At 33.6% G+C, this 72089-nt stretch overlaps 4 protein-coding genes across 16 annotated transcripts in view; all 4 read left to right on the top strand.

Moving 5' to 3' along the window:
• Nucleotides 1-14982: 14982 nt before the first annotated feature.
• LOC122299018 (probable E3 ubiquitin-protein ligase RHB1A) lies at nucleotides 14983-20210 on the top strand. 7 transcript variants are annotated; one of them, XM_043108891.1, is made up of 6 exons: nucleotides 14983-15139; nucleotides 16481-16599; nucleotides 18644-19016; nucleotides 19167-19276; nucleotides 19850-19855; nucleotides 19945-20210. In XM_043108891.1, exons 2-5 carry the CDS (start codon nucleotides 16537-16539, stop codon nucleotides 19850-19852), a joined length of 549 nt encoding a protein of 182 aa, XP_042964825.1. In that variant the 5' UTR covers nucleotides 14983-15139; nucleotides 16481-16536; the 3' UTR covers nucleotides 19853-19855; nucleotides 19945-20210. The 7 variants fall into 7 exon arrangements, with proteins under 7 accessions (XP_042964825.1, XP_042964789.1, XP_042964816.1 ...); XM_043108855.1 differs by having other exon boundaries at nucleotides 19811-19855; XM_043108874.1 differs by having other exon boundaries at nucleotides 15016-15138; nucleotides 16522-16599; nucleotides 19811-19855.
• A 12195-nt stretch (nucleotides 20211-32405) lies between these two features.
• LOC122298992 (G-type lectin S-receptor-like serine/threonine-protein kinase SD2-2) lies at nucleotides 32406-40746 on the top strand. Of its 5 annotated transcripts, XM_043108838.1 has the most exons (4): nucleotides 32406-32798; nucleotides 32966-33061; nucleotides 36998-39636; nucleotides 40223-40746. In XM_043108838.1, exons 1-3 carry the CDS (start codon nucleotides 32796-32798, stop codon nucleotides 39614-39616), a joined length of 2718 nt encoding a protein of 905 aa, XP_042964772.1. In that variant the 5' UTR covers nucleotides 32406-32795; the 3' UTR covers nucleotides 39617-39636; nucleotides 40223-40746. The 5 variants fall into 5 exon arrangements, with proteins under 5 accessions (XP_042964772.1, XP_042964778.1, XP_042964770.1 ...); XM_043108844.1 differs by lacking the exon at nucleotides 40223-40746 and having other exon boundaries at nucleotides 32966-33055; nucleotides 36998-39984; XM_043108836.1 differs by lacking the exon at nucleotides 40223-40746 and having other exon boundaries at nucleotides 36998-39984.
• Nucleotides 40747-52736: 11990 nt separating this feature from the next.
• Nucleotides 52737-63733, top strand: LOC122298979 (AT-rich interactive domain-containing protein 1-like). 3 transcript variants are annotated; one of them, XM_043108831.1, is made up of 3 exons: nucleotides 52737-52867; nucleotides 53345-54465; nucleotides 62358-63733. In XM_043108831.1, the coding sequence occupies exons 2-3, from the start codon at nucleotides 53353-53355 to the stop codon at nucleotides 63231-63233; spliced, it is 1989 nt and encodes a 662-aa protein (XP_042964765.1). In that variant the 5' UTR covers nucleotides 52737-52867; nucleotides 53345-53352; the 3' UTR covers nucleotides 63234-63733. The 3 variants fall into 3 exon arrangements, with proteins under 3 accessions (XP_042964765.1, XP_042964759.1, XP_042964757.1); XM_043108825.1 differs by having other exon boundaries at nucleotides 53320-54465; XM_043108823.1 differs by lacking the exon at nucleotides 52737-52867 and adding an exon at nucleotides 52894-53176.
• Nucleotides 63734-69600: 5867 nt separating this feature from the next.
• The window catches only part of LOC122298971 (ubiquitin-conjugating enzyme E2 4-like), a 4693-nt gene continuing 2204 nt past the window's right edge, over nucleotides 69601-72089 (top strand). The window contains exons 1-5 of the mRNA XM_043108817.1: nucleotides 69601-69792; nucleotides 69908-69987; nucleotides 70534-70648; nucleotides 70762-70814; nucleotides 70921-71049. Coding sequence (XP_042964751.1) covers nucleotides 69749-69792; nucleotides 69908-69987; nucleotides 70534-70648; nucleotides 70762-70814; nucleotides 70921-71049 — 421 coding nt within the window. The 5' untranslated portion in view covers nucleotides 69601-69748. The remainder of the gene's footprint in view (nucleotides 69793-69907; nucleotides 69988-70533; nucleotides 70649-70761; nucleotides 70815-70920; nucleotides 71050-72089) is intronic.

The following is a 72089-nucleotide window of genomic DNA, read 5'->3' as shown; positions in this document are numbered from 1 at the left end:
CAATGATGGCGCAAGCAAACCTACCAATTTCTTTTTGGGGGGATGCACTTTTGACTGCTGCCTACATTCTTAACCGAGTGCCCTCCAAATCAGTAACTTCCACCCCATATGAACTATGGACCGGCAAGAAACCCAATTTGAGTAACTTGCGGCCATGGGATTCAACGAGTTTTGTTCATGATCTTTCTCATAAGTATGAGAAATTAGGCCCTAGAGGGAAGAAGTGTATCTTTATAAGGTACTCAGAACACTCTAAAGGGTATGTGTTAATAGGTGAACAAACTGATGGAAGTGTAACTGAGATTGAATCACGAGATGTGGACTTCATTGAAAATGAATTTCCAAGTAGAGGTGAGGTTGATAGGAGTTTAGAACTTCATGAGATTGTGGAACAAGAGGAAAGTGCTCCAAAGAATTTACTTGAGAATGAGGAAGAAATTATTCAAGCTCTTACAAATGATAAAAGGGACTTAAATCCGAGTAGGAGCACACCGCTTGTCAATCAATCATAACCGCGTAGAAGCACATGTGAAAGTATTCCCCGTCGTCGTTTTGAGATTGAAGGGGAAGCTTTTATGGTAGCTCCGCATGATGATGATAAGCCTAGGACAATTCATGAGGCTCTCTCATCTTCTACTAAAGATGTGTGGATAAAAGCTCTTAATGATGAAATTGAGTCTATGAAGACTAACCAGATCTGGGATCTGGTTGATCTACCGACAGGGCGTAAGACTATTGAGAACAAATGGGTTCTTAAAGTCAAACGCAAGTCGGATGGATCGATAGATAAGTACAAAGCTTGCTTAGTGGCGAAAGGATATACCCAATAGGAGGGTATAGACTATGAGGAAACTTTTTCACCAGTAGTGAGGTTTGCTTCAATTCGCCTGATTCTATCTATAGTAGCAAACATGGATTTGGAACTCTACCAAATGGATGTTAAGACAGCATTTCTGAATGGAGAACTAGATGAGATCTATATGGATCAACCAACGGGTTTTGTGGTCAAAGGTCAAGAGCGCGAAGTGTGCAAGCTCAAACGATCAATATATGGCCTAAAACAATCATCTAGACAATGGTACCTCAGATTCTATCAAGCCGTTCTTTCGAATGGGTTTACGATAATCACAGAGGACCATTATGTCTATGTCAAAAGGTCCAAGAAGAGTTTCATTATGTTGTCATTATATGTTGACGACATACTACTAACTGGAAATGATAAAGGGTTAATAATCGCCACAAAAGAGTGGTTATCCTTCAATTTTGAGATGAAGGATATGGGTGAAACAGAATACATTCTGGGAGTTAAGATCTACAGAGATCGCTCAAAGAGACTTTTGTGTTTGTCCCAACAGACTTACATAAAGAAAGTCCTCGAGCGTTTCCTGATGAATGAATGTAAACCCATTGACACCCCTTTTGCAAAAAGCGAGAACTTATCTAAAGAGTTATGTCCTAAGACTCAAATAGAAAAGGAAAAGATGGCCCGTGTCCCTTATGCTAATGTTGTGGGTAGTCTGATGTACGCAATGATGTGTACTCGGCCTGACATATGCTATGCAGTTGGCTTAGTGAGTAGATTCCAATCTAACCCCGGACTGGCTCACTGGAAAGCAGTCAAGAGGATTATGCGATATCTCAAGGGAACTGCAGACTATGTATTGTGCTATCAAGGTTCAGATTTGCAGCTAAAAGGTTACAGCGATGCCGACTGGAGCAATGACCTAGATGAGCGTAAATCAACCACTGGGTATGCCTTTCTGCTCAACAATGGCGTTATTACATGAATTAGCAAGAAACAACCCTGTATAGCTTTATCCACCATGGACGCAGAATACATAGCTTTTTCTGTAGCGGTTCAAGAAGCTGTTTGGTTACGAAGATTCCTCAAGCATTTAGACATTGGCACGGATATTCTGCGATAGCACAGCTGCTCTCACATATGCTAAGGACTCTAAGTACCATGGAAGAACCAAACACATAGATATCAGATATCACTACATCAGAGACATGGTAGCGCAAAAGGAAGTGGTTCTGAAACACCTCTCTACAAGTCGTATGATTGCTGATCCCTTAACGAAACCCATAGCAAGAGATGTCTTTGAGGCTCATGTTAGGAATCTAGGACTGCGTAGACTATAAATATTTTTTGTGTTTCAAATGACACTGAGATGTAACCTTTCCTTTGGGATATTAATACAATATAATTCAGTTATTGTCTTTGTTGTATTGTCTTTCTAATTCACACACAAGATATGTCAACAGACTTAGATCGGCTCATTTACACGAGCGATCGCCTCTAGCGCTTGAGAAGCGAGTAGAGATGAGACATTGTGTTCTAAGATACTTGTCCAAATAGATAAGTTAGTTGACACAAAGATATGTCGGTTTTAGTGGGAGCTAAGATCAGGTCCAATGAGAGGACTATGCATGGGTTACCCCACAACTTATGTAGCCTGTGGTTAGCCAGATGTGAGATCCTCTTTGACGTCTTGGAGGTGAGCAAATAGAGGAACTCGGGTTAGACGCTTAAGGAGCAGCCAGATTAAGATCTGTACAGTGTTGATATAGACATATGCTTTTTAAGAATGAAAAATCCACCGTAGCATGTATTTCATACTACATGTGCTTATTCGACCAAATGAGTAAGTGAGTAAAAGGTTTCCCTCTTTATCACTGTGTGAGTCTCATTTTTTAAGTGTCCTTTACTTTTGACTCTGTCACGAGATAGAGGTTGTGATGTCTGCTACTTTGGCATGTTGTCTATGACCATGATTAATACGGTCTAAAGAGGCATTGCTGGGAAAGCGGTTCGACCAAAGTTGAATGATATGAGTGCAAAGGGAAGATTATTCGATATCGCATCTTCGATAGTGTTTGCTGACGTCAAACTATGACGCTACATACTGGTAGCATCTAAGGTTGTGAACATATTGAAATGATTTGAAGTTAGTCAAGCATTGTTCTGAGTTTTCTGAACTCAAGAGGGTTTCAAAAATGCTTGATCTGATGCGATCGAATGAGTCTAGGACATGACCAGACACTTTAGGGATGTTACTATGCTAGTCTTATCTGGGAGAGATTTAGTGTATGTACTCCCACCTTTCTAAAGATATGCTTGGTGGTCGCACGGCCTATTTACTTGTGTGAACAAGATTGAGAACATTAGAGAGATGCAGACCTAGGGTCATGCCCACTGTGTGCAAGTGGGAGATGTTAAATGGAGGGGGCGCCCACACGGGCAGACCCCCCCTTTTGAATGCATGCGTTATAACGCATGGCTTAAAGCCATGCGTTACACAGCCAGTAAACGCATGGCTTTAAGCCATGCGTTTCCAGCGTATTGAAGAGGCCAGCCGTGTATAGCCCCCCACCTTTTGATTCTGGTGCATCAATCACAATAGTAAAAATCTCTCTCTCACTTGTTCTCTCTTGAAATAGTTTATAGGCTGTGGATTTGTTAAGTGTTATTCTAGTCTTATAACTACGTAGTACACTTTACCACTAAGAGAAAACGCTTGGTTTTTGTCGCGCTGGAAAAACTTGTGGAGCATTTCTTTAAGCTAAGCCTGAGGTACTTTCCACTGTGCTTTCTTACAGATAGTATCCTTGTTCTTTTTTCGCATGCATTTTGTCAACTTTAAGGTTGAGTTTGGATAGTGAGCTAAACTTAAATTAGTTGAGTTTTTTATGAATAATAATGAGTTGAGATTGTAAAGTGAGTTTTGTGAAGCCGACCTAAAATGAGTTTAAATGTGTTTGAATCTTAAGATGGGTTTAAATTTCTTTATGTAAAGTTGAAAAATGTATGAATCCGACCAATAATTGAGACGTTGTTGTGACGATTAAATAATTAATTTATTAAACTTTTTCTAATAAATAACATAAATCAAACATAAATTCTCTCATTAATGCATGTCAAAAATATTTTTCCACTATTTTTTCTATGCAAATTTTTTATTACACGAAATTTAAAATAAAATAAAATAATTATCAATAAAAAAGACAACAGTAGCATACCCAAGTTCCAAATGAGGTCTAGAATTAAGAATATTAGAAGATGAACATGAAAGAATAACCAAACAACACATTACACAAGCCCAAATTAATCATACCTGCATGTGTTACCATACAAAACAACATATCTGATTGTGATGTTTAATAGCGATGAATAACATTTTTCTTAATGTATGCATTTTTATTAATGGTGTCAAGTCCTCAACACCGAAAGGAAGCAACCCTTTTCTTATGATAGAATATGAGGTTATCAAATAGATTTTTCCTTTTAATTAATAAATAAAGAGCCTTAAAAAAGCGTCTAAATACATAACAAAAATGAACATCTCTTCATAATTCAAAATAGGATTCAGAACATCCTATCAACTCAGCAAGTTATGGAGCATGCTTTTATCTTATACCAGGAACATAAAGCAACAATAGAGGCCACGAAGATTAAACAGAAGTACAAGTGCCATTGGCAGCCTCCTCCAGAAGGTGTTTTGACGCTGAACATCGATGGTGCTCTTTTCAGTGATCATTGTAAGGCTGGTGTTGGTGCTGTGCTATGAAGGGAAGGTGATATTTGTAGCAAGCAAATCTGAATCTACTATAGCTAACCCTTTGGAGATTGAATTTCTTGCAATTTTAAGGGGTTTGCAATTATGTGTGTCCCTTGGAATTACAGCTCTTAGAGTGGAATCTGATTCTTTGTTAGCAGTTCAAGAGTTGGATAAGGAAGGATATTCCACTACATTATGGGGTGGATTGATTAAAGAGATTAAGACTATGCTTCAAAGGTATCCAACTTGGTCCCTTCATCATAAGGGAAGGGAAGCAAATGGAGTTGCTCATGATTTGACTTGTTTTGTATGGAATTAAGATGATATATGTATTTGGTGCAACTCAACTCTAGATTATATCTCCCAAGCTATTTAGGTTGATTCAAATTTGTAATGTTTGAGTTTGATGAATAAAAATTATACCTTGTATAAAAAAAAAAAAAAACAAAAAAAAAGGGATTCGGACTAAAACAATAGCATTAAAAGTCATAGATTCCTTAATTATGTATCTAATTCTAAAAAGAAAAATGATACTTACAATCGTAAATGTGTAAGTACTGTGCAATTACTTTAAAAAAAGTGAATAAATACGAAACTCTCATAAAATTAAAAAAAAAAAGTTAATTTTTTAATAGTAGACTCTACTCTTTTTCAAAATAACTGTACGACGCTTGCACACTTTAAAACTGTATGTAGCATTACTTAACTAAAAAAATATCCAACTCCGAGACTATTAAAGTAGTTAGTGATAAAATGTATTTCTATTTTGTGTGTTGATTAGCATGTACTGTCTATCAATTCTTCCATCCGTCTGTGCACTAAGTTATTTAGATGACAAATTATTGTTGCCAAATTGCAAAAGCTAAAGGCCCATCAAACCTTATATGCTGCTAATGTGGAGATAAATTTGACCCATGACTCACAAAACCCATAAAACTTTACTACGACAAAAATGACTGCTTAACCCTATTTTCTAAGAATGTACCACTTCTCAATCAAACAGCTCCAAATCTGAAAAATGACAACATCTATGTAATTTCTTGTTATCATCTCATTAAAAAGGGAATTCGGTTTAAAAATGAGATAATCGAACAATTCTAAAATCTTTCTTCTCTATTAAATTTCTAATCTCTTTCCATAAAAGATATGACTAAATCTTTTAAAGACTTAATCATTAATCTAAATAGTAATTCTACATACAACCGTAAAGTACGTAAACGCCGCATAATCATTTTGAAAAAGAGTAGGATCTACTATTAAAAAATTGATTTTTTTCCTGTAGATCTAATGTTTTATTCACTTTTTTCAAAACGATTAAGCGGCAATTTCACAATTCACGGTTGTAAATATCTTTTCTCTAATCTCTAAAAGTCCTAAAATTATTATATACTAATTTGGTTAAACATGTAACCCTCAAGATCATAACAAAATCATCGAAGTGTCATTGATCATGCCAGACCCAAAGGACTTCAATGATTCTTTTCTTATAGTAATACCTCACATTCTAGGATACTATAATCTTCATGCCATAATCGGTCTTCTCTTGTGGCACTAAATTGGCATGCAACAAAATGTAGCTGTTTTTTCCATTGTGAAAAAAAAAAAAAAAAAAAAAAAAAGAATCTCGAATGAGACTTTGAGGGAGTAGGAGCAAATGAATGGGCTCGGTGAGGTAGACTAGTAAAACGGCTAGGTTGACTCAAGAATATGCAAATTGGCATTGAGTTGATTGAAGATGAGTGCACGCGATGGATGATAGGAGTGAAATATTATATTTTTATTATCTTCTCACTACATAGCTTTCAATAATTGGAAAATAGATAAAAGATAATAATATAATGGAATATCAAGAAAAAGACAACTATGGTCAACTTTACGACGAATAACTTGACTTCTCATAAATGGACCATTCTCGATCTAAATTGTAGCCATTGACAGAAGATATGAGCTAGCTAGAGAAGCTATGAGAGCCACATATTTCAGAATGAAAAAGGAATGTCATATGCAAGCACATTAATGTTATATATACTTTTCAGGTGATTTGGGTATTGGAAGTTTCTTTCATTGAAATGAAGCACTCGAAGAATATTAGGTCAGATTTCAAAGTAGTCAAAATAGGTGTTTTAATTCATATAATTGAGGGCCTACAACATGTTATGTGAACCTGTTATGTCTTTGTCTGGTTTCTCAATTGTGGCAAGAGCTCATTTTCAAACACACAAATACCAAGTCGCAAATATTGCAGGACCATTTCTCCTCTAACCACCTTTGTTTTAAGTAAGAAGTTTTACAACATTCTCTTGTTACCTCCTCAGATTTATCCCTAAACCTTGGTTAAAGTTTGTTAAAAAATTTGTGGGATTTAGAGAATCCGAATATGTTAAGATCACATGTCAAACCATTGTAAAAACTTGATAGAGAAAGCGTATCTGTAGCCATTGGAGAGAACAATGTAGTGATACGATCTTCTATGTCCAATATGACCTTAATAAGTCCGGCATTCACAAGGCTAGTATTCACACTAATAAGTCAATATTAGCTTAATCATGAAGGATTTTGGAGGATAGCAATTGTGCAACAAAAACTAATACAAGAGGGGTCATGGGCGGTTTTATGATTAGAGGGTTTGTGTTTATTCTCTCATTCACTTAGTTTAAAACCAAGAGCTTCGTAGAGAGTGTTTTCTATTTCCTTCTCTTTTTCTTTGATCTTTTTTTCAAATAACTACACTTAAAGGGATATCAAAACAAATCTCCACACTTGTTGTAAATCGAGAGAGAGGAACTAGTGAGTTGGTGGCGAAGCTTCTCTTGTTGAAACTGAGTACCTCAACGTTGTAAGTTTTTCTCTTAACTTTCTATTTTACTGAGGTTAGAGGGTTGTATTAGTGTTTGTATAAATATCATCTTCAAAGGAGTAATAGTGTTTGTGTTCCTAGTTGGTTTGAAGTTTTGGTTGCCATCAAATGGTGTTGATTTTGTTAGCTTTGATTTGGAACAGATAAGAGATGGATTTTTCATAAGTTGTGTGCCATGCTTAGATCTTTGTTTACGAAGTATATATGAGTTTTATCATGTTAATATTTATGATCTTGTGTAAGAATTGAGGAACAAAAGTTAAGAGTGTCATCTAAGCATGCACGTTTCGGTTAGAGCTTGTTTTATACATAGATCTTTGAGTTGATCTTCATGAAGAAATGATACTTATCTATGCTATAATACATGGAGATTTAGGGTTGATTTATAAATGAAAGCGGACCTATGTGTAAGAAAAATCATCAAGGTGCATAAGAATATGAATCAAAAGGAGTATTGTTGTCAAGCATGTTTTGTATTCCAAGCTTTAAGTTTGCATCTATGAACGGGGGTATGTAATCCAGTACTTCATGTCCCAATGCTTCAATCACCACCAAGTGGAGGTTAGGATCATCACAAGGTGATGTTAGAGGATTACGTCTTTGGGTAAATCCACATGTCCATAAGAAATGGTACTAAAATATAGGTTTGAATCACTAGAGTTATGAATAGGTTTGAATTGTGTAAGTAAGGGGATGGATTCCAATTTGAAGCACGTAAGCCAAAATGTTTCAAGAATAGAAGGAAACACATAGCTCGGGTAGACGTGAAGATAATACTCCAAGGACTCATGAGCAAGGAGAGCAGAATCCTTCGATGGATGGAGGACTTATTATTGCAAAGATCATCTTACAATTGATGGAAACAATGAGACTACAATGTGAGTTGTTTCAAAGGCAGATGCAACAAGGACAAGCTAATAGGTGGGAGTAGCCAAGGGTAGAGAACCGAGAATGCCCTTATGAAAAGTTCTTACTATATCGATACCCTAACTTTATGGGTATGGAAGGAGCACTATGAGTGAACTAGTGGCTGGTCGATTTGGATAAAACTTTGGAGAATAGTGGATGTACTGAAGAGCAGAGAATTTAGTATGGTTCCCTACTTCAAGGTGAAGCTGGAATTTGGTGGGATACAAAAATGTAATTTCTAATTAGGCAATTAGGCAGCATTGCTGGTTTATCACGGGCATGATTTAAGGAGTTTGCCAATTGATTTTTCCCAAATTGATGAGGTGGCAAAAGGCTTAAGAGTTTGTGAACCCAGTCCAAGGAAATTAGACAATGGAGTAGTACGCGCCTCGCTTCATGGAGTGTTGGGAATGGACCGAACAAACAAAGGCTAAGTTGAAGTAAATAATAGCGGAAGCAACAAAATAAACAACGATCACACAAAGAACATCAAGATTTAAGTGGTTCAGCTCAATGTGAGCCTACGTCCACTATCGGGGTCGGTTTCAACAAATTTCACTATGAACAAAGATGGAGTACAAGAGTATTGATCACAAAAAATCCTTAATCCTAAAGCCCCAATACACCCAATGGACTCTTAAGATTGTATACAAAAGGATTCTCAAAACTCTCTCTAACTTGGCTGCTGAGGGCTCTTCAAAATGAAGAGAAAATGATGTATTTATAGCACAAGGTGCTAATCAGAACATTCGCTCGAGCGGACGTCGAGCGAAGTGTCGAGCGCACGTTAGGGTTGCATTCTCGCTCGAGCGGACAGTCGAGCGGAGGTCGAGCGGAACTCTCTGGATGAATTCGCTCAAGCGGACTATCGAGCGAAACTCTCTGGATGAGTTTACTCGAGCAGACTGTCGAGCGGAGGTCGAGCGGAACCTTAACTTGAGCCACTGTCGAGCCATAGTCAAGCAACAGTCAAGTCAAGCCCCAAAAAATACATTTTCAGCAGGAAATCAAGCCAAAACTCAACATGGAGTTAAGTAGATTTGCCTTGCATTTGATTGTTACGGAAAAGATGCAAGCGCAAAAGTTTAAAAAGGGTTGCAGCCGAGGATCTATAGCCATGTTGATTGCTTTTAAATTGAGAATTTTCAAGAATTGGTGAATATCACTTCAATAGTTGAGGTAGAGCAAAAAAGTCTGATCGCAAGTCAACTCGGAGAGAAAAATGACTCTCCTACACTACTGGGGGGAAGTACAGAGAGGAAAAGATATCGTGAGTAGTGAATAATAGAAAGAGAGTCATGGTTGGAAAGCCAAAGGCTTGCTTTAAATGTGGAAAACGTCATAGCGGCAAATGTAGATACGGCACAAGGACTTGCTCTAAATACGGCTAGTCGGGCCACACGAATCGAGAATCTTCTAGAAATTGGAGTCACATTCAATTCCAACACGAAAACCTGACCCTCCTGAACAAGCTTGAGAATATGCGGTGACTCCAAGAGAGGTTGACATGAATGCCTTTGAGGTAGAAGCGGTAGGAGTAATCATTGATATTACTATGAACCTCTGCTTGATTTGATAACTAGCTGGGAACTGTTTGAATGTTTAGGGGTCTTTTTGTAATTTTTGATATTTGAAGTGTCGATTTGTAATTTAAGGATTATGATATTTCTGGATGTGACGTGAAGTAGTCCTAACATTAAAGTATCACTTTTTGCAGTCTAGTAACTTTATTTTTAGGTACCTTTTAACTTATTTTTAAATAATATAACTATGCTTATGTGTAAATGCTTCATACTTGCGTGTTAATGCTTCATGATTATTGTATATGTTTTAATTATTTCAAACTATTTACATGTCATGCTAATTGCATATGTTATGATCATTTCAAGCCATTTACGTGTCATGTCATGATTACATGTCATCGTCACATGTTCATGCAACGTCGTGCATTCAAAATAAATTATTGATGAAGAACAATCAATAAATGGGATTGCAAGGGTCCCAAAGTGAAAGTACAAGCATTCTTGCTAGTAGATGCGCTAGAGTACTCATGGTGAAAGAAGTTTCATGAAGCCTAAGTATCTCTTGAGATGAAGCTGCGAGCGGCATCAATCATTGTGTGGCGAAGATAACCAATAGGTGTACAAGGTTTACCGAGAACCATGGGGTAACCACATGCAAGAAGTTTTAAAGTTCTATGAATATTGAAAAATGAATTTGGATGGCAGAAAAAGACAGTTTCATGAAATGCAAGTTTATGACCATGGATTCATGGTGATGTTTACCCTAATTGTGTTTATATTATCTCTATATATATTTGTAGCATAAGTTACTGAGATTTCAAAGAATCTCATCGTAACAGTCACACTACCATTCCCATTTCGAAATGGTCAAAACAATGACAGGATAGGAAGTAACCGGACAGGATGGAGAAACACAAGTCAACTTGGTCGAAGATAGTCGAAGACGAACTCACTTTTGATAACAAAATAAAATTGATCATTTTCTCTTGAAAACTTGTTCTGCTGATGATGGCGGAAATTAGGGAAATTATCGAATGTTGTTTTCTTTTTTATGTAAAATTTTGAAAGATGATGCATTAATATGAGTTTTGTATGATTTTGGATGACGGGTTAAGTTGAGCCTAAATGATATAAACATATTTTGGAAGACATGTTAGATCTGGGATAACTAGTTTCCTTTTGGTACCAATGCTAGTCACATTCTGCTGCGATTTACTCATATTGTTAGAAATATGTTGAGTGCATTACATATTAACTGTCATGAATTAGGGTATGTAACTCAGTATTTCATGTCTCGACGTTTCAATAATCGTCAAATCCCAATCAGATCTTGAGGGCATCATAAAATATTATTGTTACAAAAGTACTGATTTTGAAAACATTATTGTTTTGAGAGAAAAGTAATTTAGAAAATCTGGTTACAGATAAAAAGTCGAAAACATGGGGAGAATAAATAATTGAGTAGTTCAGAAAATGTGAAAAGAAATAAGTTAAAAAATAATAATGCAAAGGAATAAAAAAATATTATTTTAATATAATAGAGAGAGAATAGAGAGTAAAATATAAAAGTGTTGAGAAAATGAGTAACTAAAACAAATAAATGTGTTTTTTGACTAGCCCTGTTTTGATGTTGAGATAGTCTTAACCCAACTCATCTCATCTCAATATCCAAACACTACTCAAACATAATAACTTTTCAACTTTTTTATCTAGGGTGGTGCTACTCAGTTGCTTCATTTTGACCGACCATTTTGCCCGCTCAACAAGGCATGCCACAGGGTTATTTATTAGAAATAACACGAAATGAAACGTTGACTGAACATTATGACATCAATTTACACCTTAATCTATATGAAATGTTACCTTAGAAATTAACAACCAGAGGAGGCATGGTCTCGAGCTTCAACTTGATTGAGCGTGATGACAAAGAGGAAGAGAAGGTAGGTGAGTAGGATTTTGGCCTCAAAAGCTTTCTCTAGCATGATGGGTCTGTCTGTGATGCATGGTTCAGTTGTAGTACTGCATCCAACCTGGTATAGAAACCAAAAAAAAAATCACTGTCATAAGTTGGATTCATAAAAATATTTTTTCAATCAATTTTATCTGAAAAAGATTTTACCAATATTGGTTTTTGGTTTTGGTTTTACAGGTGGCCCAAGTTCTGTTAATGCTGCCATTCTCTTTCTCTCAAATGGTTTTGCTTCGGGGATTATACTGCAGGTCTTTTATGGTCTGCTTGGAGAGAGGATTTGTAATGGTACAAGTAGAGTAAGCTTGGGGAGAGGATTATACTACAAGTCGATATCTGACAAAATAGGAAGAACTTTTGCAAGACAAGAGCACTGGTTGGTAGTGTTTAAGAAACAGAGCATACCAAATGAAGACCACATCATGAACTCTTTTTATTTCTGTTTTCCTCTGTGAATGGCATTAGCTGCTAGGGTTTCAAAGTTTCACTCCCTCTCACTTTTTGCTTGAGAATTGACACGGAAGGAGACGAAAACTTCATTTATTATTATTTTTAAATAAGTTGCCATGCAGATGGGGGCAAACCGAGCGGTCATTAAGAAGCGGCAAACTAGTATTTCTTTTCATCTAATCATTATTTAATTAATACAATTTTTTCAAATTTTAAAAAAGTCAACTTTTACAAATACTAAAATAAAGATAATATTAAAAAACTATATTCTAACAATATATAAACTTTACAATATTTTATTAAACTTCTTCTCTCTCATTTTTTAAAATCACATAAAACATCTTAACTTAAATCATTTAACTACTATTCACATATATTTCATCTCATTTCAATCTTATCTTAACATCCAAATAAGACTAAAATTTTGCAAAATATTTAGAGAGTCTATTGTAAGTGTTCTAATGCGTTATAAATCTACTAATTAATTAAGAAAAATTCTACACGGTAGCCTCACACATTTTCACACAATTTAAATATTTGATTTTACTCTTTTATTCTCTTTTATTATACACTTAAAAAATTTTGATGTGTTGGGTGTAAAGTTACTGTGTAGCATGTCTCATTAATTAAATATTTCTAACAAAACTCTCACATCAATCTCCCTACTGTTGGAAAAGTTGCAAATGATCTGCTACTGTCTCCAGTGACAGAACCAGCAATTTTTTTTTTAGGTTCAAATTTTCTAATGTGCGACACATTGAAATTCAAAACTCATAAAAAATATATATAAAAAATTAGATCTCGATAATTTATAATTTACATGTAGAAATAAAATTATAAAAATACGTCTTAAAGATAATGTTTTATGAAATAATATCAATCCATTATTATTTTATAATGAAATATTTAGAATTTATTTGTTTCATATAAACTATTAAGTGATATTTGAGAATGTCATTTTTCATTTTAGTATGTAAGCTAGTTTATTAAGTTTCTTATAAATTCTAAATATTTTTGTGTTGCATTAAGCATATAATACTATAATAAAGACCTTAAATAATTTATTCTTGTTCACTAAAGTATAAAGGATAAAACCTCTCAACAATTTTTCATATAGATCACCAACTTTAAATGATTTTTTTTTTGTATTTTTATTTTTTACTTTAGATTCTATATTAAGAAGTCTAATATTGAATAAAAAAAATTTAGAATTCATATTAATAAATTTATTATTTCTCTTAAATTTAGTTTTGATTTAATTTTAATGAGACCATATTCTTGAAAATAAATGATATATAAAAATTATACAAAATTATGAAATTATAAGAAAAAAATTGAAAAGATTATAAATTTTTTTGAAAATTCAATTTTTATATTTATAAAATTATGATTAAAAATTAAGACATGTTTTAATTTTTCATAAAAATTTTGGAGGGCCCCTTATATACATGTAGGCTGATTTTCTCTACGCACGTGTCAACATTCAGCTCTTATTACTTACTCGCATTTAATGCATAGATCCATAGCCGACAAAAGAAAAAAAATCTAAGAGTCTTGTTCAATATCATGATACTCAAAAGACGAAAGAGCCATATATGATTACGCATGAATTAAAAAATAATTCGTGGAGGAATATTATATTACTATGGTCCAAAGTAGGTTCATGGTTGATGAACTTCCTCTTTATTATTTAATGATTTTTTTTAGTTCCATTTAAAAGAACTTTTCAATGGGATTCTTGTCTTTTCCTTTTACCTAAAGTGCTAATAGATAGGATTAGGTAAAGGAAGCCACCGTCTAAGGTCCTTCATTGGCCATAAAGAGTATGATTCAATTAAAAAAAAAAAAACCTATTCATATGAAACACATTAATTTCATTTGATTAAGTTAAAGACAATGGAAGAAAAGTTTAGATTCCTTTAGTTTTATTGAGGAAGCTGAATTAATTAATTTATTAATAGACTGATTAAAATCTAATATATATATAAACAAAAATTATTAGATACTTTTAAAGTATGGTTAACATATTGTGATAGAATAAAAATATAACATATTTGTATTTTGAAACTATCGATAAATTGATGGGATAATTAAGGTCATGTTTGGATATAAGAAGTGTATTATCTCATTTTATTTTATTATTATAATTTTTTAAAATTTTTATATAAAATATAATAAATAATTTAACTTTTTTAAATCTTAAAAAAATAATAATAGTATTGAATATCAAGATTGCATTGCTTTGATTTTAGATCTTAACTTGTTTTTATTTTATTGAAGTTGTTTATTTTAAGGAATGGTAAGTAGAAAATATGGATATAGATATTGAAAAACAGTAGGAAAAATAAATGATCATAACGATCAAGTCAATCTCAGAAATCATCATCTCAAAGCGGGGCTATTGAGAAATTCATTGTTTAAATTATAAATTTAAATTCAACCAAGAAATTAACAACTAAATGGCCAATTAAGAGTATTTTTTTAGGAAAGTATATTACTTTATGATCAATTCAATCTCAGAAAGCATCAACTTTAGAAAAGTAAATTTAAATTCCTTATAATAATGTGTGTTGTTTTTTTTTTTTTTTTTACTTCAACATTGGCTCCAGAAGATGTTGAGACTTGAGAGGTCACTGACTCAGCGATGCAACTTGTACACCCGACAATTTGTAAATACTGCTCAGTACAATTAAGTACATATCTTAAGAAATTCGTCAACTTGTACACCCGTCATGGCGTCAGCCATTTGAGAGAGATATGTATGAGTGGAGCGCACACAGTGGAAGAGAGTAGAAGGAAACAAAAGCAAAGCTTTCTACAACTTCTCTTTCCCTATTCGACTTCTGCAAGAATTTCTCTTCTTTTTCTAGAGGTAATATTCTCAGTCGATCAATCTGTTAGTTACAGAATTTATTTCCTGTTTTTTAAAAATTAATTAGAATATTATTTCCATGCACATGCCTTACAGTTCTCTATCTCTCTGTCTCTTTGACCCAAGTTCGTATCTGGGTTTTGTTGTTATCTTTTTTGCGAATTAAACTGAACGTGAATGAAGGATATGGGGTTTGACAGTTACAATTTGTTTGTCAAATCGTCTTTCAAACTTTCAAGAGATTTTGGGTAATGTTTTTTCTTTGTAGCTGTATCTGAATTTGGATAAAGTTGTTTGAATCAGTCATTTTTATTTGTAGTTTTTTTTTCCCTTTCCTCAAAACTTCTGGAACTTGTAGCGAATTAAACACTGATTATTACGAGTTTTGCTGGATGCGTCAGAGGTAATTCAGACGAGCATGTGGGTGCTCAGATTTCATTACGCTATGAAAAGAAGTTTGTTTAATTTGTCATTTACGTTTATACATAGACACTCGCTTTTTGTTATATTTTGAAGGCTTGAAAATATGGTGTCTTGTAATCCATTTGAGATGAGAAGGGTGATTGGAGTGCCCAGAGCTAGCTAGTTCTCCTTAAAATGTGTTGACGAGTCTGAAAACCCTGATGCTACTTTATTTGTTAGTGATTTAGACGTGACAAGTATGGAATATGCATCAAAAGTCCTCATTTTGTGCTTTAGAGCAGAGTAATGCGAAGTTGGATGAGGCTATTTGAATTGATTCTGCACGTGTGGCATAATTTTATAAATAGATTTTATCGGTGTGGTTTCACCACTTGTAATAGAATGGTAGTTGAAGGTTCAGTTGGCAACGTCTGCAAAAGGCAGGAGGGACTTGTAGAGTTGTATGTTAGCTATTGGGCTTAATTAGGTAACAAGCTCAGTTTTCCTTTTCATTTTTATATGCTGAGTTTCTAGGCTGTTGGCTGATGGTTATTTGTCATCAGCCAATCAATTTATCACCACTTTGCACTTCTGAATTCAGGTTACAGATTCTAATCAATGTAACCGGCATACCCTCCTCCATGCAATGAAGCTAGTCATTCTAGAACATTGGCGCACTCGTTAGTTTTGTGACTTAAGTATTTTCTTACAAGTTTCTTGCCAACTGTGTCTGGATCCTCCATCTTCAAGTCTATGGCTAGCTTAATTTTGATATTTTTTCACTTGTTTCTGGCTGTGTTTGCTATCCTATACTCCCATGTCAGTTTTTTAACATCTTTGCTCTGGGTTTTGTTTACATATAGAGAAAATTGGTGCTTGTAGTAACATCTGTTTACTTTGAATCTGTGGCATTTGGCCATAATCTGATGCCAATGACAGAATTGTTGAACCAATCAATGGTGATTTTGGGTGGATAACAGAAATAACTTCAGGGGATGGGAGGTTGCTGCTGTTCTTCCAGAAAGGCTCATCTGCATGGAACGCCAGTCTATTACTATGTCAGCAAAATCTTCTCTCTTAACTATACACGACTGGCATTATTATTGTTTTGTGCTTCCCTTCTCGTGCTTGACTTGTTATCTGTGTAGTATATATCGCAGATGCTCTATTTATTGCTCCAATATCATTTGCTGCTATCTTGATTGTTCTTATAAACACAGGGTTTCAAAATAAGCTCAAAATGGAAAGGAACTTGTAAAATTACCCAATTTCTCTTTTAGTTTTTCTTTATTTTATTAAGATACATTGAAACGTTTTCCTTCTTAAAGGCATGTATGTTTATCCTGAATTTGTTACACAGTGCTTCAATCATCTAGGATCTGTAATTCGAGAAGCTTTTCTGAAGTTTTTATAGCTAATTTTAGTATTCTGCGAAACATTACTGGTTTACAGCCAGGACTTTCCTTACTGTGCTGTATCCTTTGGCAGGAATTGTAGATTTCCCTTCTTATTACCACCACCTTTTAGGTTTAAAAATAATGCTAGAGTCTGATAACAGGTGGCCTCTTGTACTGCAAAGTTCTATTTGATAAAAAATGTCTTGATTGTGGTCTTTCTGGATTTCCAGAAGGTTTATAATCAGACTACATGTTTCTACACTTCTCTTGTCCTCGTAAGTACTCCCCCTTGCAAGTCCAATAACATTCCCATTGTGTGAGGGAGTCTCTGCCCTCCTTAGTGACTTCACATCGGCACTATGAACCAGATCTCATCTGATAACATGAATATTGCTGCTGGATTTCTGCTGAGTTACTTGATAATTAGATATTTGTTTTCCTTCCCACGCCACATCTCCATCGGTTGCTTCCATTCCCCACCTGACATCTGAATAAGGGTGACTCCACCCCAATTGCTGGCCTGGTTTAAGTTTGGATTGAAACCTCATTGGGACATAATCCTTTTCAATCAATAAGATAGTTTGCATTTCAGATGAGTGGTAGGATCAACTTGACCCCACGGTAATTGGATCCATTCGGGCTTCCTTTGTCAGTTGTATTTTGAGAGTGGGAATGGCTTCTTTTTCTACAGTTTTCTTTTGAGATTGCAGTTGATCAAGAAATTTGAGCTTTATGATTAGGACATTTGAGCTTTAAACTTCCTGAACACTGAAGAGCATGCCCATTTACAGCTATTTCAGCTAACTATCTGTACCCATAATGAAGGGTTTAAAATCTGTAATCAAGTTGTTTTGTTACCAATATAAAGAGTTCAACTAAAATCATCATTGACGTGTTCCTTGTGCAAGAACCACTGGAGTAGAGAGCAGTAAGCAAGCTTAATTTGGTCTGCTTGTCTGCTCTCCACAACAAGTTGTCCCTCAAAATCATATCAGATACCCTTCAAGAATAACAAAGAAACTTAAGTATAGAAGTAAGTGTGAAACCGATTTAGAAACTGGAAGCACAACTGAGTTGTGCAGCATTTCCTGAATCTGGGATGATGAAAACTATATTTATCTATAGGGGAAGACGTCCGAAAGGTCATGTCCACGGACAATGTAGGCTCAAAACTAGCAATCTGAGTTGTAGATTACTAGATCCCTAGTTTCCTAACCATCTCATCTTTACCCAGAAATTTTGTAGTTGAAAAAAAAATATCTTCACTTGCGTGATTACTCTTATGATTTTTTTATGAGAACAAGGGCAAAGCATAAACATGAGTTTGTAATTGTGATGCTTAATTATTTCTGAGTATTTGTTATTTTTAGAGATTAGTTGTCATATTAAAAGTGGCAGGATTTTCAAATGGCTGTCAGAAAACGTATCTGAACATTTATATTGATGCAGTGGTAATTTCTTAATTGCTGGCTTCTTCCTCCTTGAGTTATGAACTTGCATGGATTTTCCTTGTTTTTCTTGTGGAAATGAGCCAAGACATTGAAACATGCCCTATTTTGGTAATGGCCTTTCATATGTCAAAAAGACAATAGGAGTTTGGAGTAGAAGTTTTTGCTTGCTGGTTTTTGCTAAATTGGGTGTATGAAATTACTGTGTATTAAATAAGTATGACCATTTTTTTAAAATTTTTAACTATGTTCTGCAGTGTCCACGGGGTTTGGAAGAGCATGAATCCTTGACATCTCATGATGGCATAGCCTCTGCACTCACAGCAGGATTCCTGGTTGATTTGGGTCTGGATGCATCAACCCCTGACACTTACCGACCCCCTCCTGCACCTCTTCCTTACGATTTTATCTTGGGATGTCCACAATCACCAGATTCTCTCTCTGCCGGAGGAATGATTATTGGCAGTAGCTTTGGAACTTTGACTTCATGTCAAGATCTTGAGGAATCAGACTGCAAAGCTCAAGCCAATTCTTTGTGTGTCTCACCAAGAAAGTTAGAAGGTCCAAATTTGAATGAGCCTAATGTATCTTCAGCGGACGAGGAGGATGTTTGTCCTATTTGCCTCGAAGGTGCATTACCAGGGAACTGGTGTTTCAGTTCATTGTATAGCCTTTCTCAGTTTGCTTGTTGTCAGAAGTATAATAGTCTTTTCTGCATTGATTTGTGAAACTAAAGCTCATAGCTAATCATTAAACTTTCTGTCACAAAAAAAAATGCAGAGTATGATTCTGAGAATCCAAATATTGTCACAAGATGTGAGCACCACTTTCACCTCTCCTGCATTCTTGAATGGAGGGAAAGAAGTAATGCCTGCCCTATATGCGATCAGGTATCTGGTTTGCCTTTCGCGAATATATGCTTTGGTCCACTGTCTTATTATAATACAGTACGTTCTTGGCTTTATTCCAACTTCTGCATGGATGGGCTCAAGTTTGAGCCAATCCCTTTAAAATGTGAAGAATTCTTTAAGCATTTCTCCTTTGCATCAAGTAAATTGATGGCCACCTTAATTATGTTTTGTCAATTTTAAATTTTTTTGGTCTCAAACCAAAAAAACTAGCCAGATTATTTAATGTTTTAAACAGATCAAGCAAACCTTTAAAATAGTGACATAATTAATATTTTTATTGTCATCTTATTAGAATGATTATTACCTCTCTTATATTTATCTTCAAATTATAATTTATGGTTAACTTTTTTTTTTTTTTATCAACATGGTCTCCCTTGGCACTCCCAATACTTCGTCCTTAGTCCCGCTGCAAGTACTAATGTCCTTATAGAGGTTGTTTCATCAAAAAAAAAAAATGTTTAAAGAACTATGAACTTACCCAGAATTGATTTTTTTTTTTTTTTTTGGTGTGAGATAACTGATACTGATGATGACTGTGACTCTGAACATCAGTAATCGGTGAGTGTATGAACTAGAACTGCTAATTTTTGAGTAATTAGACATTGCTTTTAGTTATGATGTAATGTTTACTTCTATGATTGTAACAGGAAATGGCACTTGATAATACCAGCACTTAGTTTCTCTGATTCTCTTTCAAGATGGATGCTTCTTTGCTCTTTGCAACCAAAGCTTGCCAACTCAGTGGCTATATATGCATTGTATTCATTTGTTTCGTAACTGATTATTTGGTTACGGTCCACAGATTCATTTGTAGTTTGGTTGCTGTATTTTTTAAATTCTATTGTCTCTGTGGAAATATCGAACTAAAGAAACAAAGTTATCACACAAGTGAAAATAGTGCATTGGTCATTAATCTCATCTGTCCCTGCTTACCTGGATTGTTGATTTCTGATATGTAGAATAATAGGAATTTAGACTTGAACAAGGCTCCTTTAGGTAAAGTCAGTGCTACCTGTCATGTTGACTTGCTAGATTTCTCTTTCTTGTACAGATTATACCTATTTTATGGTGTACATAGATTTTCTTTTGGCCTATGAGACTGGTTTTGTAAATAGTCTTTTAATTTCAGATCGATTTAAGATTGGTGAATTTGATTGGTATGCCAAAGTGTTATGGAATGACCAATTAGACCTGTATTACCTTGTGCGAGTAGATCCTACTCTTTGCAGCTTTATCTTCCAAACATTCATATCCCTTTCTTGGAAGTGTGAATATTTCAGAGGGTAGAAGTTCCTCAATCTTTGCAGTTGAAGAGTTTATGACTTAAACTAGGATTTTGAACATTTCGCTTCTGATACTTCAATGCTAGAGGTATAGGGCATGCTGCTCTCCACGCTTTAATACCTTTTTTATGGGCTGTAGAAATTGAATTTAGTTGTAAAAACTATAGTCTTCTTATTATTTCCTTCGCTTTGAATGAATAAGGATGATGATATTAATGAAAAACAAGAACTTAGCACCACCTGAGCTGTAGGTCATACCAAAGATGACGGGCTATCATACGATGATATAGATCATAAGATATATATATATATATACAGAGAGAGAGAGAGAGAGAGAGAGAGAGAGAGAGAGAGAGAGAGAGAGAGGTTTTTATTGGCACCAGGTGTCTAGAAACAACGTCCCTATTTCACCTTTATGCATATATTCGTGGGATGGTCGGTTTTTGCTTAATCTGTTCTGAGTGGAAATGATTTCTTGAACCATAACCTGTATTTTGTATAGAGATTACCTTTGAACAAACTGTACAATTTATGTGATGTTATTGATATCCGCTATCAGCATGGTTCTGAAGGATGCACCAAGGTTGTTACTGCATGATCTATCATCAGCAATATGCACGTTGTATTATTTGTGTGTTTAAATAGAATGGCAAAAATAACAAATCACATGTTGGTTAAGTGGAGATATGTGGTGTAAGGCTTCCTTGTAACATTTCACTTCTTTTTAACACTTACTCTTTTATTTTATTTTCTCTACTTCCTTTCTATGAGCAAGATAATAATTATACTAAGTACAAACTATGGAGGAGAGGAACTCTGACAAATATCTCAAACAAGAAAATACAAAGCAAAAGATAAAAAACAAACAAATGGAAAAGAGAAATGTTTTAGCCACAAAGATATTTTACAAAAGTAAATTTATAGATTAAAGTGATTTAATGTCATATATTAGTTTTTTTTTTTTTTTTTTGGGCTATGTGGAGCTTCATTGCTCTCCCAAGAGACACATTGTCACTAGATGGTGAGTGTCATTGCTTGCCCATGGTCCTTCCCTGCTATTTGGGGCAGTCATAATTGCTTGCCCCTGCCTTCCTAATTCTCGAGGGGTGAGGTGCATAGCTTGCTCGAGCAAGATGCACTGGGAGCAAGTTTCTTTGCTCATGGAGAGCCATGCTTAATGCTCGGTGGCAAGCATATTTGCTCACCCTCGATGCTTAATTCGTGACAATAGCCCTCCTCATGTACAACATTGGGAGCAAAGGGATTGCAAGGCTTCTTGAATAAGACAAGCTTGGTGCAGGTGAGCTTCCCTACATGCATTTGTCGCCACAACAATTGTTTAAGGGCTAGCTTCATAGCTCGCCCTTGACATGCAAGGTGGGCTAAGTGGTGTTTTACTCGCCTGTGATGTGAGCCGTCTGTGTTTGCTATACTTGTTTCCAGTGAGCATGCCTCATTCTTCACTCAGGATTTTGAGCATTGATGGGCAAAGTGTTTGCCAGGCATGTGAGTTGGGGCAAGCTTCCTTGCTCGTCATGATGTAAGAGGGTTGAGACTTTAGAGTACACAATGTTTGTTGCTCAGGCGAGGTTTATGTCAATGATATCTATATATGACTGTAAATAGCAGTAATTGTATTATGTGTATAGGCGCCAACTTTAGTTTATTTCCTTTCTGGTATTGCTTTATTCTTTCCTATTTTACAGATGACTTGTGGGCTGTAATTAAGACTTGGCAGCATATATAATATACGAAAACCTCTCATTTGAAGGTATTCAAGCAAACTTGACATGGTACCAGCCCTAGAATTTTTTGGGCATTTTTTTTCGACAGATTACTTTCTTTGGCTTGTGTCAGCATCCTCTTCCTTCACTTTCATGGTTAATTTTTTTTTCCTGGGCAACTCTTTCTACATAGTTGTCGGCACTCTCTGTCTTTCAGAGCATTGTTTTTGGCCTTTTATGGAGCTTTCGGTTAGCGAGTCAGAGCATTGGCAATAGGTTATTTATCTTCATCTTCGTTTTTGAATTTAAAAAATATGCCCTTAAAATGGTCTACATTGGTTTATTCATATCTATAATTATAAATAACTATGTATAGTTCTTATTCAAAGATGAAGACCTCATTTTTCTTGTTCAAACTATATTTTATTGTTTTCTCTCTCTCTCTCTCCTCCCAACTTTCTCTTTTCTCTCTCTTTCTCTCTTTTCTTTTTTCTCCTCTCTTTATTATTTTATTATTATTTGATCAAAAAATAAATAATCCAATATAGGAATTTTTCTTCATATTCAAAATCAATCTTCAAAATATATAATTTTGCATATGAAGATAAAGAATTTATTGCCAATGCTCTCAGTGGCTACTAGAAATTTCAGCAGTTTCTGTTTCATTAGAGAGGTGTTTTTTGGCCTCTTTTGGTGCACTCTTCTCGGACTCTATGTAGGCTTTTGCATAGAGATTTTCTCAGGTTTTTGGTGCATTTTCTGGTAGAATTTTCTGGCAATGGCATTTTTGGGTATTTTGACATTTTCAAGTCAGTATTTTTGGCATTTTCAGGTCAGTATTCAAGTCCCTCATTTTGATTTTGAGGTCATTATGTCAGGTGAACATTCAATCATTCGATTTAATGGAAAGAATTATGAAAGCTGAAAATTTCAGTTTCGAATGTTTGTGAAAGGAAATGAATTATGGGGTCACTTGGATAGGTCCTCTGTGGCCCCTATTGATCTCAAAGAATTTAGTTCTTGGTCCAGCAAGGATGTCAAGATTGTTTCTTGGCTATTAAGTTCCGTTGAACCACGTATGGTCAACAATCTTCGATCATTTACTACTGCTAAGAAGATGTGGGACTATTTTAGGCGTGTATATTATCAAGACAATACTGCATGCAAATTTCAAGTTGAGTTAGAAATTTCCAGCTACAAACAAGGTAATCTCTCTATTGAAGAGTTCTATGCTTGATTTCTAAATTTATGGAGTAAGTATTCTGGGATAGTATATTCTAAAGTTCCCAAGGCAACCCTAGAAGCATTCCAAGTTGTTCATGTTGAAAGTCAAAGAGATCAATTCTTGATGAAACTAAGACCTTTGAGACTGCATGAGCTGGTTTGATAAACCGTAATCCTGTTCCTTCCTTGGATGTGTGCTTGGGGGAATTATTGAGAGAAGAGCAGCGTCTTGCTACTCAACATGGACTCACTCAAGAAACCGTGACAACTAAGATGGTTAATGTAGCATATGCTGCTCAAGGGAAAGGAAGATCCAAGACACAGATACAGTGCTTTAGTTACAAGGAATTTGGGCATATTGCAAAGCATTGCAGCAAAAAAATTATGCAATTATTGCAAAAAGGAGGGCCATATTCTTAAAGATTGTCGCGTGCGACCTCAGAATCAACAGGGCCAAGGATTTCACACTATTGCCCAAGCTAATTTAGTTGTTGTCCCCATTGTTTCTGCTCCGAGGCAGCCATCTACAGTTGGTTCTTCATCTACTCTTACACTTGAGATGGTCCAACAGATGATTGTTTCTGCTTTTTCTGTGCTTGGTCTTCAAGGTAAGGGAAATTTCCTCACCTCTCCTTGGTTGGTTGACTCTGTGACTTCCAATCATATAACTAGAAATGCCAATGCTTTACATGATGTTAGTAAATATACGGGTGATCAATACATTCAAATAGCCAATGGTAATACTCTTCCTATCACTGCAATTGGAACTTTGGGATCCCCTTTCAACAATGTATTTGTGTCACCAGAATTTTCTACGAATTTAATTTCTATTGGACAACTTGTAGATAATAATTGTGAGATTCATTTTGATCGTAATGATTGTTGTGTGCAAGATCAAGTGTAGAGGAATGTGATAGCGAAAGGGCCTAAAGTGGGACATCTATTTCCTCTTCAGTTTTCCATTTTAGTTTTGATTCTTTTGTTTGTACTACTATTACTAATAATAGTGATGTTTGGCATAAAAAATTGGGACATCCCAATTCTTCTGTTTTGAATCATCTTATGAAATAAGGTTATTTGAGGAATAAAAATTTTGTTTCTATTGTGTCTTCTTATTGTAGCTCTTGTAAACTTGGTAAAAGCAAATCTTTACCTTTTACTTTACATGGCAGTCACGCTTCTACAAGTTTTGAGATAATTCATACTAATGTCTGGGGAGTGAGTCCCGTTCTTTCACATGCTAAATACAAGTATTTTGTGACATTCATTGATGACTATAGCCATTTCACTTGGATATATTTTCTTCAATCAAAAGCTAATGTGTTTTCCACTTTTCAAGCATTTGTTGTGTTTGTTGAGACTCAAATTTCTGCTTGTATTAAAACACTACGTTCTGACTCGAGGGGGGGGTTATATGTCTCATGAGTTTCAGAATTTTCTCAAAACTAAGGGTATTCTCTCTTAACGCTCATGTCCTTACACTACTCAGTAGAATGAAGTTACTGAGCGTAAGAATCGTCATCTTTTGGATGTTGTTCGTACTTTGTTGATTGAATCTTATGTGCCTTCTTGTTTTAGGGTCGAAGCTTTATCTACAGCTGTGTATTTGATTAATAGTTTACCCTCTCCTAATTTACAATTTGACTCTCCATATTCTCGTCTATTTGGTGTTGTTCCCGAGTATAATTTGCTTCATATATTTGGCTGTGTTTGTTTTGTTCACTTGCCCTCCATTGAACGTCACAAGCTTTTTGCTTAGGCTGCTCGGTGTGCTTTTTTTGGGTATAGTAATGTTCATAAAGGGTTTGTGTGTTATGATGTGGATGCTCACAAGCTCCATGTCTCTCGAAATGTAGTTTTCTTTGAAAACCAATATTTCTTTTAGTCTTGCGTTTCACATGATTCTACTTCTACTCAGTTGCCTATTTTTTATGATGTCTCTTGTACTCTTGAACGTTTTAAGCCAAGGCTTGTTTATCAAAGATGTTGTCCATAGTCTCAGCTACCCCTTCCTGTCACAAAATCGACATCTGATCCCATCTCAACTGAACCTCGACGATCATCTTGAGTTTCACGTCCCCCAGACAGGCATGGGTTTGTACATACTACCCATCAAGCTACTCTTGATACCACTTTTGTGCCCAAGTCTTATTCTTAGGCTGATGCTCAACTTGTTGGTGACAGGCTATGCAAGATGAACTTCAGGCTCTTCAAGATAACCACACTTGGGACATTGTCTCATGTCCTGATGGCGTCAAACTCATTGGCTGCAAATGGGTGTACACTATTAAACTCAGCTCTGATGGTACTATTGACAGATATAAGGCCCGTTTAGTGGCTCTTGGAAATTGTCTGGAGTATGGCCTTGATTATGAGGAAACCTTTGCACCCATTGCCAAGATGACTACTGTAAGTACTCTCCTTGCCATTGTTGCTTCCAAAGGCTGGTCTCTTAGGCAGATGGATGTGAAAAATGCATTCTTAAATGAAGATTTGAAGGAATAAATCTATATGTCTCCTCCTCCTGGTATGTTCAGTTCATCCTCCACTAAGGTTTGTCGGTTAAAGCGGTCTTTGTATGGCTTAAAGCATACACCACGTGCATGGTTAGAGAAGTTTCGCACCACTCTTCTTGATTTTTATTTTACTCAGAGTCGGTTTGATTCTTCTCTTTTTATTCAAAGAACTGCCATTAGACTTGTTGTTCTTTTAGTATATGTCGATGATATAGTTATCACAGGTTCTGATTCTCACTTGATTGGGCGACTACAGCAGCATCTCAAAACTACTTTTCATATGAAAGACCTTGGCCCACTTCAGTATTTTCTTGGTCTCGAGGTACATTCTTGTTCTACTGGTATGCTTTTGCATCAGTACAAGTATACCCAAGAGATTCTCATGTTGGCTGGGCTTCAATCTGGAAACTCAGTACTTACACCTCTAGAGGTCAATTTAAAACTTTGTTAGGATGAGGGTGAATTATTATCTGATCCCTCTCTATATCGGCAGTTAGTAGGGAGTTTAAATTACTTGACTATTATCCAACCTGATATTTCCTTTACTGTCCAGCAAGTCAGTCAATTTATGCAGGCTCCTCGTCAATCTCATCTTTCAGCAGTACGACAGATCATTTGTTATCTCAAAGGTACATCTGGTAGAGGTTTATTCTTTCCTACTGAGAATTCCTTACAATTAACAGGTTACAGTGATGCTGATTGGGTTGCTTGTGTGGATACTCGTCGTTCCGTTACTGGTTGGTGTATATTTCTTGGTAATGCTCTCATTTCTTGAAAAAATAAGAAGCAGGATCGCGTATCCAAATCTTCTACCGAATCTGAGTATCGTGCTATGTCATCAGCATGTTCTGAGATTGTGTGGCTTCGGGGTTTACTAAGTGAACTTGGTGTTCCGCAACTTACTCATACCCATCTTCATGCAGATAACACCAGTGCTATTCAAATTGAGGCCAATCTTGTGTTATATGAGCACATCAAGCACATTGAAGTAGATTGTCATTCCATTCATGAGGCATTTGAACATCATGTGATTACACTTCCTCACATTTTCACCGAACACCAAACTGCTGACGTTTTTACCAAGGCTATGTTTCACCACCGTCATTAATTCATAATTGACAAATTGATGCTTCTTGATCGACCAGCATCAATTTGAGGGGAGATGTCAATGATATCTATATATGACAGTAAATATATATGGCATAAATAGCAGTAATTGTATTATGTGTATAGGCGCCAACTTTAATTTTCCTTTTTGGTATTGCTTTATTCTTTCCTATGTTACAAATGACTTGTGGGCTGTAATTAAAACTTGGCAACATATATAATATATGGAAACCTCTCATTTGAGGGTATTCAAGCAAACTTGACAGTTTAATGTGTGCCTGAGCTGTCGCCGTGCTGTTGGGTTAAATGATGTGATTCTATACGCTGCTTTGGGCTAGCATTATTGCTCACTGACAACTACTTGTAGCTCGTGCCAAGAATCGTTGCTTGCCACCAATGAGGGTGAAATCCAATATGTTTTGTGCTTTTACGGTTTCTTATGACATCTCATAGCTCTTAATATAATAGAGGAAAATTAGGATTCTTGAGAGGTTAAAGAAGACGCATTCACTGTAGAGATATGGAGGGGAGAGCCAATGAATGTCTTGACTTGTAAAGATCTCCTTTTGTAAATGTCTTTTTCATTCTTTGGAGTAGTTAGTCATATTTGCCTTATATCACTTTCACATTTTTGTATCTAAGTCAACTTCTTTTGGCTTGATTTTTTTCTTGTCTTATCTCTTTCTTTATTCTTGATAATGAGCTTCCAAAAGGTTGGACCAATTCACTTTTATCTCCAACAGAATAAAGGACCTAGTTCCTCTATTCTGATCTTTTCTTCTTCTTTTTTATATTATTTTCTAATACTAATGTCACTACATTTTTAAAAATATCTCAGCATATATTTATCTTATAAATTATCAATTTATATATGCGTATAGATAATTTCAAAACAATACACAAATATATTTGACTCATAACCTAAATATTGTTAGACTGGAAGTTAAAACTACTAGAGAAAACAATTACCAATTTGGAATGACCAAATCAATCACTAAATAGCGAAAATAAGTTTCTCCCACTTTGTGTAACCTGTTAGAAGGTAAAATTAAATAGAGTATAATATAAACCAAAATCACATACACACAGAGACAAGCAACTTTTTAAGTGGAAACTTGGAGGAAAAACCACAAGATCGTAGCTCGCCCAAATCTCCACTATCAACAAATAATAAGTATATAATTGTTCTCTCTAGATATAACTAGAGGTATACAATCAACAATAATCTCAAAAAATAATTTATTGGCCACCAAACAGTTTGATTAAGAGAGATATCACCAAAATGTGTTACTGTTTATGACCCTAGATATCAGAAATATTGCTCTAAATCCAATCTTCACCGTCTCGATTGTAGAGCTTTGCCTCATGAACATGCCTACAAAGTTTCAACTCAAACTTTGATCAAAGCGTATGATTGAAGCTGGACGAACTCCTCTGTTTTGGCTACTGTCTTTTTCTCTTCACCTCTCTCATGTTTTTTACTCTACTTCCAATGACCACAACATTTAGGTTTAAAACTTAATTAATCTGGGCCTAAACCCTTTCTTCATGTGGGCTTAATGGTCCTACATGAGCTATCTTCCATGTAAAAGGAAAAATCCAACACAACAAATCTCTCACTTCCCGACTATGTGAGAGGACTCACCATCTCAACGATTAAGCATCAAGTCTCAAACTTCTCCATTGTTATAACCTTTGTTAACATATCATAATCATTATTGTCAGTGTGAATTTTTTCAAGTTCTAACAACACACAGAGACAACCCACTATGCCTAATGTTCATCTTCCATGGCTTCCGCATAACACTCGGGCTCTCCCCCATCAATAATTAACACATACTTGCCTGTAGAATACTGAGTAGAAGGACATCAATCTTTGATAACCTCCTGAGTAGAACATTTGATGGTATCTTCGATTCTAGCAACTGATTAAGGGTTTCATTTTGTAAGGGAGCATCTGCATTACTTGGGCCCTATTAATCATCTTGAACAACATGTTCAGCCTTTGTTGGCAAATATGTCAATGGAACCAAATCCAAGTTAATTGAAACATCATTATACTGAAACACTGTTGTATTTGTCTTCTGAATATCATATATAGTTTGATCTTCAATAAACCCAACGTCTCGACTTCTCACTAGTTTCTTATCAACTAGATCATATAATTTGTACTCAAACTCATCCAAACCATAACTTAGAAAGATTTACTGTCGACTCTTCACATCGAGCTTAGACTTTTCATCCTTGGATATATGTACAATGTTTTACATCCAAAGATACGTAAATGATCATAAATAACATCTTTACTGGTCCAAATTTTGTCAGGTATATCAAACTGAAGAGGAATCAATTACTTTGTTAAGAGAAATCAATTAGGAATAAACAAATCAATCGCAAAGTGAGAAAATTATTTATGTTATTTAGTAATTGATTGGTTATTCCAAATGATTTCTCCGAACAGCAACTTTGTTATTGTTACCAAAGTAATACAAAGGAAGAGTTCTATTGTCACAGCACAGGCCTAACTCGATGACAAAAAGATCCCAGTAAGGTAGGCGCCACCATTCTAGAGTGGCTTTCCAAAGAAAAAAAGGAGGGCTAACCCCACTTTTCCACTATCTATTCAACCTTTCTGAAAAACTACTCTCGGGCGCCTAACCATACAAGTTTAGTAGGAATTGTAAGCATTTTGATATTTTCGTACCTTGCCCTGAGGTAAAATAATTCTGAGTTTTAAGTTCATATATATATATATATATATTAATATTAATATAATTTTTAAATAAAAATATTTTGAATTCTATAAAATTGAAATATTATAATTATAAAAAAATTATAAAAATAAATTTAAAAACTGAAATGACATTATAAAATATGTTAAATTTATTTTATAATAAAAATAACTTTTGATATACTGAATTAAGTAAAATTATAAAGGGCAGGGCTCTTGACACTTCCCATCAACAAGGCTATTTTACTTTGTTTTTCATGTATTTTTCTAATCTCTTTAAATATTTTAAGAAAAATTATAATATCATTTAAAAATATTTATTTAATCATTAAGTTAAAAAAATAAGAGAGTCTATAAGAATCATTTGGAGAATGTATCGATGGATTTAGGTTGCATTTGGATAGTGAAGTAATATCAAATATTCTATGAATAGTAGTGAAAAGTTAATAATAAAATATTAAATAATAATAAATAGAAATAAAAAAATAGATAAAAATAAATGATAAAATAATTAATAGTAATGGAAACACTCCACTACCCATTTGGAGCCTTGTTTTCCAATAATAAATTTATGGAAGGTGCTATAGGCCGCTCAACGGTAACCTCCGTTACAGCTGGGCGTACCGATAGTTGAATTTTGGTGTTCTTTTTTTTTATTCATTTTTTCAATATTTTTTTTTATCAATCTTAGTTATTAAGAAAAAAAAATATACAATTTTACTAATACTCGCAACTTTAATCATTAAGTAAAAAATAAAAAAAATAAAAAAATTAAAATACTCTTAACAATAATTTTGAATGATAATATTGAAAAGAATAAGTAGAATTTTCCTAAATTTATAACAAAGAGAAATGTTATTTTGCCCACTCATTTTGACATTTCATGTATTTTAATTTTTTTTACTTAATGATTAGTTAAGCAAGTGATTATTAGTGTATTGATTTTTTTTTAAAAAAATATTTTAAAATGATAAAAAAAAAGGTGAATTAAAAAATTAAAAAAACATAAAAAAGTTGATTTTGAGCTCGTGGTAAGAAAGATCTACTAGTCAAGCGACTGCACTGGGTTTCAAGACTCGTAAAAATTCAAGGAGTTTTCGTGTAGCTCTGTACTGTGAGTGTGACCGTGAGACATTATTCTCGTGGAGAGTGAAATCTATTAGAGCATCTTCAATCGTTTATCCATTATCTAAAAGTTATCTCATTTTTTATTTATTAAAAAAAAATTACCCATTATTTATATCTAAAGTTTTTAACTTTAACCTACAATAAATGAAAAATAAAAAGCAAATTTGATATTTATTATATACCAAGTAAATTTATATTTTATTATTTTTCTTTAAATCTCTCTTTCATATTTTCAGATCCTATATTTCTTTACTGTATACCTGAGCAGATATTTCCATTTTTTTTTTTTGCCTCTCTCATCTTGGATCTTATTTTACTGTATACCAAGAAAATTTGATGTGAATTATTTATTACTATATAATTATTTATTACTATATTAATAATTAAATTATTAATTATTTATTATTATATAATAAATAAATAGATAATTTAATGTAGAGGTTTGATGTAAATAGTTAAAGTCAAATTCATCTTATATTAATTTATTATTATATAATAAAAAAATAGTTATTCCAATGTGAAGATTTATGTAAATGGAATAGTCAAAATCTAAATTCATATTATATTAATCAAAATTGTCTTTTATATATGCATAATCCAATAATAATGCTCTTAGAGTACCTACATTCGGATGAATAAACTTTTTAAAAATTTTAGTTAAAAATCATATGTTTTTTTAAATTTTATGCTTCTTTCTAAAATCTTCTACATTTCATTTTATATTCTTTTTCTATTTTATTAAAATAAATTTTTTATTCTTTATTTATTATTTTTGTTCTCTCACTTTCCTTTATATTCTATTAAAATATAACTTTAGAATAAAAAAATGATTTAAGATTGCTACAAAGTAACTGTAAATTCTTTTTGAAAAACTTCGCTTCTTATTATACATCAAATTATAAAATTATTTTTGATGGCACTACTCACATCGAGAAATACTACCGATAATTTGTACCGATTATGTTAAACTTTCTTTTAAAAATTTTTGTGTATTTAAAAAAAATTTAAAAATAAAAGAAACACAATACTAAAAATTAAATTAAATAAACACAAATATTAAAAAAAAACATATTTAGAAATGACATATACAAATCCTAAATGCACAAGCAACGAGCAAATCTTTTATAAAAACAATGGACTTTAATTATAGAAAAGTGTTAAAAACTCAATTTTTCATTTTTGCAAAATATTTATACATTTAAAAGTTGTAGAATTACTTTTTTTATTTAAATTTTTTTATTGTAAAATACACCCGATTATTTAATTATATCAATTAATAAATTTAGTTGTGCCTAATCCCATTACGAGGTTAGTACTTGTCGAATTTAGTTAGTGTTGATTTTCATATCATGATTTCAGTGATCACCTCCTTCTCTGAATGGAGAATAATAAAAGAGCAAAGGTCAAAGCAGGAGAAGAACGTTGTGAATAAAACAATGGCTGCTGCAGACCGAATGAATATGGACAAATATCAAAACTCTGTGGCCTTCATTTCATGCCCCCGCCACGTGGTCCCAGCTTTCATTCCCCAGATGACCTAATTCCCAGTTTCTGCCTGCTTTTCAAAGTAAAGTTTCGAATTCTGGTGGGAATTTCCATAATTCTCCGTACCGATCGAAATACCGATGACTTTGAGATCTTTTCCTCCGTTTCGCTTTCTATTCCCACCTGTTTCAGAGTATTCCGAGCATTTCCGACTGTTTCGCCCATTCAGGTCCGTTTCAATCAGCCAGAACCAGCCAGATACGAACCTTTCTTCTCTTGAGGAGAAGGTTCATTTTCTAAATGGTGAGTCCTCGTTCATTTTCTCAGTCTTCATAATTTCTGTGTTTTGTTTCCTAGTTTGATCTTGTTTGCGACATGACTGTGCCTCTTTGTTCTTCAATTACTTCCACTCCTCTATCTATTTGAAGACTCTGATCTTCTGTTCATATAATTGAAGTGATTCTACTCAGATGATGAAACTCTACAAAATCTCTCTCTGGCAACTTCTTTCAGCCATATACGATTCTGTTTCTACGAATGCACCGCTGCAGATTCTCGAAGTAGGGGTAATTTTCGAACTTTGTTTCTTGGATTTGAGTTTGCATTTTCATGATTTTGTAATTTACGAGGTTTGGATACAAAATTATTTTAGATCTTATTTCATTTTATTTAATTATTATAATTTTTTTTAATTTTTTACATAAAATATAATTAATAATTTAATTTTTTAATTTTAAAATAATATTATTATTAAAAAATAATATTTTAATAATATTTTATTCAATTTTCATTTTAATTCATTATTTAAATCTTTACTTAGTGTCTAAGTTTTTAATTTTTTTCAAAATTAATTTGTAGATTTAAAGAAATTCATAATTAGATATTTTTAATATTTTATTAGTTGACACATGGCATCAAAATCGACCTCAGCCAATCAAAAGTTGATATGTGATTGTCCTTTCATTAACTTTATAATAAGAAATTTTTGTTGATATGTGATTGTCCTTCCGTTAATTTTATAATAAGAAATTTTTGTTGATATGTGATTGTCCTTTCAATAATTTTATAATAAGAAATTTACGAAGATACTTAGATTTGGTTGAATTGTAATATGATCTCATTTAATTTAATTTAATTTAATTTTATCTTAATATTCAAACAATAAATATTTTTTAATTTTAAATTTTTAATTACAACTTTCTTAAACTTTTTGATTACAAATTTTTTGAACTTTTAAACAAAATATAAAAAAATAATTCAAATTTTTTAAATTTTTAAATAAAAATAATATTCTAACAATATTTTAATTTTATTATATTTATATTCAACTTTTTCTCTATATTTTCTTAAAATTTCATCAAATATCTTAATTCAAATCATTTCAATAATATTCACATATTGTTAATCTCATATCATCTTAGTATCCAATCGAAATAATCTCTAAATTTTAAATCTTAATTTTGTAAATATTATAAATTTGGATCTAGAATTTTAAAAAGAAAAATGATGATATAACTCTTAAGAGAAATACTTTTTGCAGTCGGGAGATGCAGTCGGCGTGCAGTCGGCTGTAAAAAAAATTAATACAGGACCTACATGAAAAAAAAAATTATTTTTATAACTTTTGATAATTCATGTAGGTCCTCTTGAATATAAAAAAATTTTTTTATAATTTTTTTTTATTCATTCCGTACAGCCGACTACACGCCGACTACATGTGGCGACTGTATGTAGCAAAGCTGAACTCTTAAATGTATTTATTAAATATGTCTAATTGTATATTTAAATTTTTTTAATAATTAAAAATATTTTAAAAAATATTCAAAAGAAGAAAATCTGAAAATCTAAAAAATATTCAAAAGAAAAAATTTTAAATTAAAATAATAATAGAAATATTTTGAGACTTGAATTTCGATCGTCCCGGGTGGTTTTTTTATTGTTTTTTTAGTGATTAAAAAATATTTTTTAATAATATTATAAATCTTTTTTTATTTTTAAAATAATATTTAAGTGTTAAAAAAAAACAAAAAACAAATCCTTTTAACTTGTCGGGTAAATTTTCGGGCGACATCCACTCAATAATAATTGTTTTCCCTGTCTAGTTATCCAAATCCTATTCGTTGAAAAGAGCACCTCGTGAGTGGACTTCAGATTCGAAATATTGTCCGCTAGCATATCACTTTCTTTGACCTGTTTTGATTTGACCAGAATAACCTCAACACAACAGTTATTCCCTTAAATGTTTATGTGTATTTATATAATAAAGAAAATAAGAAAGTTATTACTAAATAATCATTCGTATATAATTATGTAATAAAATAATAATATTATTTTAAATTTGATTTTGACTTTTACTTTTGAATAAAATAATAAACCTCATGAGTTACATCCATCGCGAATCCAACTCTTTTACGATCTCTTTTAAATACTTTTTTTTTTTTTTTGTAATTTTCTTGAATCTTGATTTTCTCATCTAATTTTGATTTCAAATTTTCAATAACCTTAAAACTATTTAAAATGGAGATTAAAAAAACGTTGTAAAAAATGTTGAAGACAAGTTGATACACTAGACTGATTTGGATGAACATTCTTAATACCTTTTCCTTCTAACACCTAAAAGCTCTATCAATCTAATATGCATCGTGTTATTTATAATTAATTTTACATATTTATTATGTATTTCATTAATATGATTAGTTAAAACAGTTATTTTATATTAAAAATGATACAGCCAATCATATTAATAAAATATACAAAAATGATTACGCAAATATTACCCGCATAACACATTTTATAATACATATCACAATATGTTTTAAAATGAAAATATTTTTATTTTTATAAGGTATTTTACAAAAACATTTCTCATTTTAAAACATAGTTGTGTAAAGTGTTATGAGAAAGGATGGGTGTTTATCATTTTTCTTGAATGAATATATGACAATTTCATATACTTTTTTAAATAATATTTTCCAACATTTATTTTTCCTTAGATTTCTAGACATTTCAACTACTTGAATATTTTGACAAATTCAAGGCTCATGAAAACATTGGTTACCCTTTACCCTTTTTTTTTTTGACAAGTCTCCATTAGGACCATTACTTTTACGCTCACAAACGTCCAAATGATATCTCATGCCTCTATTACAATTAAAAATAAATAAAATTGAGTTGATATATTTTTTAGGAATAATATCTCATGCCTCACGAAAGTTGGGTGCCATCTCTCTCTCTCTCTCTCTCTCTCTCTCTCTCTCTCTCTCTCTCTCTCTCTCTCTCTCTCTTTTAAAGTACTAGGTTATAAAGTGATAAGATTTTATAAAATTATAAATAAAATTACTCAGCAAGATCTTATAAGGTTTTAATGGACCTAATCTGTGTCATTAAACTATATCAGCTGTTCAAAACTCATTGGACTGATTTTATTTGTGGGATTAATTACTTAATTAAGTTTAGCATAAAAGTCATAAACAACTAAAGTTTAGAATACCGTTTCAGTTAAGACATTGGAACGAATATTTCAATATCGGTATTATTTCAAGATAGTCTATATATAGATAAATTAATTATATATGTATAAATTATATTTTAAAATAACATCAATGTAAGTCTTAAAAAGTTAAAACACATATTTATAAAACTCAATAATATTTCTAAGTTTTCAATCTAAGTATTTAAAACATAAAACTATATTCTCATGTTAATACCAAAAGAATGTTATTTTTATTTTTTTATCAATTTTAATCACATGGATTATTTTTTATATTTTTTTAGTGGAATATTAGAAAAAATAAAATAAAATAAACTATATATTTACCTTTTTGGTTTAAAGTTTCCTAAACATACCTAATATCTTCCTTAAAAATCAATTACTTATAATAATAAAAACAATTTGCTAAATACTATTTTACAAAGTCTTAATAACTCCAATTATCATGTAGGTATGTTTTTTGTGATCTCATGCTTGAATGACATTTTCTATAAAAATTAATAAGTAGTATTGGATTACAAACATTAATCTTATTATATGACATTACAATATTAAAAAAACTAGTATTTATATAAGTTTTTATGTGAATAATATTTATTTAAAAAAAGAACATTGCTACGGCCACCGCTAGGGGCTCTCGCTGGGAGCTCCAGCTAGGTCAAAAACAAATTTTTTTTTTATTTTTATTTTTACATTATTTTTTAATACTTTTATATATTTAAAAAAAATATAAAAAATTTGCAATAATATTAAATAAATTTTTCTTAATCACTAAAAAAAGAAAAAAATAAAAAAATAAAAAGTTGGGAGCTACCATCCTGAGGGAGATTTAGTATTATTCTTTAAAAAAAAATACCTTTAGTGGAGTACGAGGGTGTTTTTGTAAATTCATCAAGGTATAAGGTCTCTCTCATTAGCTACATGAGTCGGGGAAGGGGCAACTTTTTAGCTGTTTGAAAGCTATGAAGACAGAGGCCTGCGTGATTCATTTCTCTCTCTCTCGTCTTTGCAGATTCCATTTCATTTTCCAGGAAAATGCTTTCTTGCGTACCAAACATTGTTGAGGAATCTGACTGAAATGTCACCACCATCACCCACTCTCCTCCCGACTTTTACTGCTCTCTTTCTCTCCCTCCTCACCTTTGCCTCAGCAACGAATGGCACCATTGTCGTCAGAGGAAGCTCCACCACACTCCTAAGCGAAAACGGAACGTTCCAGATGGGATTCTTCAACGCCAGCGGCGAGTCCAAGTGGTACTTGGGCATTTGGTACTCCTCCATCCCGTCCCGGACCTACGTCTGGGTCGCCAACCGCGAAAACCCAACCAGAAAACTCGAAACGTCGACGTTCGAAGTCGACCGGTCCGGTCGGTTAGCGGTGAAAGAGTCCGAGAACCTAACGGTCTGGCAAAGCTCAAACGTCGAGTTCTCGACGGGCGTGAAGCTCCTGGACAATGGGAATCTGGTTCTGCTCACCCCGGAGGGTATGGTCTCCTGGCAAAGCTTCGATCACCCGACGGACACTTGGCTTCCCGGCATGAACCTCACGAGCGATCAGTTCCTAACCTCCTGGCAGAGCTCTTCAAACCCCTCCCCGGGATTGTATTCTTTGCGGCTGAAGACATCGGACTATGGCGAGTTCGAGCTCGTTTATAATGCCACTAAGGTGTACTGGATCACTGGGAACTGGACCGGCGAGGCATTTGCTAATGTGCCGGAGATGACTGTACCGTACATTTATAACTTCAGTTTCGTGGACCCCTTCACCCCGAAGGCGACGTTTGGGTTCACCTCGAGGTCGCTGGACAACGGGTCGGGCCCGCCGTTGACCGGCTTCAAGATTGACTGTATGGGCCGATTGCAGCAGTACGTGTGGTGGCAACGGGCGGAGAGCTGGAACAGGTTCTGGGAGCGGCCGGAGAGCGTGTGCCGAGTGTACGGATTCTGCGGCAGCTTCGGTCTCTGCGATAGCATGAGATCGAGGCCCTGCGAATGTCTACCTGTCCCAGGATTCAAACCTGTAGACGACGGGGCATGGGAGTCTGGAGACTATTCCGGTGGGTGTCGCCGGGAGAACGAGAGTTCTTGTGATGGAAATGACGAGTTTGATAGGCTCGGAGCCGTACGTTTCGATGGGGCCGTGACGCGGTCTTTTTCGGGTGATCGGAAGGCATGCGAAAGGGCGTGTTTGAATGATTGCGCTTGCGTTGGACTATATTACGACGGGAGGAGTAATTTATGCAAGAACGTATATGGGTCGCTTTTGAATCTCCAGAATATGACTGATGGTATAGGTGGTGCTGAAGAACAAGTACTGTATGTGAGGGTTGCCGGAGGAGGAGAGAGAACGAAGGAGAAGATAAAAAGGTTGAATCTTGTGGGTTTGATTGTCGGCATTGTTGGGTCGGTTTTGGTTTTGGGATGTGTAGGGGTGGTGGGGTTTGTCTTTATTATAAAAAGGGGAAAGAAGAGGAAAGGAATGGACGAAGATGGTGATTTTCCGGCAATGAATTTGAAGGTGTTTTCTTACAAAGAGCTTCATTCAGCAACTCGGGGTTTCTCGGAGAAACTCGGGCATGGCGGGTTTGGAACGGTCTTTCAAGGTGTTTTACCGGATTCCTCCACTCTAGTGGCCGTGAAACGTCTGGAGAGGCCGGGCGGCGGAGAGAGAGAGTTCCGTGCGGAGGTGCGCACCATTGGGAACATCCAACACCTCAATCTTGTGAGACTAAGAGGGTTCTGCTCCGAAAATTCTCATAGACTCTTGGTCTACGATTATATGCCTAATGGTCCTCTGAGTGCGTATCTCCGCCGAGAGGGGCCTAATTTAAGCTGGGATGTTAGATTTCGGGTGGCACTTGGTACTGCCAGAGGCATTGCATATTTACACGAGGAATGCAGGGATTGTATCATACATTGCGATATCAAACCCGAGAATATTTTGCTTGATAGTGAGTACACTGCCAAGTTATCTGACTTCGGGCTGGCTAAGTTAATTGGTAGAGATTTCAGCAGGGTCTTGGCCACATTGAAAGGCACATGGGGCTACGTTGCACCGGAGTGGATTTCTGGGATCGAAATTACCACCAAAGCCGATGTCTATAGCTACGGCATGACATTGCTGGAATTGATTGGGGGTAGGAGGAATGTGGAAGCACCCCCGTCAGCAGGGAGCGAGGGCAGAGCCGGTGGAGTTGTGGGTAAGTGGTTCTTTCCTCCATGGGCGTCACAACAGATAATTGAGGGCAATCTGGGGGCAGTAGTTGATAGTAGACTTGGTGACGCCTATGATATTGAGGAAGCTAAGCGATCTGCATTGGTGGCAGTGTGGTGCATACAGGATAATGAGGCAGTGAGGCCTAGCATGGGAATGGTGGTAAAAATGCTGGAAGGTATGGTAGAAGTGACCATTCCTCCAGTGCCGAAATTGTTACAAGCACTGGTTTCTGGAGACTCTTTTAGCGGTGCTAAGGCCGCTTCAGGCAATGGGCTATCCGTTGTTGGTGGCTTTTATGGCGAGAATATGGCAGTTGTGTCGGGTGGTGCTTCAGAATCATCTCTTGGGGATGCCTCATCTGCAACAAATGAGAATGTGGGTGCTCAACTACCTAAGTTTGATGAGGTTGACTGATTGGGCCTAATTGCATACAAGCAAGTAATGCTTGTTGAGTTTCTCTTTCATGTGAAATTGAAGTACCAGAAGCGATTTGCTTGTAGATGTTTTGATGTAAAGCTTGATGTTGCTGTTGGGAAAGTTTCGCTTTTGGCATCGGAGCTCACAAGATTCTAAGGCCTAGTCATCTCTTTATTCAAATGATACACTAATGTCTCTCCCTTTTCCTTCCTTTTTTTTGTTTTTTAATTGATGGATCCCTTTAGTCAGAGAACACTTCAATGGGAGAATCAGAATCTTAGGAGTTTGATTTTGAACATCCAGAAATCTCTCGATTCTAGTCTTTGTTGGTCCTATAAAAGCAACGATCTTGATCTCCCTTTTTATTTTTTGCTCCCCTCCTTTCCATTTTTTCAATTAAGTTATTCATGGATTTTTTTTCTTTTGCTACATACAAACACAGTCACATCTTAATCTGTGTATTAATACTGATTTATTAATATTTAAAATTTAAATTAATACTATTTTTAATAAAATTTATTTTTTGAGCAATCACATTATATTAATATATAGATTATGGCACAGTTACTTACAATTATATTTTTTTCTTTTTTTCCCTTCTAGGGCCTTTTGGGCGCTATTCCTCTAAGAAGCGTGGCAAAACAACCTCATTTGCCACCTAATCTGTGTAAGGTTCACATGATGCTGTGTATATGTACAACCTTTGGACGACACGAGCGGTGTCAGTAGATTCAAATTTCAACTACTACAGTGCAGATTTCTCTCTCTCTCTCTAGATAGAGAGAGATTTTGAAGCCCATAATAGATGGGACTAGGTTGAGAAAGTCCTTACCAAACATGATTAAAGTCTAAAATGAAGTTGCGCTTGTGCTTTGGATCATCTTCGGCCTACCTATATCTTTCATTTGAATGGTGGGGTAGGAAAGGTTTTGGTACAATCATGATCACTAATTTGACATTCCATGTAGGTAGATTGCAGAGGGATATGCCCTGTTTGTTATCTCAGGTCAGAACTACAGCTGCATTTAGCTCTTTTTTTGCTTTCTTGCTCTTGCTTTTCAATTTCAATCATAAAATATAATGAGCATGGCCCACTTCAACCTGCCGTGGTATGCTGTCAACGTGAAGGATCAAGGTTTCCTTTTCTAGTGCCAAATTTGCCAATACGGTACTCTTTATTTGTTTACTCGCAGTAGGTTCATATCGATATCCCCCACCTACCGACCCAATATCATGCGATGCATTGCCCGTCACCAAACCGGATCTCGGCGGGTTTAAACTTCATGGAGAACTTTATTTATATCATTTTTTTTATCATTATCTTCTCAACATTTTTTGATACGGTATTAAATAATAGACATACAAATATAATATAATAAATAATCTATATTCATTTAATACTACATAGATGAAGACCATTACTTAAACTTCATACATAGATTGTTGTTATAACATGTAAATAATTATTTCAAACTACCATACAATTTAGCATCGGAGCTATGGGGAGTTGGGGTCCCAGTAGCGTCATGGCAAATCATCCCTCAAATGTTCTCACTTGCCATGATTCTTACATGTAAGTACAACTTTCTGCACGCATGGAGCATGTGTTAATGGACTTGTAGGGTACAGCTGGTCTTGCTTCTCGGTGTGGGTATTGTTCTGAGTCAACTGTTTATGTCGTTGGTCGGTGGATGGATGGGTGGACTTGTCATGTTGATGTTAGCCTCCTAGGGCAACTGGAGGAATGCAAGCAGCCAGGCAATGCATAAGTGCAGAGAAAATGTCTTGCGTCTCGATAATGGTATCAATACTTCTTCTTTTTTAATGATTAATTAAGTATTTTATAATAATATTGTTATTTTTTAAAATATATTTAAAATAACTAAAAAAATGCATGAATAAAAAGTAAAAGAAAAAAAAAACGGTTAGATTTGGATGTTGAGAAGAGTTGTGAATAGTAATAAAAAGTAAGTACAAAGTAATAATAAAATAATAAATAATAATAAAAAATAAGTGAAAAGTAATAAATAATAATAAAAATATGTGAAAAATAATAATAAAATAAAAAATAATAATAAAGAGGGTTGAGAAAATACTCAACATCCAAACACACTTTTTCAATAGCTTTTCTCGAAATATACTCTTGGTAGGTGAAACACTGTTCTAAATGCGAAGTGCTTCAATGCAATGCATCCAATGCTTTGTAGTACTAGGTATAACCACTCTTGTATGTTTATCCATGTATTCCAATTTTATCCTTAGTGCAATACAATGGTATAGTCATTTTGCATTTATATGCAAAAATGGCTAATAATAGGTCAAACTGACGTCTTTATTGGAATATGCAAAGTTAATGCAAAATGCATATAAGCTATATCGTTTCTCTATATATAACATCTACCATTTATTTAAGTAAAGTGTAAACATTTGTTCTTGTTTCTTTCATTTCTATCTCTTTCTTTCACTCACAATTGTTTAGTCATCTTGCATTTATATGCAAAATTAAGGCTGTGCAGATGACTTGAAAACATGTTCTACCCGTTTAAAATGGCCTAACCTGACCTGGCTTCTATTGGTTCGTTATCTGATCAGGTTGCCAACCTGACTAGTTACGGGTTGTTTGTCTTAATGTCAACCTTTCTGAATATAAATACAAACTCATCAAATCCTAGCCGCCCAACTCCAAAGTCCCATGATTGGAGAACGCTTGCCTCAATATTTTCAACATTATCCTCAAGTTATACCCTACAACTAAACTAATGTCCACCACTGCTTCTTTCTCGGCTTCAATATTTTCACCATTCTCCTCAAGCACTAGTTGAGATCGAAGAATTTGAGATTGAGATTGAGATTATGAGGTGACAAAAGTGGTGGTGTTAGATATGAGCAACTCAAGGGGTAGGCAACCAGGGTTGCCAGCTCAACCTCGGGTCTCAGAAGGAAAGAGTTACATGGATATGTGGGAAGGGAAACTGTGGATAGATGTGCTAAGGGAAATGCTAGAGCATGGACTTGCACCAAAGTCATTGACAGATTACTTGTATATGTCAATGGGTGGAACCCTTTCGAATGAATGCTGGGAGTAGCGGTCAAGCTTTCAATCATGGACCTCAGATCAGCAATGTCTATGAGCTTGATGTTATTACAGGTCCAATTACTTTCGCCACTACTTCTGCAAATTTTTGCTCTTTTCATTTTTTGTTTTTTGGGATTTTTTCTTGAGATTAGGAAAAATTTGAGATTGAGATTTGTTCTCAGATCAGAGATAAATTGATGTGTAGAAGGAGTTTTTTCTTGTTTGTTAAAGATCGGGTTATACGTGTTCAACCCGATTTTATTTTATTTGGGTTGGGCAGAGCGCAAACCCGGTTGTACCAAGCCAGGTTGTAGGCCTATGCGAAATAGGTAATAGTATGTCAAAATAAGATTTGTATTGAATTATGCAAATTCAATTCAAAATGTATGAGTTAAGTGTTTTTCTACATCAGACGTGTACCATTTGTATATTTATCTATGTAAAGTGTTTACGTCTTTTTATTGTTTCTTTCATTTTCCCTCTCTTGCTTTATATCTCTTGCATTTACACTTTTATTTATATAATATGAAAAAGTTAATATTATTATAATATTATATTTTAATAAAATAAAATAACTCATGATAAAAATTTGTAAAAAATGAAAAGGGTCAAAAACACACAAAAATAGGACAAACAATTTTTCATTTTTATTTTATTTTTAATTTTTATTGAACTATTTTTATCATTTTGGCAGTAGAGAGACGTGGCAATCACATTAATATATGTGAAAAAATGAAAATACTGGAAGATATAAGTATATGCATTTTTAATGGAAGTTAGTGAAAATCTTATAAACTAATAAGTAAAGAATATTTAAATAATATAAAGTTTGGGTGCTAATTGACGTATATGTATGGGTGATAACCGCACCATACAGTGTAGGGTAGCCCCCGGCCTTCCCACACCCTGCCTTGCATGGTGCGGGGTGGGGTTTTCCTCTCCGCCCCTCACCCCCTCATCCCGGGGGCGGGGTACCCCACTTCGCCTCATTTTCATTTTAAATATGAATTATATTTTATTATATTTAAAAATTATTTCTAAATCCAATAGTGATCAAAAATATATTTTTAGATCCAAATTATAAATTTAAATTTTCTAAATATGACTATAATTTAAAAATTATATAATTTTAAAATTTGCTAGTGCATATTTTATGTAAATTGTAATGTAGTAGTTTTAAACTATATAGTTTTTAAATTTGCTAATGCATACTTTGTAAACAAGTCTAACAAATAATAATATATATTTATATATACCCAATTTGTAAAATATAAATATATATATTTATATTTATATATATAAACATATATTTATGTTTTTGTATATATATAAATATTTATATTTATATATAATATATATATAGGGGGTGAGGTAGGGGAAATGCGAGTTGGGGCGAACAGGTGCGGGGTCCCACTACTCACCCCTACCCATATGGGCCAGCCACCCATCTCACACCCTGTCCTCGCCTAGGCAGGGTGACTACTAAATTTACTCCTGCACTCCATCCCCGCTTGGGTGGGGTGACTAAATCTATCCTCGTAACCCATTCATGCTTGGGCGAAGTGACTATTTGCATCTGAGGAGGGCAGATTGAAGCCACCACTATTCGGCCACCCCATCTGACAACACATTTTTCACAAATAAAATCTAACAAAATCGCATCTACATAAAAAAAATTGCACAAATCCATCAAAGTTACAAATCTAAAAATCTATGCACATATTAACGGGTCATAGTTGCGGCCTTGGGTCATAAAACTCGTAGACCCATGGTTGCAGCCGTGGTCTTACAGATCCACAAAGCGTGATCGTGGTCTTGGGTCAAAAAGACCCATGGCTAATCTCGTGGGTTTTACTATTGTAGATTGCGGCTTGGTAGTGAGTTGTGACTTGTGACCCATATGAGAGAGAGAGAGAGAGAGAGAGAGAGAGAGAGAGAGAGAGAGAGAGAGAGAGAGGTTAAGACAAATGAGAGAGGAGAGGATGATTAATGGCCACTGGGGCATGAAAGGAAAGGGGATAAAAGAAGAAAGGATAAGAGAATAGGGGAATGGAGGACTGTGGAAGAAGAAAAATGAGAGAGAGAGAGAGAGAGAGAGAGAGAGAGAGAGAGAGAGAGAGAGAGATACGTTTTATAGTTAGGGATTTTTTAAATTTGATATAGATATGGAGTGTGCTACACCTATCAACGGTGTAGCCCGAGAGAATCCCCCGATAAGGCCATTTGGCCCTCTTTTTTTCATATATATATATATACATATATATTTTTATATCCTTAAATTTTTTTAAAAAAATTTACAACATTATTAAAAAATACTTTTTTTAATCATTGAGTAAAAAAAGCTTCGAAAAAATGTCTTGGGACCAGCTCTAGGTAGCCCAAGCATTTTTCTATATATATATATATATTTGTTTGTATGTGTGTATATCTGCGTGTGTGTGGGGGGGTTAAGGTGGATGGGTGAAACCTAGACGGGACCTAGGCCAGTCTAGAACCTACCCCTGGCAATTTTGCGCCTGTTATATGTAGGCAGATAACTTTGCCCGCCCTATAAAGGGACTAGGTGGGCTGTCAAGCCTAATATAGAGAAAGACAAATAAATTAATATATGATGTAATGTAAAAGGTGGTAGTTAAAATAAATAAAATGAGGTTTAGTTAATTATTATAGGTAGAGGTTTATAGAAGAGCACTGAGAATACTCTAATAAAGTTATCTTGTCCTTCCAACGTAAGACTAAGATCTGGTTTGGTTTTATAAACCTTTCAAACCATCTCATCATATCTTATCTCATTTCAACATTCAAACACAAAAAATTTTCAATTTCAAAATTTCAAATTCTTAACTTTTTTATCTAATCATTATAACTTTTCTAAATTTTCAAACAAAACACAAAAAAATAATTCAACTTTTTCAAATTTTAAATTAAAATAATATTAAAAACTTATATTCTAACCCTATTTTAACTTTATAATTTTTTATTCAACTTTATTTTTCTTTATCAAAATTTTATAAAAATTTTAATTCAAACTATTTCACTACTATTCACTAATTTCCTATCTCATCTATCTGTGTAACCAAACGAGACTTAGAAAAATAGCACAATGAGAGAGAAACTTAAAAAAATACAAAAGGATAAAGTGGAGGAAACTTAAAATATTTGAGATAAACTAACATCTAATACTTTCCATTGCTTCATCTGTGATGGTTTGCTTTAAGACTTGGCTTCATTTGATTACACATATGATATGAGATGAAAATTAAAAGTTGAATAAAATATTATTAAAATATAATTTTTTAATATTACTTTTACTTTGAGATTTGATAAATTTGAATTGTTGTTTGTATTTTATTTGAAAGTTTAGAAAAATTATAATGATTAGATAAGATGAGATGATTTGTGAAAACAAACCAGACCTATATTTTATGAAGACAACTATTCTCAATGCACACCTAAAAGATCCTGTTATGGAATATGGCACCCTTTCAATCTAGCGTGATAATTATAAGAATAATAGTAATTTGAATAAGCTCATTTACTTTATTAAGGGCTCTCAAACTCTATGAATCAATGGAAACATACTTATAACTCATACCTACTCACAAACAATGTCAAAATAGATAGAAACAATGATAGTTTTGAAGTATATACGGTATCATTAGTTTCATTGGAGCTTGATTCCATATGAAAAACAATAAACTTACATTTTTTCACAACTATATTTTAAATGAATGGTAGTTATGTAAAATTAAAATTACTTTTAATGACATTAAAGAACGTCATGAAATTTTGAAAATCAAGCAGCCAATCGGGTTTTAATTTATCAGCATAGTTGGATCCCGACCCAATATAGCTACAAAGTTGCCTTTATATTGATTTAAGGTACTTAAGAATCTAAGTTGGTGAAATGAATTGTTGCATTAGTTTTAAATGAATATTTAGGATGTTATGATGCAATAATATGTTTACAACTTTTTAGATGAATAGTGAACGAGAGTGCCTTTAGGAGTTGAATTTCGTGAACAAATAGCACCACTAGACTTATATGATTATTAAGGATTTTATAATGCAATAAAGAGTTGCGAAATTTTTTAGGTGAATAGTAAAACTTGAGATAGTGCCACGTGGCAACCGATTTGAAAAATTGTCAAATTGCTTTGAAAAATATCCAAATATACTTAGAACCACTAGGATTACTTTTGGTTGGACACATGGCATAATCATATCCATTCATGGGAATAGTAATATGACACTTGTCACATGGAGATTGAAGTGTGATGGAATGATAGATAAATTAAGCCATGTGATCATGCCACCTATGTCAAACACTATTCCTTTCAACCAAATACTATTTAGTCAACCATAATAAAATCATAAACCATTAGAAACCATAAGAAACCCTATATCTCATATGTTAGCCGAAACCTTAAACTTGGTTTGCTACCCCTAAAGTGGCCAGTTTTGATTAAGTGTTTAATCATTAGATTAAATCACTTATACATGCTATTAACAACTCAATTATAAACTCATACACCCTTAACCACTCTCTTATAATTTATATCTTGGTAATTATATTGGATCAAGAAAATTTTGATTTGGACCTAATTCAACTAAAACCCTAAATGAAACTCTATCTATACCCCTAATCTTGATTAGGCCTATCTTTGGCCCACCAAAAACCACCACCAAGCCAAGCTCCTCCTACGGCTAAGGCCATGACTTACATGCCACTCATTTGCTAGTTTTAAATAGTAACTTGACGGCAATAAAAAAGGTTACACAACACCAGCCCATCCACTCGGCCAAATTGCAGCTGGAAATAGTAGTTGTGCAACCCTTTTGTCCCCCTCTTTTCGGCTACCACCCTACCATCCAATGGTCACTCAGTCACCCTCATGTCAACCCCTCCCTTATATCACATGCCTCTCGCATTTTCATTTAACACTTAGCATTTTTTTCCTCACTTTTCTAGTATGGAACTAAGAGAGTTATTGAGGCAATTTTTGCCATTACATTTCTAGCTTTTTTTAAGTCAATTTCTATGACTAAATCTTTATATATTTTGTTCATTTTTTAGTCTAGTTTACCTGGGTTGGAAAATTTTTCATAGAGTTTTGTTTGGTGAAAGTTAAATATGTTGATGCAAAGATTTTGGTGGAGACAATTTTGACGTTTGTGTGCAACTTCGGGAGTTTTATGAAATTTTTAGTGAAATCTTGGATATATTTTGCTATGGTAAAGTTTTAACATATTTATATGCAAGTTAGGTTTGGATTCATAGCATGATAATATTCTTATAAAAGAGTTTTGCATGATTTTGAAGGATTAGAAACTGGATGACTCAAAACAGTTTATGTTTTAGTGAATTTGTGATTTTTGGTTATAGAAACTTGATCTAATGGCTTTGGTCTTCATATATTTTGTTCTTGAGACTTTAATTTCTGTATTTTATTGCTTGAAAATATTGGTTTAGATCTTTATTGGAATGTTGTTATACATGCAAGAGTTTGTTTAAAACTCAATCTAGAGGTTCTCGTGTATGAGTTGTTGTTTGGAAGAGTTTTTTACCAAATCATGCTAGATTTAATGCTTAGATCAAGTTAAAAACTTGAATGTGAGGTATATGTTTATATTTGTTGAAGATTTATTGCACGAAAATCAAGGATCTAATGATTTTGTTTTGAGTCTAAAGCATGCTATACTCAATTTTGGTATTTTAGTACACAATTGGTTTATGAAATGTTTTGTGATTTTTTGTTAGTTAGTCAAGCATAATAGAACCTAAATTTTAATTATGAATATGTTAGGAGAGTATTTACGGACTTTTGGAGTCCTTGGAATTAATTTAAAAAGTATTAGACCAAGAATATTAAGGGTTGGTTATATTTGACCTAAACTAGTGGATTTTGATGTTTTGGCATCGTTTTAGGATTTAGGATATGATTATTTAGTATTGCAAAAATCGGTTTTAGGTTGAGGCTGGTCAAATTGCAACAAAAATAATATTTTTGCCTATAACATGAACCTGCCAAGTAGTAGTTTTCATAATTGTGTTTTATTTAAATTTTTCTAATTTGATATTTGGATTTAGTACACAATCTACACGAGTAATGTATATTTTGGTAAGATTTGGAATTAGTATACAAAATCTTTATTTTAGAGGCAAAATTATAAGTTTTCACTAGTAGATCGATAACTTTACAATTTTAGCCAGAGGTTAGTATTTTTTATGTTTCTAAAAAATTAGTGAGTTATTCTAACCTTAAATATCTCATTTCAGTTCACGACTTTTACACTAAATCATTGTAAGTTAGCCTCTAATTTACTCTTGGAGTATTGATATATGTACGATGGTAAGATTATTACTGTTATATTCTTGTCACTTATGATTATTATAAAATTTTCATAATATACCGTGTCATGTCATTGATTATTGTTCAGGTTTACATGTTACATGCCATGATATGCTATGTTATTTGTCAGATGTTCATTTTATTACATGTCATGTCATATCGCATGCATTGAGTACGTCATTATATATTTTCTAGACAATTAGAATCTTTTATTTTTATCACGACCTAAAGTACTAGGATAGAGTGTTATTCTAGTGAAACTCATTTATTCACACTTGAGTGTTTAAATTAGTTGAGGAACTCAATGGGTTGACAAAGTACTATCAACAGGTTTCGAATGAGATCTAAGTAAATGGTTACCGGAGTGAAGTTAGGCACCCATCACTGGTGGTGCCAACTGCATGTTTATCAGTTTTAAACCAGTTTATTTATCATGACATACACACAATTGGCATAGATGCTTGTGATATAAGCAAGAGTACACGGTTCAAGGAGACCCCTGTAACATCCACAATTTCACATTTAATCAACCATGTATATGTTGGACAAGATCTAATGTCCATGTCACATTCAGTTAAGTCAAGTCATATTATGCCTATGTGCAGTTACTTATTTTTTAAGTCAAGCACATGTTATACTATTTGCCAAGTCATGTCACGCATGTTCATGTCTATATCATGATGCAACCAAGTCATTTTACGGTTATGCATGTAATGTATACTGTTGGTACTTTAGTAGCTTAGTTGCTAATATTTGTAAAAAAAAACTCACTTAGTAGTCTAAGCTACTATTCCCTCCGAAATGATAGACAATATGTCAATATTTGGAGAACCCACACACGACAGACTGGATTAGGTCGAATGGTCCACAATGCGATGATGAGCAACTAATAGCTTTAGTTATCCACTTTTTATATGTGATTTTAGATATCATAAATAAGCTGCGTGAGGGGCTTAGCACTTTAGTACAATGGTTTTAATTCAAGTATATAATTATAGAGCGCTGTCTCTAGTACTTATTTTGTTATAGATTTGTGGGACAAGCGTTGTAATCTATTTGAATATTTGTTTATTATGTAATTTATGAAGTATGTTTATATTTTCAGGATATAGTTCTTCTGGTACATTATGTATTGCTCAAAGAAAAAATTATCTACAGCAAAAATTGCATATTGTTAGATGCATGTTAGGTGCATTGCATCTTTAATTATCATGAACGAGGATATGTAACGTTGTGTTGCATATCCCAACGCTTCAAGTTTCGTCAAATCCTTAGAGGAATTGCAGGCATCACAAATATAATTAAACTAGTTAATTAAAAAATGATTAATAAAATAATTAGAAAATAATCATAGATATATGATTATCCAACTGATACTAGCATGGTGTTAGTAGTATGGCTTACAAACCAATTAAATCTATACAAAATCTCAATATTAGTCTTGTTTTGACATTTATATGAATAAGTAATTCATGTTGAAAAATAAATATATTTCATGTAATCCCGCTTACCAACACATCAAACATACTATTGATATAGAAGTCTACCCAATATTAATTAGCATAAAAGTATTTATATTTTAATTTTTTATCAATATAATAGAACTCACAATAAAAATTGTAAATGGTAAATATAAACTTTCCTTAGTTTTATTACGGTAGATTATTATATTTAGTTATAGCAAAATAATATAAACTCGCGTAATAAAGCTTAGGAAAGTCTATTATTTTCGATATTTTTATATTGTGACTTTCAATTATAATTATTTGAAAGTCTACTAATTCTAAAGACTACTAATGCTAGATCTCTAATGATCATTATCTTCTATGGGAGTCTAAGGTTCATCACATGCTTCCATCTAATCTTCTTCTTGTGGGTGATTTATGGGAGTTGGACTTTTAGGTGTCGTTTAGATGTTGAGATGGTTTCATTTCGTTTCGTTTCATCTCATATTATTTTATCACAACTCAACATCTAAATACAATTCAAACATATACTTTTCAATTTTAAATTTAATTTTTTCATCTAATCATTATAACTTTTCCAAACTTTTAAATAAAAGAAAAAAAACAAGTCAATTTTCTCAAATATCAAAATAAAAATAATATTAAAAAAAATATTATAATTTTATAATATTTTTATTTAACTTTTTCTTTTCTATTTTCTAAAATCCCATAAAACATCATAACTTAAATCATTTCACTATTATTTACAAACTATTTAACTATTATTCACAAATTTTTCAGCTCATCTTATTTCCCAAACTTTCCCTTCGCAGCCCCAATGTTAATATGCTTCCATGTAAGTTGCCTATTTCTTTAAGTGTGCTTATTCTTCAAGCCTTCGTGAAAAATATTCTATAAAAGACAAAAGGATACCTTTTGAGTTGTGAAAACTCTCACATAGATGCAAAAGCAAATATGTACACATTACAATGACAATAAACTATAAAACTTTCTACAAAATTGAGTATAAAGACATTCAAAATAATACAAATAAAAAATTATTATATATAATTATAAGTCCTATTAGTTGGCTATCACGTTTCAATTGAAAAAACCACTATCAACAATATTTTAAAATGCAAGCACAATCTTGAAAATATGAAAAATGGTAGGTAGGTAAGAAACGCATTTAGACTTTTGGAGTCATATATAATATATATAAATATGTATATATATATATATATATATATATATATGTATATAGGAAACTACATTTATGAAAAGGAAAGGAAGAAAAATATTTTTTTAATATCTAAGCGAACATCAAAATTAAAAAGTGAGAATAACAAAAAAGTAATTTTATAAATTGATGTAATTTCATATGATTTATCGGATCTGTTTTACTATAAAAGTAATTTTCAACTTGACAAACTATATCAAGTCACATCAATTTGTAAAATTATTTTTATATAATTAATTTGTAATTAGAATATTTCTCTTTCTAATTTTTAACGTGAATCCGATTTTTGAAGTCTTGGATTAACGTTGTTATAGAATTTACAAATAGTTTATTTATATTTTCAATTCTTGCGATTTGGATAATGAGTTAAGAAAGATGAGTTGAGATAGAAGTTAAAATTAAATAAAATATTGTTAAAATATTATTTTTTAATATTATTATTATTAAAGGATTTGAAAAATTGAATTATTTATTATATATTATGTAAAAATTTAAAGAAGTTATAATGATAAGATAATATGAGATAAAATATTTTCATTGTCTAAATGGGTACGTAGGTTTAGATAGTGAGATGAGAATTTTTAATTTTAGATAAAAGTTTAAAATATTATTTTTTAATAATAATATTATTTTAAAATTTTAAAAAATTAAATTATAATTTTAAAAAATCAAATTATTTGTTATATTTTTTATAAAAATTTTAATAAAATTGTAATCATTCAAACCTGCCTAATCATCCATATAAATCCACAGGTTGGTTCAGAGTGGAATCCACAAAAATGATAATTGATGGTCTATGATTGATCTTGAGACACTTGTGGGGTCCATTGAGCTAGCTTCCTTCCCATTGGTGCAAGAATAACCATGGTTAACCAAACCCTTACCACAACAAGGTAAACAATATGCCATTAACTCAAGCATGTAGTTAATTATTAACCAAGGTAACATAACCATATCCTTATAAATAAGGTGTCGTGGCTTCTTTTATAAAACCCTCGTATGCCTATGTTTTTGTTTTTGTTTTCGTTGGTAATTTGGTGAGGGAAAGAGAGAGAGAGAGGCCAAAGCTGAATAGGAAACCCCCCACAACAGTCCTGAAAGCCTCCCTTTCTCTCTCGAAGAAAAATAGTACTGGTACGTTTTTTTTTCCCATTTACTCCAATGACAATTTTCCATTTTTCGGGATTTGAAGAAGAGGGTCTATATCTGTTCAAAACTTGAATTTTAGCCCTCCCTCTCTTTCTCTCGCACGCACCCACAAATATCTGCAATCAAGAGAGAGAGTGCGGGGTCATGGGTTCCAAACTGGCTAGTAGCTTCAAAGCGCTAGAGTCGATATTTTCCCGCCCAAAACACGATTTACGAGCATGACCCAGATGGATGATCTGTTTCCTTTTTCGTTCGTTTTTGTAGTTCATCGGCTAAAAGTTCTTCGTCTTTCACGTCCGTTCTCTTTTATCGATTATATGCGGTTTCTTCTTTTATTTTTTTGGTTGGTTATGTGTGCTGTTTTTTTTTTCCTTTTGCTTGAATAAGTTTATTGTATAAGACTACTAAGATTAAAGAGAGAGTGATTTGGTTTTTAGGGTCTGAATTCGGAATAAATGGCAGGGTGGTCGATGCTAGCTGATGACGGATCGGCTGTAGATTGCGACAAATCCCCAAGTAAGAAGCTCAAGCCGAGCTTCTGCGTCGACCTTGAACCGGATTGGAAAGTGTCCAATAAGTTCTCGGAAGCTTGCGCCGAAAGCGAACGAGAACTTGACAAGCTCCGATGCGATTTCGAAGGGTTTCTTCGAGGTTTCGGCAAGGAGATCTGCACCCAAAACACTTTTCGCCCTCTACCTCTAATGCTTGGAGATGGGCAACACGTGGATTTGCTTAAGCTGTTCTTGGTTGTGCGAGAGAAGGGTGGGTGGAATGCGGTTTCGGAAAATGGATTGTGGCATTTGGTGGCTAAAGAGTCTGGTTTGTTCGGTTCGAATCTTGCTTCGCCAGTGAAGTTGGTTAACATAAAGTTTTTGGATACCCTTGAGAGATGGTCGAAGAGGGCTGTCGAGAATAAGGGCTTGGACTGCGGTTTGAATAACAGCCGTGTAAGTTTCAGTGGGTATTTGATGGAGGCGCATGCTGACCTTAGACCTTCTTTAACAAAGGCTCCGGGTGAGAAGCAGGAGTATCCGCATCTGGAATTATTATCTGAGGAGGTGGAGTCGAATGGGGGCGAAAAGTGTGATGGTGTTGAGGGATTGTCGGGTTTGAATTTGGTGGGAAAATTTGGTGATAGTAAGAAATTATGCAATGAAGGAGAAAGAGAGGCGATACTGTTGGATGGGGACGAGAATGATGTTGTCATTAAGGAGAAACAGGTGTGCTTGGATTCGAGTGAGAGTGTTGCGAATGTGCAGGATGGTAGAAACCTGTGTGACAATGAGGTAAATAGTTTGGTAGCTGAGCAGGATGGGGGCAAGAGATGCGATATTGATGACGATGATGTAGTGATCTTGGACCCAGGGAGATTTTGTGTTAAGAGGAAGCGGGAGTCTCTATGTGGAATGCTTAGCTGGATTACAGGTGTGGCAAAGAATCCTTGTGATCGTGCTGTTGGTTCATTACCAGAATGTTCCAAATGGAAGTCTCATGGGAAGGAGGAGATGTGGAAGCAGGTTTTGTTGGCTCGGGAGGCCATCTTTCTGAAAAGACAAGTTGATTCAAGTGCAGACCAATGGCAGGTATATGCTAGAACACCTTGTGTGCTATGAATAGTAAGTTGAATACAAGCATATTCTAGTCTTGTAATGTTCATGATTCTGAATTGGTGTTTTATTCAGCGTTGGTGAAAGTACTAGGTGCTCTTAAGAGTAATCACATCTAGAGCTTAGGTACACAAGCGCAAGCGTGCGCCTAATCAAAGTAAAGTGCACATTTAAAAAAAAAATTATGTATACTATAAAAAAATCCATAAAATACAATAAAAGAAGGTTGAAAAAGCAAGATGGTAATATGTTTGGCCTATTAACTCAATTTATTGGAGTATTATCCAACATGACAATCAAGTAATCATCTATTACATAAAATTTAAACATAGCATGTTTATATAATTCTTGTGTTTTACTCGCATACATATATGATGTTTGATATCTATACTCAAATTAAATTTCTATGTTAACTCAAAACTTACCAAACATTCCATGACCAGAAAAGCTCATAAAATGGAGGTTTTGCCTTCTGTACTAACCTAAGCAATCAATTGTCGACCCATCTAAAAAGCCAACTTGGACTATCATATCGGGTTCAAAGCGTATACATAAGATATGACAACAAGAAGCACCATGGTATGTAAATGATCTTCAATATTACCTAAGTACTTAAGAATATTTGTTTACATAATTTGGTCACACAAGTGCGCTTAAAGCACTTTGTAAATACACTTTGCTTTTTGTAACCAAAGCGCTTTGGTCTCAGTATGTTGCTGTGGCGCTTAAATGAGCTTGCTGGTTTTATTAAAGTGACATGCCCTAAACTTGGTCGATTTTATTTTTTGCTTTCTTGCACTCTTGGTAATCCCACGCAATGCCCAAATTTAAGCCACCTTTTATTGGGAAAAAAGGAAGAGTATTTATTTTATTTTTATTATTTTTTTACATATGTATATGAATTGAACAAAATTAATTAAAAAGAACTTTGTTCCTTTGGATAGCCTTTGTATTATTGAGCCTTCATAATTTTCTTGTCTTTTGTCCTATTCTTAGTTAGTTGTTTCTCTTGTATATTTATTCAGATCTGTGTCTATCAGCTAGTATCTATTCATTGGTAATTACTTGTTTTGTTGATCTTTATTATTGTGACTTTTTTCTAAGCTATTTTTATTGTGTATGCATTATATGGTTAGGGTTACAAATAAATTGACCCATCGTGGTATGCTCGAGCTTGGCTCATATTATCTTATAAACTTAACTCAAGTTTGGTTGATTTGTTAGAAGAGCCAAGGCTGAGCAAAAGTTTGGGTTAATTTATTGAACAAGCAAAACTCGGTATAGGCTATTTTGCAGGAAAAAATTCCATGTGGTTTATTGGTGGCCAGTTCAAGTTTTGCAAGTTTCATAAATATGCTTTTTTGTTCAAATTAAGTTTAAGAATTAACTTAACAAAAAAAGAATTAACTTAACAACAGTTATGGGATTACTTATGAATTTATGAAAATGCATAGTTTTAATAAAGAAAAATTATTTTATGCAAAATATATTAGTTTAATTAAATAGCTCTACAAGATTGAACTTGTTCAAAAAATAAAGATATGAACTTGAACAAAATATTTAGCTTGCCAATAAGCTCAAGCTGGATTAATCTTTGAAAAAAATCAAATGAACACAACTTGAATGTTCATACATGGCTTTATTATAGTTCTATTTGTATGGTCACATAATTTTATTGTTGATTTTAATTGTTTCTTGTTGTTTTATCAAAGTCGTTTACTGTTTTTGATAAGTAAAGTCATGTATTATTTGGTATATCAATTTTGTCCTTTGTGAAAAAAATATGATTTGGATGGAACACTATTAGGCTTTGTTTGGATACAAGAAACATTTCATCTTGTCTCGTCTCATTATTACAATTTTTTTAAACTCTCACATAAAATATAATAAACAATTCAAAATTTTCAAATCTTAAAACAATAATAATTTTAAAAAATAATATTCTAACAATATTTTATTTAACTTTTATCTCAATTTACTATCCAAGCGGCACCTTAGAGAAGAGACAAACAAATTTGAACAATCGCACACAAGATATATAATATATTTATGGTTTGATACAAAGACCCATGTCTACATGTGGTGATGATTGGAGGAAATTTTGTTAATAAGAGATGGAGCACTATAACACACCCTTAATTTAATTCAAAGCACAGATGGATGCAACCCAATTACACGGTTATGCTGAAAGTTTAGAATAGGTTATACCTAACTAGAGGGGTGAAGAACAACAACAAAATTGCACTAAGTATAGAAAACTAGGGGACTAGAAGCTATTGTGCATTGCCATCCAAACATAAAAGAGAACTGCACATGATGGCTCTTAGGTCCCGTTTGATTTCACAGATGGTCTCAACTTTTTTCATTTCATCTTATTTTAACGTCCAAATACTATTTAAATACAAACATTTTTTCAATTTTAAATTTTAAATTTTTTCATCTAATCATTACAAAATTTTCAAACTTTCAAACAAATATAAAAGACAATTCAACCTTTTCAAATCTTAAAACAAAAATAATATTAAAAATTATATTCTAATAATATTATAACTTTATGATATTTTTAGGCCTTGTTTGATTATATAGATAAAATGAGATAAAAAATTTGTAAATAGTAGTGAGATAATTTGTGAATAGTAGTGAAATTGTTTGATTTAAAGTTTTTATGGGATTTTGGAAAAGGAGAGAAAAATTTGAATAATCTCAATTATAAAGTTAAAAGAAGATTAGAATGTAATGTTTTTAATATCATTTTTGTTTTGAGATTTCAAAAAATTGAATTGTTTTATGTTTTGTTTGGAAGTTTGGGAAAGTTGTAACGATTAAGTAAATTAATTAAAAATTTGAAATTAAAAAATATTTGTATTTGAATGGTGTTTGGACGATGAGATGAGATAGTTTTAAAAGTTTGTAAAACCAAACTAGCCTTTATTCAACTTTTTCTCTTTTTTCTCAAAACCCTATAAAATTTTTTAACTCAACTATTTCATTATTATTCACAAACTATTTCACTATTATTTATATATTTCTCATATCATCTGTGTAATAAAAAAAAAGCCAATTTCTAGTAGTGTTCTTGCAGTTTTTGACTCTTGCTAGATGCACCACATTAAACTCAAAAGAGACATCCTTCAAACCCCTAGATTGCTATGGTTATTAACTTTGCGAATAAGCCATCAAGTCCACTGCTCAGTGGGTCATGATCCACTTGATCCTTGGCTTGTTCATTTTCAATATTATAACAATATTTTAATTTTATAATATTTTTATTTTACTTTATTTTTCTCATTTTTTAAAATTTTATAAAACATTTTAACTCAAAGCATTTCATTACTATTCACAAATTATTTTACTTCTATTCATAGATTTTTTAGGTAATCTCATCTTAACATCTAAATGAGGCTTAAAAATATCTAACATTTTTTTATCAGGTTTTGTTATTCCATTTCACTAATGGAAAAAGGGTTGATTGGACCCCATGCCATGCAACTGCTGTTAAAGATAGTGTTTTCTTCTAAACCAATGTCATAAATATTTCTCATCTTGGAAGCCAAACTCAATTATTATGCTCTCTTTAAGACTAAGGGTAGGTTTGACAATTAAGATGAGATACAAAATTCTCATCATATCTCATTTTATTATTATAATTTTTTCAAATTCTTACATAAAATATAATAAACAATTCAAAATTTTGAAATCTCAAAACAATAATAATATTAAAAAAATAGTATTTTATTCAATTTTTAATTTTTATCGAAAACAAAAAATTCTCATCTCACCATCCAAACTTGTTACAAAAGTGGCATATCCTTATATCCCTCTCTCTCTTGTCAAAACAATCTCAAAGCTCGTTTGGAGAGTGAAATGAGATAAGATTTTTGTGAATAGTATTAAAATAGTTTATAAATAGTAGTGAGATAATTTGAATTGAGTATTTTTTGGTTTTTGGGAAAGGAGAGAGAAAAAATTGAATAAAAAATATTATAATATTGTTAGAATATATTTTTGTAATATTATTTTTGTTTGAAGATTTGAAAATGTTGAATTGTTTTTTATTTTTTATTTGAAAGTTTGAAAAAATTGTAATGATTAGTTTGAAAATTTTTTATTTGAATTATGTTTGGGAATGAGATAGGATGAGAATCTTGAAATGACTTTTATTTCCAAACAACTCCTTACACACTTCTACACCACACCATTTGGCTGCCCATCTCCAACTACAGTTGTCGTTGATTTCATCGCTCCAAAGTCATTCACATGGTTGGTGGAGTTGGTGGATTTTTTTTTTTTTTTAATACTGAAAACAGAAAGGAATATTAATGAGAAGAAACAATTAATTTACAAACGTATCAACTCTTTATTACTAATTATTACACATTATCAACTCTTTTACCTATCATCTCACAAATTGAAAATGAAATTCTTTTAAAATTTAATTTAACCCAAAATTCAAATCAGCCTACAAAGAGACTTGACTCATTTTCCACCCTCCACTTGCTTCCTTCATTTCTATCTTGCCCTTTCACAAGTGTAAAAATGCAATAGAATTCAGTCTTTAAATATTACTCTGCCCCATCCATCCCATTTCTTCCTTTTAATGGTTGCCTTTCCCTTACCAACCTCCTCTCCAACATTTGATCTGTGCCTTTGCTTCTTCCTTTTCACACCCTCTATTTATCTCTGTCTTTATAGCTAATTCTCATTCTTTGAGGTTACCCATTTCCATTGCCTACACTTTTTTCGGTTTGCAAAACCAGTTCCTCTTTCCACGCCGTCTTGCGTTTAGTCTGCTTCACTTTTTAGTTTTTCCCCATGATCTCAAGGTAATTTTTTTTCCACTCTTTTTCAATGCTTCTCCACCTTTAAGTCCGTAATAGATTTTGAAGGCCACAAACCAAAAAAAAAACCTAAAATTTCCAAAAAAAGAAAGAAAGGAAGATATACCCATATGTCGCCGCCATCCATCCATCACTTGGGTGTGTAATTTCTTCATCTCCAAACTCTTCATCAAAGACACTTTCATCTTGCCCTCCACAAAAAGCTAGAACCTGTGAGCCAGGGTTGGCTCCATTAGCCCTATCTATGTCTGCTAGAGTTGTTTTGAGAACATCGGGATGTGCAAACTCCCCTGGAGATTGAATGACAATTTGAGACAGAATTAGCCGACGACAAATTGAGGAGAAGGAATTAGCTGGTGACAAACAGAGGGGAATGAAGACTACGGGAAATAGAGGCGATGAGATAACAAAGGGAATGGGGAGGGCTAGCAGCTAGGGTTGATATGAAAAAGCTTAAGTGGATTTTTCTTTTAAATGTTAATTGGGTTGAAACTAGCGATTATCGGGTTCGACCCGAAAGCCTGTCTAAACCGTTTTCTATTGGGTGGGTCTGGTCATTTGGGCAAACCAAGTATTCGGTTTTCTACATAGGCCTATTGATGACCTATAGGGCATGTCATCAAAGGCATAAAAAAAATTGGCTTGTTGGCCAATGTTCATCACCTTTTATGGCCACATAATCTCCCTTGAGCTTGGCACAAGCACTTTCCTATGGAAACTTCCATCGATGGGAGCACCATTGGTCACGATTTTTATCATGACCTTGGTTGGCTACATTATGACTCGTAACTTTCAATGGCGAGGGAATCCTTTCATGTCATTAGAATGTGATTGTTTTTTCGAAAAATATAAAATGTCAATTCAAGGCCCATAAAATGATGTAAGATAAAATTCTCAAGTATTTAGTTGATTTATAAGATCATTTACATTCTTTGGTGCCACATGTTTTCGTATGCGATGTATATGCATTGAACTAGATATAATAGTCCATGTTAGCTTTCTAGATGGACTGATATTGATTGCTTATGCAAGAAAAGTACTCGATACCTACAATTCATGAGCTTTTTTGGTTTTGGCGTATTTTGATTCAACCATGTCGTTTAATTTGAGTATGGCTATTAAATATTCTAGATGTGTATATTTGTGCTTTAGGTCTAGGCTCTAGACACCATTTGCACTTAAGAGCACCTCGCACTTTTGCCAACATTGGGTCAATGACTATGCCCCACAATGGGTGTGGTTGACTCGTTCATCCATTACTACACTATTAGGCTTGGTTTGTTTTCACAAGCCATTTTAACTCAACTTATCTAATCATTACAACTTTTTCAAATCTACACAAAATAAAATACACAATTTAAGTTTTTCAAATCTCAAAATAAAAATAATATTAAAAGAATATATTCTAATACTATTTTATTTAATTTTCAACTTTAATCTCAACTCATCTTATTTATCTATGAAAACAAACAAGGCCTTATTGTCATTTCATGTTATGGTGTTACGGGCTTTAATAGTGCAACACTTTTTGACAATTTATAATTAACCTTTCTTGTTTGAACCTGATTTTTTTTTCTAGCCACCGGGTCTTTGCTTGGCTCATTTAGAACTTCCGTGAGCTCTGAAAGTACAACTATTTTTTTTTTTTGTTCTCGATGCCATTGTTTCATAAATGTGAAAACCAAATAAGTAATGGAAGATTGCAAACACTGTTTATTTTTCTTAGGCCTTGTTTGGTTTGGTAGATGAGATGAGATTATATCTATTATAATTATTACAACTTTTTCAAACTTCCACAAAATATAATAAATAATTCAATTTTTTCAAATTTCAAAATAAAAATAATATCAAAAATCTATATTCTAATAATATTTTATTCAATTTTCAATTTTTATCTCATCTCATCTGTATAACCAAATGAGGTTTTAATCTTTAGTGAATCTGAGCTGCATTGGGAAAAAGTTACTAAAAAGGGGTAGTCAGGCATGCCCTGTGTTTTGTCATAATAAGTTGGATTGCACTCTGATCATTTCAATGTTGGATTTCTCCCTTCTCCCTTTCACATTTGAGTGGCTTTTAGTAAGTGAGTTCGATATGCATGCCAAAACAATTTTGCATTATTACAAAAGGTTCCCTCAGTATTTGATATCTCAGTGCCATTTCTTATGAGAGGATATGCAATATCATGTTTTAGGCTTTCACCTTTCAAAGATTATTTGAAGCCTTGCATTGTGTTATCTTCCTTATATATGTAATGCTCCAATAGAAGACCCAAGTTATATGACCTATATTTTAAAATGACTAGTCAATGATATAATTGGAATTCTGTTGGAACATTATAAAGAAAAAAAAACTTCTCCTTCCCAACCAATGTGGGATTCTATACACCACATATCCTTAACACTTATCAGAATGAGCTATTACAATCTACCCCTTTATATTCTCGACGTCCTTCTTGAGCCAATCCGTTGTAGGTGGTATGGCTGAAGTTCCACATTTTTTGTTGGGATAGGTCCTTATACTATTTGTAACACCCCAATGGAAGGTTTAAGCCAGATGACCTATATTCCAAAAAGATTAGTTAGTGATACAATTGGAGTTATATTGGAACATAAAAAGTAAAAACTTCTCATTTCCTAGCAATGCGGGATCCCATACACCACCTACCCTTTTCGCTTATCAGAATGGAATATCACAATATATCTTGCTAAGCACTTGGCAATACCTGATGGGTGTGTGTAATTTATGTACCCCAACAAACAACAATGAGTTCGGGATTTCTAATGCCAGTTCCTCTATAAATCTTCCATTATCACTGATTTCTGAGTTCACTAAAATGAGGATATACCCTAAACTTTTAGGGATGAAGGCTACCTGTTTTTACATGTTTAGCTGTTGTTCAAGCTTTCCTCCTAAGCTTTGTCTCAATATGTCAGTACTTCCAACTTTTCAATGCAAGTACTTTTATCTCAGTCATATGTTGTTCAAATTTGCAACAAAATGTGACTGTCTCATGTGTTTACATTGTAGAAAGCTCAGAAGATGCATCCATGCTTGTATGATGATCAACTTGGCTCAACTTACAATTTTAGAGAGAGATTAAGACATGGCAAGAAGCTCAATTCTGAGAAAACGACATTTCAGGCACAAGCTTGTTCTGAATCACTCTCAGCCACTCAAAGTGGCTCGGACAAAAGTCCTTGTGCTGAAGTTATGAAAGATGGAGTCGACAATGAGTTGCTTGGAAATACTGATTTATTCACGGAAAACTCAGCACTTGACAAATATGTCCCAAAGGGCATCTCTTGGAAGCCACGTTCAAAAGCTGAGGTGCAGGAATGGACTGGTATGACTTCTGAAAGTGACACTAAGTGGTTGGGGACCCGGGTTTGGCCCTTGGAAAAAGTGGAGCAGAGATATCTCATTGAAAGGGATCCTATTGGTAAGGGAAGACAAAATTCATGTGGCTGTGAAGTGCCTGGTTCTATTGAATGTATCAGGTTTCACAGTGGTGAGAAAAAATTGAGAGTGAAACGGGAACTGGGCTCAGCTTTTTATCAATGGAAATTTGATGAGATGGGGGAGGAAGTCAAACTTTCTTGGACAAAGGAAGAAGAACAGAAATTTAAGGCTACACTGAAGTCAAATCCTGCATCTCTTCAGACATTCTTTCGGGATCAAAAGTTTTTTCCTACCAAGAGCAGGGAAGATCTGGTGAGTTATTACTTCAATGTCTTTCTTATGGAGCGCAGAGGATACCAGAATAGGTTTACCCCAAATAGCATTGACAGTGATGACGAAGAATTAGAATCTGTATTAGTGACTAATGGTACAGGGCAGGAAGCCGAAAAGTCACCGAGCTCCATATTTTATTCCCCAAAGAAGCCACATACAAATCTTAGATAACTCTGATAAGCGCCCAACACAATATACTTTTAAGCAATCAAGTGCTTCAGTGAGAATGTGTATGGCAGTTTTTTGTTCTCCTGTGGAGGTTTTCAATGTTCTTTTTGCCTGGTTTATCAATGCAGAATCGTCATTCCCTTCTAGAAGTGAATTTGAAGGGTTAAAATGTCATATTGAGGAGAAATTTTGAAGAATGGTCAAGGACATACATACTTTTTGAGATATTTTTTGTGTATTCATCATGATTACTGACAAAAACTACAGGTACCTTGTATACTTCTGTATCGGTTTTCGGCAGTTTTTTTTTTTAAACAAGGCTTAAACAGAAGCCTTGGGGATATAGGGGAAAAGGTTAGAAACTTGGTGTGCTGGAATCTAGACTGTAGTCTCTCATCCCTCAGGGTAAATGCACCTGTTCACGCTGTTACTTTCTAAAATGGGTGTTTTCTTTTAAGGATTTTGACAGGGTATTGTAATGAGTTTTTCTCTTTGCAATTTCATTTTCGTTTCAGTAGATTAATCTATCTAGAAATAATATTTGCAGTCGTAATTGTGCAAGTAATATACAGTCGCTTTGAAAAAAATAAATTAATATAGAATCCACATGAAAAAAAAAAAACTAACTTTTTAATCGTAGATCCTACTCTTTTTCAAAGCGATTGTGCAACGTTTACAATTTTACGACTGTATGTAGCATTACTCTAATTTATCACCTACCTACCTGTTTGTACTTCCGTCTTTTCTTTCCTTCTTTTCTTTCAGGCAGTCATATACAATACTAGTCGTCGACCCTTGTAACGGGCAGAAATAATTACAAGGTCAATTAAAGTTTGTCACAGAAAGTAAAATGCAAGAATATCCTCATAATCTTGAGGAAAGATAATTCTTGTATCTCAACAAACATCAAGATTAAATTGATGCAAGCCCATGAAAGATTTAAGTCCACTAGGATAAAAGGGAGAAACAAAGTCTGAATGACAATGAATTGATTAGACATAAAAAGGTAGGAATGGACATGATATAGAATAATTCTATTTGTGTAAAGCACATATTTATTTTATTAATATAAGAATACTTGATTTGTTAGAAAAATTTAAATTAAAATCTTTTTATAAATCAAGTATTGTGATGTCAATAAAATAGATAATGTATTTTACAAACCAACTCTCAGAGTAAAGAATTATTTTGCACTTAATAGCCGTGGATGTAGGCTTTAAAATAAATTCTTATATTCTTTAATTTTAATAATTTATTATTAAATAAGCCATGAATGAAGATCCCAAATACTACACGAGATGAGAGGATCATCCGATCATAGTACCCATTATTGCATAATCTATGTGTAAGAAAAGCAACATAATCGTTGTCCATGCATACCTTCCAATTCCCTTCGATTAATTTGGAAATCATTTCGAATGTTCTTACAATTTGAACCATCTTTACATGGAACTCATATAAGTTGGTCACCAAAACCGATAGAATGTTGTTTTTCATCACATTTTATGTGGTTGGAAAAAGTGTTTCTAGTGTATGATTATTATCCCATGTTGAATTCTCCACCCATGAGGCTTGACAAGTGTGGTATAAATTATGAAGGCGGCCAATTTTATTATTATTTTATTATTATTAGTCATGTAGCATATTTTAATTAGTTGACTCGGAAAGTAATGCTACTCATCATTTTATGATGTAACATTAAATGATTGGAGATTATTTATTAAATTTCACTTATGAACCTATAATCTAATATCACATCATTAAATGATTAGAGGATGATGAGAAAAGAGACGATGAATAGATTTTTTTTTTAGTTTTACTACATACAAGCACAGTCGTGCACTAATCTGTGTACCAACACTGATTTATTCATACTTAAAATTTAAATTAACACTGTTTTCAATAAAATCTACTTTTTGACCAATCACATCACATTGGTATACACAGATTACTGCACAATTGTGCTTGCAACTATACTTTTCTTTTTTTTTTAAACCCAACTAAACGGAAAAAAAAAAAAAAAAAAGAAAAGAAAAGAAAAGAAAAGAAAATCTCCAACGATACCTTCTCATAAATTTGACTCAAATGTGAAATTCACCTATAATTGGGATGATTGGGCATGGAACATGTTGTCACACCTTTGAGACCCATCAATGATTCAATTTCATTAATCAACAATTGTGGTTATAATAAATTAGCTAAAAATATTTTATAGTCCATGATCTATAATTTTATTCATGAATAATTTTAAAAAGTCATAACTGATTGAATTGCACACTTGAGTGAGGAGGCATTCATCAGTTGCATTATTGGTAGATGGATTGACGTATTCCTTCCTATCTTCTAATTTATTCACTGATAGATTTGGAATCTTTTTGAATTTCGAAAGCAAAAATCAAATATGTTCTACTATTAATACTCGAGCAATGTTACATAGAGTCTCTATTTGAGGATTACAATGCAGGCATAGATAATTTTATTTTTTAAATATTTTTTTGGGACTTGAATGGACAAAAATATCCTCCGTCTAGCTTCAGCTTATTTGATTACCCTTTCGGTAGTTAGGCATCTGATGAGAATATTCTTCATGAAAAATTCTACGCGAAAGTCTTAAGTCTTAACACCTCCACCTAATGACATTTAAACAAAACAAGCATCCCCTCTCAAGCACGTCTGATCTCAAAGAGGAAAGGCCTTTTCCTTCTTCTCTCCATTCAAAGATGGTTAAGGACTAACAATTTTGAGAAATCACACCTAAACCCAATGAGGAAACCCTTTCTTCCTTCCATCCGAGCACAGCCAAAAACTAGAGGGTTAGCCGACAAATCTCCGTGTATCTTTGGTCATCTATTATAGTGCCTATATGGGATGGTCTCAGTAGGGCTGGGCAACCGGGTACCGGACCGGGTATCCGGGTATACCTGGCCCGGAACCCGGATTCCAAATCCGGGCCGGAGTCCGGCCCGGATATACTGGGGTTATGACCCGGGTTGGAACCCGGATTGATCCGGGTTTTTACAACCCGGAAATCCGGGTTCCGGCCTTTACCCGGTTTTTTATTTTATTTTATTTTATTTTATTTTTATTTTTATTTTTTTTATGGCACATAACGTTTATTTTTCCTTTTCAGATCTTGCAAATAACGTTTCTTTTTCTTTTTCTTTTTCAGATCAACATTCCTCATTACATATTAGTACAACATTAGGAAATGATCAATAATTCCTGATGATCCAATTCAAAAAAAAAAAATTCATGATGATCCAATTCAAAAAAAAAAAAAAAATCCTGATGATCAACATTCCACATTACAAACTCATCCCAATTCGTGCAAAAATATACACAAAGTGAAAATGAGAAGATAAATCAAATTAATACAACATTCCTAATGATCAATAATTCCTGATGATAAAAAAAAGCAATGCAAACCCCACTTCCAGCAATGCAAACCCACTTCCAGATCTTGATCCGTAGACAACCATACCAAATCATGTAAGAACAAGTAGTAGATGCAAGTACAGCAAGGACAGCACAGAGAAGGCACATGCAACAGCATTTGCAAAAGCAAAAAACCTGCAAATACATAGTTAAATATATAAACAATAGCACATAATTATATTCTGTGCATGCAAAATACAAACAAGACTGTTAATACACATAATTATATTGCACATAATTATATTGCCATGTGGTTTAAAGTTCTTGGATGCATATGAAAACAAAAAACCAAAGAACCTAAAGAGATGACAATGATTTACGATAGAATGTTAATGTGTTTCACCAAAAAAAAAAAAAAACAGAGGTGATGTTAATGGTAGGGATGTGTTTCACTCATATTCTAGGAGATAAGATAGGGGTAGGAAGTAGCATGCCATACATCAGCCTTGTATGTGCTTATTAGTCATTGTTTATTTGCTTGCAGATCTGCCTCTTTTTGGTCTGGAAAATCTCAGTCAATAAATATGGTGCAGTCAACAAGCTCAACTTTAATAGCACCATGAACATCCATTTATGACATGTTTCATTTCCCATTAAAAGGGAAAAATGGAAAAATTAGTATCCTAGCTTTTTTCTAACTTGGCCTGGGAATTAATTATTATAAGAATATCATTCTATTTAATTATTCTGGCAGAATCTATTTATAAATTTCTCTTTTCAGAAATAGATATATATATACTAGGTATTTTTCGAAGTAATATGATGATCTCCTAAGATCTAGTAAGGGATTTTGATGAAATTATAGGTTCGGATAAATTAATTTGTTGGATTATGAAAAATCCCTAAACCAAAAAAGCACGCATGAATCAACTCTGTCTCTAATAGATAAATCGACTGTGAAAGAACAAATCACACCCAAATCAAAAACCCAAAACAAATCACACCTAAAATCAGAAACCACACCAAACAAATCACACCCACTAAACAAACCACACCATAAACTAAAGAACCGAAATGGAAGAAGAGTTTATCAAAAACTAACCTGATTTGTGTTTTTGATTCCGACGACAGGATGACGGCGACGACGGGATGAGTGGATGACGGCGACGACGGCGACGAGTGGATGACGGCGACGACGGGATGAGGCTAGGGTTTCGGGAAAATTCGTTGAGAGAGAGAGAGAGAGAGAGAGAGAGAGAGAGAGAGAGAGAGAGAGAGAGAGAGAGAGAGAGAGAGAGAGAGAGAGAGAGAGAGAGAGAGAGAGAGAGTCAGATTGGGGGTGGGGGGGAATCGGGATGCATATAACCCAGTGCCAAAACGGCGTGGGTTTGTGTTTTTAAAAAACCCGGGTTTACCTGGGTTTTAGAAACCGGGTACCGGCCCGGGTGTTTTCCGGGCCGGTGCCCGTAACCGGAACCCGGTTATCCGGGTTCAGGATCGGGCCGGAAAAATATCCGGCCCGGTTGCCCAGCCCTAGGTCTCAGCATGGTCATCAGTTCATCCTAATGGTCCCCATAGCGACGTATATGTAGTCATCTCAAATTCGACTGAGAAGTCACGTAGTCTCGCTTTGTCCTATTATTGCTGTACCCTTGCTTGCCGTCTCTTATGAGGTAGAGAAAATTAAGCATTATTCAAGGCTGACTCTGTGGTCTGGTAAATAGGTTTCTGGTTCTATAGTGTGTTTTTTTCCTTCTTTGGATTATTGAAGAATTCGGATACTTGGTTTGCATTGACCCAATTGTTGTATACATGTTTATTTTAGGTTTCTTGTGCCTAGTTGTCTTAGGAGTTCTATTCTAGGTATATGGTTTCAGACTCTTATGCAATTCTACCTGGTTTGATTCTTTCTTTGATTTTCCTGTTGGGTGGTATAAAATTCTTAGTTCACTTGTTGTAAATCCTAGAAAAGAACATTCGTATCTCACCATTTTACTTCTAGGTCTTATTGTTTCGATGCCATTCTTTGGACTTGGAGTACTATGAACATGGTTAGCTACAATAATATATGCAAACAATTATACCTGAAAATTCCCTCATTTAGAAGCCAATGTATTCTCTCTAGTGACTTAATACCACTTTTGGGAGAGTAAATAGAGAAATCTTATTTATTGTTTTAACTATAATTCCCTTGTAATCAAATATATATTAAAAAATATTTATTAATTTTATTTATTTATCAATTATTTAATGTCATATTAAAAGATCATGAATATATCCTTTTGTTAATAATAATAATAATAATAAATTTTGTTTAACCAAGTTGAGCAGAATAGAATCCCCATATATATAAATGTGCTTTACCCACTCACCAAGCTATACCTTTATATTGAGAGAGAAACACTTAAAAAAGGTGCTGGTCAAAGATCAAGTTGCCAAAAAGATGTTGGCAGATAGAAAAAGATATGCTAACTATAATTATTTTTATGTATTTTTTATACATTTATTTGATATAATTAGTTAAAATAAATATTTTATATTAAAAAAATATGAGACAGCCAATCACATTAGTAAAGTTCATAAAAAATATATAAAAATGACTGTATATAGAATTTTTGAATAAATATGCAACATTTTTATTCTTTTATCTTCCTATGTTTTTTTCCCCATAGCATTTGCACCTTTAAATCACTAAAAAAAAATTTGGAATGGTTTCTGCATAATATATATATATATATTGTTATCAGAATACAGTAGCCTTGTGTTTAAAGCTTAAAACCACCAAATCAAGACATTTTTAAAATCTGTAAAAAAAAGGAAAAAACAAATTGAAGGGAAGAAAAGAAAGAAAAGTAAGATAAGGGAAAGGAAAATCTTTTCTCAAAAGAATAGAATGGAATATGCTACTAAATTGCTAAAAGCCGTCAAATGGAAAAGGGTGGCAAGGGAGGAATATGTAACTTTTCCGGGTCCTATTTGGAAAATCTCCCTCTCTATTATCATCTCCTATAAGTTTCAAGTACTGCTTACTGAATCGTCTTTACCTTTGTCTCTGAGCTGTATAAGAAGCTCAGCTGACAGCCTGACACCTCCTTCAAAGACCGCTGGAAAGAGAAACGTAGCTACAATTACGAAGAAAAACCATGTCTTCCCCAAGCAAACGCCGAGAGATGGATTTGATGAAATTGTTAATCCTCTAATCAATAACCTCTCTGTTTATCTAGAATCTATTTTGGGTCCAAGAAGTTTTAAAAGTGAATTTTGACCCTTTTTTTCGTTTTTGAATTTTTGATTTTTACTAGGATGATGAGTGACTACAAGGTAGAGATGATCAATGATGGCATGCAAGAGTTCTATGTTGATTTCCACGGACCCATCGATAGTAAATCTTCAATACCGCTATTTGTGTCTTGTTTTCTGCATTTTTTTGGGTGCTTTTGCATGAATTTTTAAGCTTTACCGATGGTTGCTGTAATGGGTCTTTGTTATTTTTGTTCAATCTTTCTCATTTTAGCTACCTCGACCATATGGTGATGTTTATAAGCTCTAAATTCATAGACAGGTTATGATAGAAAGATGCAAAAATTATCGACTATCTCAAGTTATATTTTAGAATTGCTTTTCAGTTCTTTGACCCCACGACTTTGTGCAATTTTTGGGTTTTAGGTACCAGTCTGCTTTTTCGGGTTTTAGAAAGCAAGTTAGTGAGTTGTATTTGATTTCTATATTGCATATACCGGGGCCTTCTGGTTGAAATCTAGAACCATTTTACCCGGTAGAGATTAGCTAAGGACTTCTTTATAACATCGGTGGGTTTGTTGGTTGCTATTTCTCAATGGCTTCAGAAGTTTTTATACTAGATTGGGAATGGTGCTGTACAGTTTTGGAACTGGTGTTTTTCCTCCATTCATATGATGGATTCTGGCAGGCCCTTATCATGGAAGTGTGTGGAGGATAAGAGTTGAGCTACCGGATGCTTATCCTTATAAATCTCCATCCATAGGCTTTATTAATAAGATCTACCATCCAAATGTTGATGAAATGTGAGTATACATGTTAAGAACCTGTATATTTTGTATTCGCTAGTTGACCAAATTCGTTACTTTTAATAGGAATTGTGTGCAAGTGTGATCATATTGTCTGATATTATTTTCAGGTCAGGTTCAGTTTGTTTAGATGTTATTAATCAGACTTGGAGCCCCATGTTTGGTAATTAAACTAATTGAGCCTTTTCGTTGAAATCACAGTACTTTTTCCCTTACAGTTTAGGTGGTTAGAGCTGCTGGTCTCATATGTTGACATCCGTGTTTTGCAGATCTTGTAAATGTGTTCGAAGTATTCCTACCACAGCTTCTGCTGTACCCCAACCCATCAGACCCTTTGAACGGAGAGGCTGCAGCTTTGATGATGCGTGACCGAGCTGCTTATGAACAAAGAGTTAAAGGTAGTGATCATTTTTTAAGTTTTTGTTACCTGGTTATGCCTTATATTGTTAATATACCAGGATGAAATTTTACAAACTTGCTTCATGTTTCTCCAATATTTACCCCTTGTTTTCAAATTCTTTTATAGAGTACTTTTCAATTTTTTTGAGTATTTAACTTATGACATTCATAGTTTAGAGCTAGAGCTGCAGTACTTGAGGCATGGCTTTTTTCAATCATTATGTTTTTCAAGAGCATAGTACTTAACTGCATATGTTTCTTGTGGATTATAAGTGGGTCGTGGAGTAAAAAGTCATTGCCGTACTCCTTGAATGACTACTTCAGTTTTGGGAACTTCACACATATACTTGTTGAGAATTCAGTTTACATTCTTCAATATTAATAATTTTATTAACATGCATACAATTATGTGCGCACATGACATTGTTATCTCTGAGATGTGAGATATATTGTGAACTTATACCAATAAACCTAAATTATATTATAAGTGCTAGTTCTGACCATGCTTTTTTGCGAACAATCAACGCAGCTAAGGGTTGGACAGTGATAAGGAACCTTTAAGTCAAATGACCGAGGTTGAATTATCTGTATTTGGTTAGGAAAATAGTTTCTGCCAATGCCATGGAGTTCTGACCGGTATACAAGTAAAATGGCAGTCTTGTTTTGTTTGTGTTATTGTAAATGGCAAACCTATCTTATTTTCTACATTATTTATTAGAAAACTCTTCAAAGCAAAGAATACATATAAGCAAAATTTCAAGGTATTTTTTTGGCCTGTTCAACCTTAAAATTGGTGCATTGACTCTTGAAAACCTGACAACTGTAAAAAGAATTTATCTTCATGTACCTTACAATTGTGCATTGTGTTGGTAAATACTTCTTTTATCATTATCATTATTGTTCTTGTTAGTTTTCATTTCTAATGGCTCTTCATCATGCAAACCAACACTTGGACATATTATGCACAACTAGTATTATAAATTATTATCAATACTTTACTAATAAAAGTTAACAATAAATTTAAATAAAAACAAAGATG

This window comes from Carya illinoinensis, chromosome 2 (genome assembly GCF_018687715.1).
Source record: "Carya illinoinensis cultivar Pawnee chromosome 2, C.illinoinensisPawnee_v1, whole genome shotgun sequence".
NCBI classification, from domain to species: domain Eukaryota; kingdom Viridiplantae; phylum Streptophyta; class Magnoliopsida; order Fagales; family Juglandaceae; genus Carya; species Carya illinoinensis.
The sequence above is the reverse complement of the archived record's forward strand: the minus strand, read 5'-3'. Positions and strand labels throughout refer to the sequence as shown.

What these genes read in the sequence shown, in the direction of transcription:
- LOC122298992 (XM_043108838.1), top strand. An exon ending in TGCAGATTCTCGAAGTAGGG is followed by an intron (nt 33,062 to 36,997) that starts GTAATTTTCGAA and finishes TCGTCTTTGCAG; the next exon opens with ATTCCATTTCATTTTCCAGG.
- LOC122299018 (XM_043108855.1), top strand. Translation starts at nt 16,537, where the DNA reads ATGGGAGGTTGCTGCTGTTCTTCCAGAAAGGCTCATCTGCATGGAACG. An exon ending in GAACGCCAGTCTATTACTAT is followed by an intron (nt 16,600 to 18,643) that starts GTCAGCAAAATC and finishes TATGTTCTGCAG; the next exon opens with TGTCCACGGGGTTTGGAAGA. An exon ending in CCTGCCCTATATGCGATCAG is followed by an intron (nt 19,277 to 19,810) that starts GTATCTGGTTTG and finishes TTTTGGTGTGAG; the next exon opens with ATAACTGATACTGATGATGA.
- LOC122298979 (XM_043108823.1), top strand. Translation starts at nt 53,101, where the DNA reads ATGACCCAGATGGATGATCTGTTTCCTTTTTCGTTCGTTTTTGTAGTT. An exon ending in AAAAGTTCTTCGTCTTTCAC is followed by an intron (nt 53,177 to 53,344) that starts GTCCGTTCTCTT and finishes AATAAATGGCAG; the next exon opens with GGTGGTCGATGCTAGCTGAT. An exon ending in CAAGTGCAGACCAATGGCAG is followed by an intron (nt 54,466 to 62,357) that starts GTATATGCTAGA and finishes TTTACATTGTAG; the next exon opens with AAAGCTCAGAAGATGCATCC.